This window comes from Aegilops tauschii, chromosome 5 (assembly GCF_002575655.3).
Source record: "Aegilops tauschii subsp. strangulata cultivar AL8/78 chromosome 5, Aet v6.0, whole genome shotgun sequence".
In the NCBI taxonomy this organism is placed as follows: Eukaryota; Viridiplantae; Streptophyta; class Magnoliopsida; order Poales; family Poaceae; genus Aegilops; species Aegilops tauschii.
In genome coordinates, this window is record NC_053039.3 from 17448470 (window position 1) to 17520558 (window position 72089).

Genomic DNA, 72089 nt, shown 5'->3' on the forward strand with positions numbered 1-72089 from the left:
TCAATACCATTTAGCATGCTTGCTTATCAGTTAGATTGACCTCTATTTCTTGTAAAGTGGTTGTGGCAGGAACCCGGGAATAATTACTGTGGATACTACGTTTGCGAGTCCATCCGCTACACGACCTGTGAGCGGGGCTACACTGAAGAAAAATATGAAGTGCGTAAGAAATAATATTCACAATTTTATTTTATTACCATCATTTGTGTTGAGTTTCATTTATTCATATATATATGTATTGACCCTCTTCTTCAAATTAGATGTTTCGGAAGCGGGATGAACTCCTATCAGAAGATCGTATGCGAGGAATTCAAGAGGAATTGGCGGCATTCTTCCTTGACCACGTGATCGCTGAAAACGGAGAATACTATGTGGACCCTGTGTTCCTACAATTTAATTAGGAGATTGTATTGTAAGAGATAATTATTGTATATATGTAGCCGGTAGTGTCGGATAGATATACGAGAACTTGTTGTTCGACCAATATCTCGGAGAAGGAGAGGTGGTCGATATCACTTCTCTCTGTATGCATATGTTCATGACGATCTTCTGTTTCCTTCATTTGATTACTAGCTAGCGTGTCTACTCCTCTCCATACGTATATAGTACGTAGCGTCGACCAAGCATGGAGATAAGAGAGGACACTTCTCTCTATTAATTAGCTAGCTAACACAATATATGAAACACCTAAATTAACCCCCCAAAACCCCTAAACCACCCCCTTTAAAAAAAACAAAAACCTCAGCTCCTGCCAGCTGCTGACGCGTGGATGCCTATTGGTCCCGGTTGGTGACACCAACCGGGACAAAAGGCACTGCCTATTGGTCCCGTTTGGTGGCACCAACCGGGACAAAAGGCCCTGCCTATTGGTCCCGGTTGGTGGCACCAACCGGGACCAAAGGCCCTCCTGCCTGGGCTCCCCGCACCGGCCACGTGGACGGCCTTTAGTCCCGGTTCGTGTAAGAACCGGGAATAAAGGGCTAGGGCATTAGTAACGACCCTTTAGTCCCGGTTCCAGAACCGGGACTAAAGGCCCTTATGAACCGGGGTAAAAGCCCCTTTTCCTACTAGTGAGAGCTTCCTCATTACACCTCACCCACCACACTATTTTGTGCTCCAAAGGGGAGACGCCCGACGCCTCAACATGCGCCAGAGGCATATCCTAAGAGAGCGGCGCCCGCACCAAGTGAATCTTCAAAGAGGAAGGCGAACGACAACACGGCAGAGCCTTCATCAAAGAGGTATGGTTTTTTATCATGCCCCCTGGCGGTCACATCAAACTATGACATTATCCGCTGTGTATTATCAGGAAAAGCGTTCGCCGGACTATGTCCGGGGATCTTACCGGCCACGCCTCCACAAGTCAGGTTCCCGACCCTGCCTTAAAGGCAAGGGCTGATACGGGAGTGACGCAGGATTGTCCTTCGGCGGAGGAGTCAGATGATGTATCCGTCACAAACTCTGAAGTGGAAAGCGCCATGAATCATCGGCGCTGGCGAGCTGTTCTTTGCGACTCCGGCTTTACAAAAGAGGCATTGAACGCCTTCAGCTCGGCTAATGCATATATCCGAGCTACTCGAGACGGGCTTATCAGAGCCACTGATCAGCATTTAAAAGATATGCGGGTAAGTAGACATTTGTACAAATATGATAATTATATACCAGTAGCCCCCGAGACTTGAAGCAGTTGATACAGCTGATTTAAGGATCATTGCATAACCAGGTGCTCACAGAGAAGAACAACATGTTGTCTCAAGAGCTGGAAAAGTGTCAGACCGAGCTAGCTGCTGCTACCGTCGAACTGGAGGAATCCAAGAAGGCATCGCCTGGTAATGTTCCCTCTGTCGAGAAAATATAATCATATACCAATAATATGAACACTTTTTGTACTCCCCATGGCAGGATCGTCAGATGAACTGAGGGAGGCCCTGCAACTCGCGCAAGTGGGGGAACAAGAGGCCAAAAGGCAACAGGCCACGGGCGAACATGTGCTGACACGGGTCAGGGATGAGAAAAATGAGATGCAGGATTCCAACACCCTGCTGGGCAAAGAACTAAAAGATGTGCGAGCCCAGCTAGCCGACTCCATGAAGGAGAATAAGAGGCTACGAGGCGGCATATTCAGTATGCTTTTCGAACTTGCCTCCATATAATTCGGCGAGGACAGGGACTGACAGATTTATGTCTGCAGGTATGCTGACTGGCCGTCCCGAAGAGGAAGTGTCCGGATTTCAAGGCGACCTGCTACAAGAGCTGTCCCAAATGCACGAGCGAGCTCGGCAAACAATGCGGAGTGTTGCCAAGGCTCTATGGCCATCCGCCTCCCCTCCAGGAAGTATGGCGGAGCTCGTGGAGGTATTCAAAGGAGCACGGTGGCGTATTCGATTATGGAAGATATGAGCCTGCCGAAAAGCTGCGTGGAGGCCTGGGCCATGGTGAAGACACGGTACACCAAGCTTGATCCAAATCATATGGCCCGGGTTGGACCTCTAGGTTCGGATGGAAAAGAAATTCCCGTTAGTTCGGTATATGACCAGGTAAAAGTAGCCGCAAAATATTCCCAACAGGATTGTAAGTTAGACAGCCTGTCAGACGGCATAGAGGAGGAAAATTTTGAGTCCCAGTGACTATGTACTTTCCTTGACATATTTGTCCCTAGCCGGATTGTAAAACAATCGTCATGGCAGACCTTTTCGCTTCGACCTCTGTACCCGAAGGTACGGAGTGTTTCCGAATACCTGAGCGGCAAGATAGACCGGGGTATGCGTGGACACCAGGTGTAGAGGTCATAGTTGCTTAAACAGACAAGTTGTATCCGGCTAGCTATGTTATATTACATTGTAATTGTAAGAAACATCTTCGAGAGAGAATAGTCCCGTTAAGGGTTCCTTTCCCTGGGTGAACATGCGTAAATGTGCATGCCCGAACTATGATTGAAAAAATCGCAGTATGCGCAACATATTGGGGTCATAGTGTGATGAGTGTAAAAACATCTTTAGTCCGCCGACCGAATATTCCCTTAAGAATGCTAGCTTTCGGCTTCACCCAGTCTGAGGTACACATCCGGATGACCCGGCAGTAACAATCATAGAAAACACCGAAAACACACTTTTGGTTGGGTTTGCTTCAATTCCTCTATTGGAAATGATGAAGCCCAGCAGTTTTCTAGCGGGAACGCCGAAAACACACTTTTCCAGATTGAGCTTGATGTCATATGTACGGAGGTTGTCGAATGTGAGACGTAGATCGTCTATCAATGACTCGACGTGCCTAGTTTTGATGACGACGTCATCCACATATGCTTCAACTGTCTTGCCGATCTATTTCTCCAGGCATGTTTGAATCATGCGTTGGTAGGTGGCCCCGGCATTTTTGTGCCCGAAGGGCATAGTGTTGAAGCAGAATGGCCCGTATGGGGTAATGAATGCCATTGCGGCTTGGTCGGACTCCTTCGTTTTTATTTGATGGTATCCGGAGTATGCGTCGAGGAAACACAGTGAGTCTTGTCCTGCGGTAGCATCAATAATCTGATCGATGCGAGGGAGGGGAAGGGATCCTTAGGGCGGGCCTTGTTGAGGTCTTTGAAATTGACGCATATGCGCCAGGATTTATCCTTCTTTGGCACCATCACCGGGTTAGCTAGCCAGTCCGGATGTTTTATTTCTCTGATAAATCCGGCCTCGATTAACTAGGCTAGCTCCTCCCTCATAGCTTGTCGTTTGGGTTCAGAAAAGCGCCGCAGTGTTTGCTTGACCGGTTTATATCCCTTCAGTATGTTGAGGCTGTGTTCGGCCAACCTGCGTGGGATTCCTGCATATCAGAAGGGTGCCAGGCGAATATATCTCAGTTCTCACGCAGGAACTCTCGTAGCGCGGCGTCAACCGTTGGGTCGAGCTGTGCCCCGATGGATGCTGTCTTCTTGGGGTCCGTCGGGTGGACTTGAAATTTGACTATTTCATCTGCTGGTTTAAAGAGGCAGATTTGGGTCGCTTGTCCAGGATTACGTCGTCCCTATCCACAGTGGAGCGTAGCGCGGTTAGCTCTTCAGCCGCGAGGGCTTCAGACAGTGCCTCAAGGGTCAGGGATGCGGTTTTCTTTTCGGCAGGGAGTGCTATGTCCGGATCACTGGCAAGAGTGATGATAGCATTGGGCCCAGGCAACATGAGCTTCATGTACCCGTAATGAGGTATAGCTTGGAAGCATCTAAATGCATCTTGCCCCAATAGGGCGTGATATCCGCTGTTGAAAGGGGTCATTTGGAAGGTTATCTCTTCGGACCGATAATTCTCCGGCGTGCCGAATACCACGTCAAGTGTGATTTTTCCCGCACATTGCGCCTCCCTACTGGGAATGATTCCTCAGAAGGTCGTGCTGCTTTGCTCGATGCGGCTCCTGTCTATTTCTATTTTGTTGAGTGTATTCTCGTAGATGAGGTTTAGTCTGCCGCCGCCGTCTAGGAGCACTTTGGTGAGCCGAAAACCGTCCACAATTGGATTGGGGACCAAGGCGGCTGGTGCACGGACTGTCCGGAATTTTGGTTCGTCACTGCCATTGAAAGTTATGGCCGTGTCGTTCCAAGGGTTTGTTGCTGTGACTTGGCAGACTTCGGCGAGGTCGCGGAGGGCCCTTTTGTGCCTATTGTTTGAAGCAAAAGTCTCGAAGACCATCAATACGCTGAGGTCGTCGTCTTCCAGGGGGTGTTGCTCTGGGGTATTTTTGGTGAGGATATCCTCGCCGCTCTTGGCCACTTGCCAGAGTATCCAACATGCTCTAAGGCTGTGGGTTGGTATCGTATCCGGTGTTGTGTGTATTTTGCATGGCCTCTCACCACTACCTTTACCAAATCATGTTCACACACTTAGCTCTCAACAGTAGGACATGTTCACACACCCCCGACTCATCCCCGATGAATCAGACCTGACTCAACTCTAAGCAGTAGGAGGCATGACAAACAAGCATGAATGAGTAGGCCCATCAGGGCTCAAACAACTCCTACTCATGCTAGTGGGTTTCATCTATTTACTGTGGCAATGACAGGTCATGCAGAGGAAAAGGGGTTCAACTACCGCAGCATGTAACAGATGAATCATTGTTATCCTAATGCAATAAAAGAGCAGGAGCGAGAGAGTGGGATTGTATCGGAACGAACAAGGGGGTTTTGCTTGCCTGGCACTTCTGAAGATAGTATAGTTCTTCATCGGTGTCATCGATCTCATCGTCGGAACTACGTCCACTAAGAGGGGACAAATACCGGCAAACAGAGAAAGAACACAATCAATACAATGCAACAATATGATGCATGATCATGACATGGCAATATGCTGTGATTTGGGATAATGCAACAGAAATTCATTTTGATTGAAGTGGAATTCAAAGCTAGATCAAATTCCAACTCCAAGTCTATTTTCAAATTTGTCCTAATCATGTTTTATCCTAAACAGTGAGGTTAACTTGCTCGAACATGCACGAAAATGTTACAGACGGAAAGATTGGATTTTTCTGATAATTTTTCATATATAAATTATTTCATTTGGAGTTACGGTTGAATTTCTATGAATTTTTGAAGTTTAAATCATTTTCTGGATTTTCCTGGTTATTTAGAAATAAAACAAATCCAGAAAATGACTTATTGCATCAGCATGATGTCACTGTGATATCAGCGGTCAACAGGAGCCGGTCCAGGTCAAACCTGACCAGTGGGGCCCACTGGTCGGTGAGCCAGTGCTGCCTAGAGTCACAGACAGGTGGGCCTGGTCAACGGACACGTCACCTTAGTCAACTGTGATGCGTGGGTCCCGCCGGGTTATAAACTAATCTAAACAGAAAATAAGCCCAGAGTTAATTTGGCGTGGGGCCCAGCTGTCGGCGTCACTGGAGTGGATAATTAGTGGGTCATTTGCCACTAATGATGCCCACGTCGGCGGCTAAACATCGGCGCTAAGCACATCATGGCGGCGCTCGCCGGTCGGCCGTTTCCGACCACGGTAGCAGGCGCGGCTAGGCCCTACGGATGCACTGCGAGGAGGCGCATCGGGTGGCGGCAGCGGCAAGTGCTGGGGTCGACGGAGTTGACGGCAACGAGCTTGGCTGCGGCGGCCGGAGCTCGGGTGTGCGCGGGGATGCGGCAGCGGTGTGCGAAAGGGCGAGGCAAGACGCTAGCGATGCTCTACGAGTCGCGGCGAGCACAACAGATGCACGCCCGTGACCAAATGGTCACCCGGCCACGTCGGCGACGAAGCCAGGCGGCGGCGCGATTGGGCCGACAAGGGGGCGACGGCTACAGGGCGTAATCGAGCTCGGGGAGAGGGGGTTCCGGCGCGGGAGCTCACGGTGGTTGCAGAGGCATCGATGTGGGCTCGGGGAAGGCTCGGAGTAGACGGCACGGCGGTGGCGATCTCGGCGTCCCAAGGTTGAAGAAGAGGTCGGGGACGATGCGTCGGGGGCATCCGGCGTCGCGTGAGTCGTCGAGGAGGCGTAGACGACGGAGGCGGAGCTCATGGTCAGCTCAAAAGGTCGAGGGGAAGGCAGTGGCTGCGGTGGTGGCGAGCGGCGGCGAGGGGCGCGTTCGGGTGGATGCGCGAGAGAGAGACAGAGGACGGAGGGTACTCGAGGGAGAGAGAGGGAGAGGTGCAGGGGGGTCGCGTGGCGCTCATAGGCGCGTCGGGGAGAGGGCGGCAAGCAAGCAGGAGGTGGAGGCTCGGGCACGGGCGCGTCGACACGCCTCTGCTAGTAGGCAGAGGTTGAAGACAGCGGTGCCCCTGGTGGGCTGGGCCGCCAAGTGGACTGGCCACGTGGGCTGCCCAGGTGAGTGCCAGGTAAGGTTGCTCTGTTTTATTTTTCTGTTATGTTTTCTGTTGTTTAATATTCTGCCACTGTTCAAAATTCAAAACAATATCAAAACAGTGACAAAACCCTTTGAATAATTTTATGTTGCAGAATGGACATTTCCAAATGCACATAAAATGTTTCAAAGATATTTGAAATTATATTCTAGTTATATGAATATAACTCAAATTCAAATAGCTATTGATTTAAATTCAGAGTCCCAAAAATAAATCCTTAAAAATGTTCCTAAATTCTGGTTTGATATATAGCTCTTGCCAAAATTCTCAAACATTGCAAAAGGACATCTTGGAAACAAAGAATGAGATTTCCAGGGTTCTTTGCCCTTCTTTTATTAAAGTTTTTGAGGCTTCCACTTTCCTCAATTCCAAGTTTCAGAAATTTAGACATGTTGCATGAGTGCTCTATGATGCAACTAGTACAAGCAATAATCTAGGGCTGTGACATTGCGATGCTTATGTGAAAAAGCTTTAGCCTGATAAGCTCGAACCCAAATCGGAGAAGTGCGTCTTCATAGGATACCCAAAAGAAACTATTGGATACACCTTCTATCACAGATCTGAATGGATCCTTTCTGGAGTAGGAGTTTCTCTCAAAAGAAGTGAGTGGGAGGAAAGTAGAACTTGATGCCTACACCAACTAGAGAGGAAGCTAATGATAATGATCATGCAACTTCGGACCAAGTTACTACCGAACCTCGTAGGTCAACCAAAGCATGTTCCGCACCGGAGTGGTACGGTAATCCTGTTCTGGAGGTCAAGTTAGTAGACCATGACGAACCTACGAACTATGAAGAAGCGATGATGAGGCCATATTCCGACAAATGGCTAGCTTGAGGCCATGCAATCTGAGATAGGTTCCATGTATGAGAACAAAGTGTGGACTTTGTTTGACTTGCCCGATGATCGGCGAGCCATAGCGAATAAATGGATCTTCAAGAAGAAGACTGACGCTGATGGTAATGTTACTGTCTACAAACTCGACTTGTCGCGAAAGGTTTTCGACAAGTTCAACGAGTTGACTGCAATGAGACTTTCTCACCCGTAGCGATGCTTAAGTCTGTCTGAATCATGTTAGCAATTGCCGCATTTTATGATTATGAAATCTAGCAAATGGACGTCAAAACTGCATTCCTTAATGGATTTCTTAAAGAAGAGTTGTATATGATGCAACCAGAAGGTTTTGTTGATCCTAAAGGTGCTAACAAAGTGTGCAAGCTCCAGCGGTCCATTTATGGACTGGTGCAAGCATCTCAGAGTTGGAATATAAGATTTAATGAGGTGATTAAAGCATATTGTTTTATACAGACCTTTGGTAGAAGCCTGTATTTACAAGAAAGTGAGTGGGAGCTCTCTAGAATTTCTAATATTATATGTGGATGACATATTGTTGATTGGAAATGATATAGAATTTCTGGATAGCATAAAAAGGATACTTGAATAAGAGTTTTTCAATGAAAGACCTCGGTGAAGCTGCTTATATATTGGGCATCAAGATCTATAGAGATAGATCAAGACGCTTGATAAGATTTTTCAATGAGTACATACCTTGACAAGATTTCGAAGTAGTTCAAAATGGAATAGTCCAAGAAAGAGTTCTTGCCTGTGTTGCAAGGTGTGCAGTTGAGTAAGACTCAAAACCCGACCACAGCAGAAAATAGAAAGAGAATGAAAGTCATTTCCTTTGTCTCAGCCATAGGTTCTATAAAGTATGCTATGTTGTGTACTAGACCTATTGCAGGAGCAGCAGACGTTATGAATGTTTAGCAAGCTCGATATGATGACTACTTAATAGTTTAGTGCACCATGCTTTACGGCTTAGAAATGGGACTTCAAACACGTTTTGAACGCCATGGAGCATATGAGATGTTCCAAGAGATGAAATTGGTATTGCAGACTCATGCCCGTGTCGAGAGGTATGAGACCTTTGACAAATACTTTGCCTACAAAATGGAGGAGAATACCTTAGCTAGTGAGCATGTGCTCAGAATGTCTGGGTACTACAATCGCTTGAATCAAGTGGGAGTTAATCTTCCAGATAAGATAGTGATTGACAGAGGTCTCCAGTCACTATCACCAAGTTACTAGAACTTCGTGATGAACTACAATATGCAAGGAATAACGAAAATGATTCCCAAGCTCTTCACGATGCTAAAATCAGCGAAGGTAAAATCAAGAAATAGCATCAAGTGTTGATTGTTAACAAGATCACTAGTTTCAGGGAAAAGGGGAAGGGAAAGAAAGGGAACTTCAATAAGAATGGCAAGCAAGTTGCCACTCCCGTAAAGAAGCCCAAAGCACGACCTAAGTATGAAACTGAGTGCTTCTACTTCAAAGGAAATGGTCACTGGAAGCGGAACTGCCCCAAAATTTGGCGGATAAGAAGGATGGCAAAGTGAACAAAGGTATATTTGATATACATGTTATTGATGTGTAGTTTACTAGTGTTCATAGTAACCGCAGGGTATTTGATACCAGTTTAGTTGCTAAGATTATTAACTCAAAGCAGAAGTTGCAAAATGAACAGAGACTAGTTAAGGGCAAGGTGACGATGTGTGTTGGAAGTGATTCCAAGGACGATAAGGTCACCATCGATATCGCACACTCTCTCTACCTTCGGGATTAGTGTTGGACCTAAATAAATATTATTTGGTGGTTGTGTTGAGCATGAATATGACTGGATCATGTTTATTGCGATACGTTTATTCATTTAAGTCAGAGAATAATTGTTGTTGTTTTTACATGAATAAAACCTTCTATTGTCATACACCCAATGTAAATGGTTTATTGAATCTCGATTGTAGTGATAGACATATTCATAATATTGATGCCAAAAGATGCAAAGTTGATAACGATAGTGCAACATATTTGTGGCATTGCCGTTTAGGTCATGTTGGTGTAAAGCGCATGAAGAAACTCCATGCAGATGGGTTTTTGGAATCACTTGATTATGAATCATTTGATACTTGTGAACCATGCCTCATGGGCAAGATGACTAAAACTCCGTTCTCCGGAACAATGGAGCATGCTAATGACTTATTGAAAATAATAGATACCGATGTATGCGGTTAAATGAGTGTTGAAGCTCGCGGTGGGTATCATTATTTTCTGATCTTCACAGATGATTTGAGCAGATATGGGTATATTTACATAATGAAACACAAGTATGAAACATTTGAAAAGTTTAAAGAATTTCACAGAGAAGTGGAGAATAATCGTAACGAGAAAATAAAGTTTCTACGATCTGATCACGGAGGCGAATATTTGAGTTACGAGTTTGGCCTTCATTTAAAACAATGTGGAATAGTTACACAACTCACGCCACCTAGAACACCACAGCATAATGGTGTATCCGAATGTAGTAACCGTACTTCATTAGATATGGTGCGATCTATGATGTCTCTTACCGATTTACCACTATCGTTTTGGGGTTATGCATTAGAGACAGCTGCATTCAAGTTAAATAGGGCACCGTCTAAATCCGTTGAGACGACACCGTATGAACTATGGTTTGGCAAGAAACCTAAGCTGTAGTTTCTTAAAGTTTGGGGTTGCGATGCTTATGTGAAAAAGCTTCAGCTTGATAAGCTCGAACCCAAATCGGAGAAGTGTGTCTTCATAGGATACCCAAAAGAAAATGTTGGGTACACCTTCTATCACAGATCCGAATGGATCCTTTCTAGAGAAGGAGTTTGTCTCGAAAGAAGTGAGTGGGAGGAAAGTAGAACTGGATGTGGTAATTATACCTTCTCTCGAATTGGAAAGTAGCTCATCACAGAAAACCGTTCCCTTGATGCCTACACCAACTAGAGAGGAAGCTAATGATAATAATCATGAAACTTCAGACCAAGCTACTACCAAACCTCGTAGGTCAACCAGAGCACGTTCCGCACCAGAGTGGTACAGTAATCCTGTTATGGAGGTCATGTTACTAGACCATGATGAACCTACGAACTATGAAGAAGAGGCGATGAGGCCAGATTCCGATAAATGTCTTGAGGCCATGAAAACTAAGATAGGTTCCATGTATGAGAACAAACGATGGACTTTGGTTGACTTGCCCGATGATCGGCGAGCCATAGAGAATAAATGGATCTTGAAGAAGAAGACTGGCGCTGATGGTAATGTTACTGTCTACAAACTCAACTTGTCGCGAAAGGTTTTCGACAAGTTCAAGGAGTTGACTAGAATGAGACTTTCTCACCCGTAGCGATGCTTAAGTCTGCCCGAATCATGTTAGCAATTGCCGCATTTTATGAGTATGAAATCTGGCAAATGGATGTGAAAACTGCATTCCTTAATAGATTTCTTAAAGAAGAGTTGTATATGATGCAACCAGAAGGTTTTGTCGATCCTAAAGGCGCAAACGAAGTGTGCAAGCTCCAGCGATCCATTTATGGACTGGTGCAAGCATCTCAGAGTTGGAATATACGCTTTGATGAGGTGATCAAATCATATTGTTTTATACAGACTTTTGGTAGAAGCCTGTATTTACAAGAAAGTGAGTGGGAGCTCCGTAGCATTTCTAATATTATATGTGGATGACATATTGTTGATTGGAAATGATATAGAATTTCTAGATAGCATAAAAGGATATTTGAATAAGAGTTTTTCAATGAAAGACCTCGGTGAAGCTGCTAATATATTGGGCATCAAGATCTATAGAGATATAGATCAAGACGCTTGATAAGATTTTTCAATGAGTACATACCTTGACAAGATTTCGAAGTAGTTCAAATGGAATAGTTAAAGAAGGAGTTCTTGCCTGTGTTGCAAGGTGTGAAGTTGAGTAAGACTCAAAACCCGACCACACCAGAAAATAGAAAGAGAATGGAAGTCATTTCCTATGCCTCAGTAATAGGTTCTATAAAGAACGCTATGTTGTGTACTAGACCTATTGTGTACCTTGCCATGAGTTTGGCAAGGGGGTTAGATAGTGATCCAGGAGTGGATCACTGGACAGCGGTCAAAGTTATCCTTAGTTACCTAAGAGGACTAAGGAAATATTTTCTCGGTTATGGAGGTGATAAAGAGTTCGCCATAAAGAGTTATGTTGATGCAAGCTTTTACACCAATCTAGATGACTCTGAGTCTCGATCTGGATACGTATTCAAAGTTGGAGCAATTAGCTAGACTAGCTCCATACAGAGCATTGTAGAGATAGAAATTGGCAAAATACATACGGATCTGAATGTGACAGGCCCGTTGACTAAACTTCTCTCACAAGCAAAACATGATCACACCTTAGTACTCTTTTGGTGTTAATCACATAGCGATGTGAACTAGATTATTGACTCTAGTAAACCCTTTGGGAGTTGGTCACATGGCGATGTGAACTATGGGTGTTAATCACATAAAGATGTGAACTATTGGTGTTAAATCACATGGCGATGTGAACTAGATTATTGACTCTAGTGCAAGTGGGAGGCTGAAGGAAATATGTCCTAGAGGCAATAATAAAGTTGTTATTTTATATTTCCTTATATCATGATAAATGTTTATTATTCATGCTAGAATTTTATTTATCGGAAACTTGACGCATGTGTGGATACATAGACAAAACACCGTGTCCCTAGTAAGCCTCTACTAGACTAGCTCGTTAATCAAAGATGGACAAGTTTCCTAACCATAGACATGTGTTGTCATTTGATGAATGGTATCACATCATTAGGAGAATGATGTGATGGACAAGACCCATCCGTTAGCTTAGCATATTGATCGTTCAGTTTTATTGCTATTGCTTTCTTCATGTAAAATACATATTCCTTCGGCTATGAGAATATGCAACTCCCGGATACCAGTGGAATACCTTGTGTGTTATCAAGCGTTACAACGTAACTGGGTGATTATAAAGATGCTCTATAGGTATCTTTGAAGGTGTTTGTTGGGTTGGCATAGATCGAGATTAGGATTTGTCACTCCGAGTATCTTAGAGGTATCTCTAGGCCCTCTCGGTAATACAAATCATGATAAGCCTTGCAAGCAATGTGACTAATAAGTTAGTTACGGATGATGTATTACGGAAAGAGTAACGAGACTTGCCGGTAAAGAGACTGAATTAGGTATGAAGATACCGACGATCGAATCTAGGTATGAAGATACCGACGATCGAATATCGGGCAAGTAACATACCGATGGCAAAGGGAATAACGTATGTTGTCATTACGGTACGACCGAAAAAGATCTTCGTAGAATATGTAGGAACCAATATGAGCATCCAGGTTCCGCTGTTGGTTATTAACCAGAGAGGTGTCTCGATCATGTCTACACATAGTTATCGAACCCGTAGTGTCCGCACGCTCAATGTTCGATGATGCTTTTGTATTATATGAGTTATGTGATTTGGTGACCGACTATTGTTCGGAGTCCCGGATGAGATCACGGAAATGAGGAGGAGTCTCAAAATGGTCGAGATGTAAAGATTCATATATAGGACGATGATATTCGGACACCGGAAGTGTTCTGGGGGTATCGGGTCACCGGTTGGGGTTTCGGGCATCCCCCCGTGTAACACCCCAGTGTCATGCTACAGTAATCCCCTGTTAATGGTGCAATGTCATCATGTTACTGTTGCTAATCTTCACTTGATCCAAATCACAATTCAAATCCAAATCCAATCTAAGGTCAAAATTTCATATTTGTCAGACATGAAATCTAAATTGTTCATCTTGTGGCAAATAATACATAACAAATTATGGTGGTGAACCAACATTTTTGTAAAGTGTTTAATGCCCTAAGCTAATTAAATAAGCGGTTAAAGCAAATATTTTAATGCCTTTTTAATTTATAAAAATGCTAAACTAAATCATTTAATTGCTAAACTAGTTGTGGCAGTAGCATAAATTATAATAATAATCTAGGTTCAAGTTTTGTTTATAAAGCTATTTTGTTTTAAGAGAATTAGAAACAGAAAAGGTTTTAAAAGAAAAAAACAAAAGCTAAAATTACAAGAACGAGAAAAGGCCCCTTGCCCCTGGGCTACCTGGCTCAAAGGGCCAAGGTAGCCTAGCTGGACCGACTGACCCCAATCCCTCCACGGGTCGTCTCCCTCCTCCCCTGTTCGACCAACCGGGGGATGGGGCTCCAGCTCGTCGCCGCCTGACCGCCTCGTCACCCCCGTCAGAGGGGATAAGACCACGCCCACCCCATGATGCCTCGGGCTCCCCCTCGCTTCCCTCCACTACCCCACTCGCCCTCTCGGCCTCCCTTCCTCCTCCAGATCCGCCTCCCCGAGCGCGGACGCCGCGCGCCACCGCGGCCACCGACCGCCCCGTTCTCCATCGTCATGCCTAGGAGTTGTGTCGAGCTCCGTTACATCGTCTTGGAGGAGCCGTCCGAGCTGGAGATCCCTGCGGTGCCCGACCGCATCCGTCGCCCTCGCAGCTCCGGCGCCTCCCCGACACCTCCCCGAGCTCGCCTTTGCACAACTACAGGGCCGGTGAGGCCACCTCGTCCGATTCCCTTTGAACCCCCTTTGATTCTTCCTCTGATTTAGGTCGTATTTCACTGCTAGACACCGCGTCCCCACTCGTTGCTACCTTCTGCTGTTGCCGTGGCAACCGTCCCCGTGCGCCATGCTGGCCCCCTACGCCGGCCACGCCTGCGCCGCCCGCCCCCCCGCTGTCGCCCGCCCTGGCCGGAGCCGTCCCCATACGCGTGTGCGCCCTGCTGCGCCTGACGCCGTCCGCGCCCGTTGTTGCATGGTGCGGCTGTCCCCGAGCTCGGCCATGTTGGCGTCGTGATGCGCTTGCTCGGCTGCTGATGTTGCGTCCTCGCTGCTCGCCCCTGCTGCCCTTTTCTGCTACTGCCCTGCTGCTTGCGCCGTCGCTGCTATGCTGTTGCTGTCGCTACCTGCTGCTGCCGCTGCCTACTAGCGCCCACTGCCGCTGTTGCACGCTAGCGCTCGCCGATGCTGTCCCGCGTTCGTGTTGGCTGTGGCCGTGGCCATGGCCGAGTGCCTATGTTGTAGGTGCGTGTTGTGTGTGTTCGTGTGTGTGGCCGCCTAGGCCACTACGACCTGGGCTGCCCCCCTATTGAGATTGGAAGAGGATCCTCTAACATTGTGAAGGAAAGTCACCCTGCTACAGTGTTTTCCTAGTGTAAAATGAAGAAGGAAAGTTAAGGACTGTTAGTAGATAATTAGTAGGTTGTTTACTGTTGGTATTTACTGTAAATATGAATAATTTAAAATTAATTTTATTTCACCATCAATTTGTTTGTACGTAATTATTATAAATGTACACAGTAGATCATCAATTTGCAAATTAATTGAAGTCATTTTAGCCATAATAAAATGGATAGAAAGAAGGAAAGTTAGGGTATTGTAGCTTCTCTAACTTTCCTTCTCAATGTTAGAGGATCCGGTTCCGTTGAGATTAGGAGCTAATCCCCATTAGTGCTAATCCCTCTAAATTAACTAATTTGACTGTTTTGGTCTAGATGCAGTCTATGTCATGTGGGCTTATCCTATTAAAAACAGGCTAATTAAAAGTTTGTTTCAATGACAAGCATGCCCCACTTGTACTGTTCATCGGTTGACCAGTCAATTGTTGACTGAGTGAACCCAGCCCCTGGCCCCACTGGTCATTCATAGTGGCTAGGTGTTGTTGTGCACAAAAGGTTTTCACTATTTTTATTCGAATTTGAAAGAATCTGGAAAATCATTTAAATTTCAGAAAGTTATAGAAATTAAACCGTATCTCGGATGAAAATATTTTCTACTTGAAAGTTGCTCAGAACGACGAGACGAATCTGAATGCGCGGTCCGTTTACCTGCCAGATGCCTCTAACTATCTGAACATGGAACATTCCCCCTCCGGTCATCTGTCTGACACAGGTCCGGAACCGGGAATACCTTCCCGGTTGAATTCCCCCTTCACCCATAACGTCTAGCACTGCGTTAGTTCATCTCTAATACCTCCTATTACCATGTTATGCTTTATGATGCTTTGTTTGCTGTATATTTATTGTTTCTTCCCCCTCTTCTCTCGGTAGACCCGGAGACCGATGTTTCCCCTATGATCGACTACGTCTCCGACGACCCTTCTTCTTTTACAGCAGAGCTTCCAGGAAAGCCCCCCTTTGATCATCCCGATGCCCATTCCATTCTCTCATGCATGCATTAGATTTTCCTACTGTTATTGTTTGCTCTTATTCTAATGCATAGCCTGCTTTTGTAACCCGCTTATTGTTACCTTACCTGCTTATCCTAAACTGCTTAGTATAGGTTGGTTAGGGGTCCATCAGTGACCCCACCTTGTCCTTGTTGCCCCTGCTTCATCATCGATGACTCGAGAAACGTGATCGATGACCAGAGCCCGACACCTCACATCACATCACGCCCCTTTTGTTGCTCGACTCTGCAGAGTTACCATCGAGTGCTGTCGTGGTTTTGTCACGGCAGATGTCCTAAGGAAAGGACTTAGTCGTGGAGCCATCGCGCGGGTTAACATAAAGGGGTTAAAGCGGACAAGGGACGCAGAGAGTTTATACTGGTTCGGCCCCTTGCGGTGAAGGTAAAAGCCTGATCCAGTGTTGTGGAATTGCTAGGGTTTCGATGACCAGGGAGCGAATACGCTTCGCCTGAGTCTCGAGTTGTTGTCTGTTGTCCCCAAACCGCCGCCGGGTCGTCCCCTTATATACATGGGTTGATGCCCGTTGGTTTACAGAATCCCGAGGCCGGCTCATAAACGTGTCCGGCCTGGTCTCTACTCTTTCTATCTTACAACACAAGTTTACATATCAACGCCGGTTTATGTCTACATGCCTTAAACCGGCTTTTGGGCCCTGGGCGTTCATAAAGCGTCACCGTCTTTGTCTTCTTGGGCTTCAGATATAGTGAGCCATTGTGGGGCTAACCCAGCCTCTCCCGGCCGGTTTACGCCCAGTAGTAATATCCCCAACATTAGGCCCCAGATTGATTTGAATTGTTCATGTCAATCCACAATACTTAAGAAGAATCTTCTTCAGCACCTTCACATAGTCTTGTAAACCGCCGTGACGTCACCTTCCAGGACCATGATAAACCGCCATGACGTCATCTGTTATTAAAAACAGCGTATAACCCACCTTCATTGATGGGCCTCCGACAATCGAGGCAATAGAGCTCTCACATATCCCATTTTTCGGGCTCCTCGATTCTCGCGCCTACCTTTTATCCATTCACTTTCCCCCTCGTGCTGTTGGAAATATGCCCTAGAGGCAATAATAAATAGGTTATTATTATATTTCCTTGTTCATGATAATCGTTTATTATCCATGCTAGAATTGTATTGATAGGAAACTCAGATACATGTGTGGATACATAGACAACACCATGTCCCTAGTAAGCCTCTAGTTGACTAGCTCGTTGATCAATAGATGGTTACGGTTTCCTAACCATGGACATTGGATGTCGTTGATAACGGGATCACATCATTAGGAGAATGATGTGATGGACAAGACCCAATCCTAAGCCTAGCACAAGATCGTGTAGTTCGTTTGCTCAGAGCTTTTCTAATGTCAAGTATCATTTCCTTAGACCATGAGATTGTGCAACTCCCGGATACCGTAGGAATGCTTTGGGTGTACCAAACGTCACAACGTAACTGGGTGGCTATAAAGGTGCACTACAGGTATCTCCGAAAGTGTCTGTTGGGTTGACACGAATCGAGACTGGGATTTGTCACTCCGTGTAAAAGGAGAGGTATATCTGGGCCCACTCGGTAGGACATCATCATAATGTGCACAATGTGACCAAGGAGTTGATCACGGGACGATGTGAGTGACGGAACGAGTAAAGAGACCTGCCGGTAACGAGATTGAACAAGGTATCGGGATACCGACGATCGAATCTCGAGCAAGTAACATACTAATAGACAAAGGGAATTGAATACGGGATTGATTGAATCCCCGACATCGTGGTTCATCCGATGAGATCATCGTGGAACATGTGGGAGCCAACATGGTTATCCAGATCCCGCTGTTGGTTATTGACCGGAGAACGTCTCGGTCATGTCTGCATGGTTCCCGAACCCGTAGGGTCTACACACTTAAGGTTCGATGACGCTAGGGTTATAGGGAAAGTATGTACGTGGTTACCGAATGTTGTTCGGAGTCCCGGATGAGATCCCGGACATCATGAGGAGTTCCGGAATGGTCCGGAGGTAAAGATTTATATATGGGAAGTCCTGTTTTGGTCACCGGAAAAGTTTCGGGTGATATCGGTAATGTACCGGGACCACCGGGAGGGTCCCGGGGGTACACCAAGTGGGGCCACCAGCCCCAGAAGGCTGCGTGGGCCAAGTGTGGGAGGGGACCAACCCCAGGTGGGCTGGTGCGCCCCCCCACCAAGGCCCAAGGCGCATGGGAGAGTGGGAGCCCTAGGTCCAGATGGGCCTTAAGGCCCACCCTAGTGGCGCCCCCCTCTCCTCCCCTTGGCCGCCCCCCCTAGATGGGATCTAGGGCTGGCCGCCAGCCCTTGGGGGTGGAAACCCTAGAGGGGGCGCAGCCCCTTCCCCCCTATATATAGTTGAGGTTTGGGGCTGCCCAAGACATGAGAACGTCTCTGTTTCGGCGCAGCCCTACCCCTCTCCCTCCTCCTCCTCTCCCGCGGTGCTTGGCGAAGCCCTACGGGATTGCCACGCTCCTCCATCACCACCACGCCGTCGTGCTGCTGCTGGATGGAGTCTTTCCCCAACCTCTCCCTCTCTCCTTGCTGGATCAAGGCGTGGGAGACGTCACCGGGCTGCACGTGTGTTGTACGCGGAGGCACCGTTCTTTGGTGCTCACATCGGAATCAACCGCGATCTGAATCGCTACGAGTACGACTCCCTCATCCGCGTTCTTGCAATGCTTCCGCATCGCGATCTACAAGGGTATGTAGATGCACTCCCCTTTCCCTCGTTGCTAGATTACTCCATAGATTGATCTTGGTGATGCGTAGAAAATTTTGAATTTCTGCTACGTTCCCCAACAGTGGCATCATGAGCTAGGTCTATGTGTAGTTTCTATGCACGAGTAGAACACAAAGTAGTTGTGGGCGTCGATTTGGTCAATTTACTTGCCGTTACTAGTCTTATCTTGATTCGGCGGCATCGTGGGATGAAGCGGCCCGGACCGACCTTACACGTACTCTTACGTGAGACAGGTTCCACCGACTGACATGGACTAGTTGCATAAGGTGGCTAGCGGGTGTCTGTCTCTCCCACTTTAGTCGGATCGGATTCGATGAAAAGGGTCCTTATGAAGGGTAAATAGAAATTGGCATATCACGTTGTGGTTTTACGTAGGTAAGAAACGTTCTTGCTAGAAACCTATACAAGCCACATAAAAACTTGCAACAACAATTAGAGGACGTCTAACTTGTTTTTGCCGCATGTGCTATGTGATGTGATATGGCCAGAAGATGTGATGAATGATATATGTGATGTATGAGATTGATCATATTCTTGTAATAGGAATCACGACTTTCATGTTGATGAGTATGACAACCGGCAGGAGCCATAGGAGTTGTCTTTATTTTTTTGTATGACCTGCGTGTCATTGAATAACGCCATGTAAATTACTTTACTTTATTGCTAAGCGCGTTAGCCATAGAAGTAGAAGTAATCGTTGGCGTGACAACTTCATGAAGACACAATGATGGAGATCATGATGATGGAGATCATGGTGTCATGCCGGTGACTAAGATGATCATGGTGCCCCGAAGATGGAGATCAAAGGAGCAAAATGATATTGGCCATATCATGTCACTATTTGATTACATGTGATGTTTATCATGTTATGCATCTTATTTGCTTAGAACGACGGTAGCATAAATAAGATGATCCCTCACTAAAATTTCAAGAGAAGTGTTCCCCCTAACTGTGCACCGTTGCGAAGGTTCGTTGTTTCGAAGCACCACGTGATGATCGGGTGTGATAGATTCTAACGTTCGAATACAACGGGTGTTGAGGAGCCTAGCATGTACAGACATGGCCTCGGAACACATGCGAAACACTTAGGTTGACTTGACGAGCCTAGCATGTACAGACATGGCCTCGGAACACAAGAGACCGAAAGGTCGAACATGAGTCGTATAGCAGATACGATCAACATGGAAATGTTCACCGATGATGACTAGTCCGTCTCACGTGATGATCGGACACGGCCTAGTTTAACTCGGATCATGTATCACTTAGATGACTGGAGGGATGTCTATCTGAGTGGGAGTTCATTAAATAATCAGATGAACTTCATTATCATGAACATAGTCAAAAGGTCTTTGCAAATTATGTCATACGCTTTAGTTCTACTATTTAAGATATGTTCCTAGAGAAAATTTAGTTGAAAGTTGGTAGTAGCAATTATGCGGACTGGGTCCGTAAACTGAGGATAGTCCTCATTGCTGCACAGAAGGCTTATGTCCTTAATGCACCGCTCGGTGTGCTGATCCTCAGCGTCGTCTGTAGATGTTGCGAAACATCTGACATACACGTTTTGATGACTACGTGATAGTTCAGTGCGTAATGCTAACGGTTTAGAATTGTGGCACCAAAGACGGTTTTGAAACGTCGCAGAACATATGAGATGTTCCGAAGACTGAAATTGGGATTTCAGACTAGTGCCCACGTCAAGAGGTATGAGACCTCTGACAAGTTTCTTAAGCCTGCAAACTAAGGGAGAAAAGCTCAATCGTTGAGCATGTGCTCAGATTGTCTGAGTACCACAATCGCTTGAATCGAGTGGGAGTTAATCTCCCAGATGAGATAGTGATAGTTCTCCATAGTCACTGCCACCAAGCTAGTAGAGCTTCGTGATGAACTATAACATATCAGGGATAGTTATGATGATCCTTGAGCTATTCGCGATGTTTGACACCGCGAGAGTAGAAATCAAGAAGGAGCATCAATTGTTGATGGTTAGTAAAACCACTAGTTTAAGAAGGGCAAGGGCAAAAGGGATACTTCATGAAACAACAAGTCATTTGCTGCTCTAGTGAAGAATCCCAAGGTTGAACCCAAACCCGAGACTAAGTGCTTCTGTAATGAGGGGAACAGTCACTGAAGCGGAACTACCCTAGATACTTGGTAGATGAGAAGGCAGGCAAGGTTGACAGAAGTATATTGGACATACATTATATGAACGTGTACTTTACTAGTACTCCTAGCAGCACTAGGTATTAGATACCGGTTCGGTTGCTAAGTGTTAGTAACTCAAAATAAAAGCTGCGGAATAAATGGAGACTGGATAAAGGTGAGATGACGATGTGTGTTGGAAGTGTTTCCAAGGTTGATGTGATCAAGCATCGCATGCTTCCTCTACCATCGAGATTTGGTGTTTGCGTTGAGCATGATTGGATTATGTTTATCGCAATACGGTTATTCATTTAAGGAGAATAATGGTTACTCTGTTTATTTGAATAATACCTTCAATGGTCTTGCACCTAAAATGAATCTCGATCGCAGTGATACACATGTTCGTGACAAAAGATATAAAATAGTAATGATAGTACCACATACTTGTGGCACTGCCATTTGAGTCATATTGGTATAGAACGCATGAAGAAGCTCCATGTAGATGGATTTTTGGACTCAGTCGTTTTTGAAAAGATTGAGACATGCGAACCATGTCTATTGGTATATATGCATGAAGAAACTCCATGCAGATGGATCGTTTGGATTCACTTGATTTTGAATCACTTGAGACATGCAAATCATACCACATGGGCAAGATGACTGAAAGGCCTCGTTTTCAGTAAGATGGAACAAGAGAGCAACTTATTGGAAGTAATACATTTTGATGTATGCAGTCCAATGAGTGCTGAGGCATGCAGTGGATATCGTTATGTTCTTACTTCACAGATGATTTGAGTTGATGCTGAGTGTATTTACTTGATGAAACACAAGTCTGAATTATTGAAAGGTTCAAGTAATTTCAGAGTGAAGTTGAAGATTGTCGTGACAAGAGGATAAAATGTCTGTGATATGATCATAGAGATGAGTATCTGAGTTACGAGTTTGGCACACAATTAAGACATTGTGGAAAGTGTTTCACAATTAATACCGCCTGGAACACCATAGTGTGATGGTGTGTCCGAACATCATAACTGCACCCTATTGGATATGGTGCATACCATGATGTTTCTTATCGAATTACCACTATCGTTTATGGGTTAGGCATTAGAGACAACCGCATTCACTTTAAAAGGGGCACCACGCAATTCCGTTGAGACGACACCGTTTAGAGAAACCTAAGTTGTCGTTTCTTAAAAGTTTGGGGCTGCGACACTTATGTGAAAAAGTTTCAGGCTGATAAGCTCGAACCCAAAGCGGATAAATGCATCTTCATAGAATACCCAAAACAGTTGGGTATACCTCCCATTTCAGATCTGGAAGCAAAAGTAATTGCTTCTAGAAATGAGTCCTTTCTCAAGGAAAAGTTTCTCTCGAAAGAATTGAGTGGGAGGATGGTGGAGACTTGATAAGGTTATTGAACCGTCGCTTCAACTAGTGTGTAGCAGGGCACAGGAAGTTGTTCCTGTGGCACCTACACCAATTGAAGTGGAAGCTTATGTTAGTGATCATGAAACTTCGGATCAAGTCACTACCAAACCTCGTAGGACGACGAGGATGCGTGCTACTTCAGAGTGGTACGTGATCCTGTCTGAGATATCATGTTGTTGGACAATACTGAACCTACGAGCTATGGAGAAGCGATGGTGGGCCCATATTCCGACAAATGGTTAGAAGCCATGAAATCCGAGATAAATGGATCTTTGAGAAGAAGACGGACGTGGACGGTAATGTTACCGTCTATGAAGCTCGACTTGTGGCAAAGAGTATTTCCACAAGTTCAAGGAGTTGACTACGATGAGATTTTCTCATCCGTAGCGATGCTTAAGTCCGTCGGAATCATGTTAGCATTAGCTGCATTTATGAAATCTGGCAGATGGATGTCAAAACAAGTTTCCTTACCAGTTTCGTAAGGAAAGGTTGTATCTGATACAATCAGAAAGGTTTTGTCGATCCTAAGGATGCTAAAAGGTATGCTAGCTCCAGCGATCCTTCCATGGACTAGAGCAAGCATCTCGGAGTTAGAATATACGCTTTGATGGAGTGATCAAAGTTTTTGGGTTTATACAAAGTTTGTTAGAAACATGTATTTACAATAAAGTGAGTGGGAGCGCTACAACATTTCTTATAAGTATATGTGAATGACATATTGTTGATCCGAAATGACGTAAAATTTCTGGAAAGCATAAAGGGTTGTTTGAAAGGAGTTTTTCAAAGGAAGACCTGGATAAAAGCTGCTTACATATTGGGCATCAAGATCTATAGAGATAGATCAAGACGCCCGATGATACTTTCAAAGAACGCACACCTTGACATGTTTTTGAAAGAGTTCAAAATAGATCAGCAAAGAAGGAGTTCTTGGCTGTGTTACAAGGTGTGAGTATTGAGTAAGACTCAAGACCTGACCACAGCAGAAGAGAGAGAAAGGACAAAGGTCGTCCCCTATGCTTCACACATAGGCTCTACAGTATGCTATGCTGTGTACCGCACATGAAGTGTGCCTTGCCATGAGTTGGTCAAGGGGTACAATAGTGATCCGGGAAAGGATCACATGACAGCGGTCGAACTTATCCTTAGTACCTAGTGGACTAAGGAATTTTCTCGATTATGGAGGTGAAAAGGAGTTCGTCATAAAGGGTTACGTCGATGCGAACTTCGACACTAATCCGATGACTCTGAGTGGTAAACCGGATTCGTATAGTAGAGCAATTATTTGAAATGGCTCCAAATAGCGTGTGGTAGCATCCACAAGTTGACATAGATATTCGTAAAGCACACACGGATCTGAAAGGTTCAGACCTGTCGACTAATAACCTCTCTCACAAGCATAACATGATCAAACCAGAACTCATTGAGTGTTAATCACATAATGATGCGAACTAGATTGTTGACTCTAGTAAACTCTTGGATGTTGGTCACATGGTGATGTGACCTGTCAGTGTTAATCACATGGTGATGTGAACTAGGTTATTGACTCTAGTGCAAGTGGGAGACTGTTGGAAATATGCCCTAGAGGCAATAATAAATAGGTTATTATTATATTTCCTTGTTCATGATAATCGTTTATTATCCATGCTAGAATTGGATTGATAGGAAACTCAGATACATGTGTGGATACATAGACAACACCATGTCCCTAGTAAGCCTCTAGTTGACTAGCTCGTTGATCAATAGATGGTTACGGTTTCCTAACAATGGACATTGGATGTCGTTGATAACGGGATCACATCATTAGGAGAATGATGTGATGGACAAGACCCAATCCTAAGCCTAGCACAAGATCGTGTAGTTCGTTTGCTCAGAGCTTTTCTAATGTCAAGCATCATTTCCTTAGACCATGAGATTGTGCAACTCCCGGATACCGTAGGAATGCTTTGGGTGTACCAAACGTCACAACGTAACTGGGTGGCTATAAAGGTGCACTACAGGTATCTCCGAAAGTGTCTGTTGGGTTGGCACGAATCGAGACTGGGATTTGTCACTCCGTGTAAACGGAGAGGTATCTCTGGGCCCACTCGGTAGGACATCATCATAATGTGCACAATGTGACCAAGGAGTTGATCACGGGATGATGTGAGTTACGGAACGAGTAAAGAGACTTGCCGGTAACGAGATTAAACAAGGTATCGGGATACCGACGATCGAATCTCGGGCAAGTAACATACCGATAGACAAAGGGAATTGAATACGGGATTGATTAAATCCCCGACATCGTGGTTCATCCGATGAGATCATCGTGGAACATGTGGGAGCCAACATGGGTATCCAGATCCCGCTGTTGGTTATTGACCGGAGAACGTCTCGGTCATGTCTGCATGGTTCCCGAACCCGTAGGGTCTACACACTTAAGGTTCGATGACGCTAGGGTTATAGGGAAAGTATGTACATGGTTACCGAATGTTGTTCGGAGTCCCGGATGAGATCCCGGATGTCACGAGGATTTCCGAAATGGTCCGGAAGTAAAGATTTATATATGGGAAGTCCTGTTTTGGTCACCGGAAAAGTTTCGGGTGATATCGGTAATGTACCGGGACCACCGGGAGGGTCCCGGGGGTCCACCAAGTGGGGCCACCCGCCCCAGAAGGCTGCGTGGGCCAAGTGTGGGAGGGGGCCAGCCCCAGGTGGGCTGGTGCGCCCCCCCACCAAGGCCCAAGGTGCATGGGAGAGTGGGAGGGGGCAAACCCTAGGTCCAGATGGGCCTTAAGGCCCACCCTAGTGGCGCCCCCCCTCTCCTCCCCTTGGCCGCCCCCCCTAGATGGGATCTAGGGCTGGCCGCCAGCCCTTGGGGGTGGAAACCCTAGAGGGGGCGCAGCCCCTTCCCCCCCTATATATAGTTGAGGTTTGGGGCTGCCCAAGACATGAGAACGTCTCTCTTTCGGCGTAGCCCTACCCCTCTCCCTCCTCCTCCTCTCCCGCGGTGCTTGGCAAAGCCCTGCGGGATTGCCACGCTCCTCCATCACCACCACGCCGTCGTGCTGCTGCTGCTGGATGGAGTCTTCCCCAACCTCTCCCTCTCTCCTTGCTGGATCAAGGCGTGGGAGACGTCACCGGGCTGCACGTGTGTTGAACGCGGAGGCACCGTTCTTCGGTGCTCAGATCGGAATCAACCGTGATCTGAATCGCTACGAGTACGACTCCCTCATCCGCGTTCTTGCAACGCTTCCGCATCGCGATCTACAAGGGTATGTAGATGCACTCCCCTTTCCCTCGTTGCTAGATTACTCCATAGATTGATCTTGGTGATGCGTAGAAAATTTTGAATTTCTGCTACGTTCCCCAACACGTGCCTCTTTGCGTCATCTTCTTCCTCGCGCCGACTGACCCTCAAGCTCTGCCGCCACCGTCGTCCTTCGCCTCTGCCTCAACGACGGCCGCTGGATCAACCTGACCGTACCAGAGAAATGCGGCGATCCTCCGCTGCTTCCTCAGCACCAGTAAGTTCCTTCTTTCCTCACTCCAGATCCACCATTAGGGTTCGGTGTTCTTCATAGCTCTTCAAAGTTCTTGAAACTGTTCTTCCTTGTTCCTCTTCAGTAATACCAATGGCTAGTTAGATCTGATTTCTCCAGCGCCCTTACGGTTTAAACTCCTTTTTTCTTTGTTAGGGCTTAAAACTCATCTGAACTTGCTGAACTCTTCAAACGCTTGAAATAGGTCAGAATATATTTTGATTTTCCAACGCACGGTAGATCTGAAATTACCATGTCTCGTCGTGAAACTTGTTTTTCCTTCAATTATGCACCTTTAGACATATATGTTCAATACCCGATTAGGCGGTTTAACCTCATAGAAAGATGATGACCCAGTAGATACCATTAGTCCCCTGTTGAACCGCCAATGCATTCGTCATTGTACTGTCTCTATTGTCAAACTCTTGTTTACCGATAACAAACGCCGGTTTAACAATATGCTTACGTCCTTGTACTGCTTTTATAGCTGTTCACTGTGTATCTTAAACCGGCAATAATCCTGTTTCAGCTTCTCACTGCAATGGCCAAGCAAGTCTATGAATGCAACTGGGTTCCTTCCCAGGTCACGGAAGATCAGTTAAACAGATGCATCATAACGGGCGCTTTGGCCAAGAAAGATGTCATCCACTTGAGGGCCCCTGGCCCGAAAAATCCTCCTACACCCAAAGACGGGGAGGTAGTCGTTTTTGTTGACCATCTAGGCCGAGGCTTTAGCCCTCCCGGTTCAAAATCCTTCTGAGATGTACTGGCTAATTTTCAACTCCGCCTTCAAGATATCGGTCCAAATTCTGTGACCAACATCTGCCACTTTCAAGTCGTCTGTGAAGCTTATCTGCAAGAGGAACCTACAGTTGAACTATTTAGGGATTTCTTTCACTTAAACCGTCGCACAGAGTTCACAGATGGACCCAATACTGAATTGGGCAGAATGGCGGTTCAGAAAAGGAAGGAAGTCACTTTCCCTCATCCCAAGCTCCACAGTCACCCCAAAGAATGGAACCAGACCTGGTTTTATTGCAAGGATACATCTCCAACTGATGAAAACCCCCTGTCGGGTTACCGCCCTGAACGCCTTAGCAATACACATCCTTTTCCTCAGAGGTTAACAGCAAAAGAAAGGGCCAACTATGCCCCACAGCTATCGAAGCTTAGAGCCTTTATGGCTAACGGTTTAACAGGTGTTGATTTTGCTCGTTGCTGGATCGGCTGGAGCATCCTACCCTTAAGCCGGCGCCCCGGCTTGATGTGTGAATATACAGGGAGTTTGACCGACCCTCAACGACACATTAATATTCAACTGACCGAAGCTGAAATTACTGAGGCTGTCAAGAAAATGTTGAATGAACCGGGGGCCGTCTGCAGCCAAACCGGACTAAGTCCTTTCTGTACTTTTAACAAACCGCCATCTGTAAGAATTATCTAACTTCCTTACTGTAAGTTACCACTTTTCAGCATATTTCCTGAGAGTTTGTCTGATTTTGACAGGGTGATGATCCGTTCTAGAATAAAAAGCCACAAGACAAACCAGCAAAACCGGAAGACAAACTGGCCAAGACAGTTCGCCCAAAGACCAAGGTTGTTAAAAAACCTGCCAAGAAAAGGACCACTGCATACTCCGAGCCAAATGCTGATGACGATGTGGGTAACCCGGCATCAGAGGTAGAACTTGACTCTCTTGGTTCATTTTTGTACACCTCATTGACAATGATTATTATCAGGATGACGCTGAAGGCAGTCACGCTGATGATGTAGAGGTAATCATTCTTTCCTCCGATTTAGATCCTCTGCCAACATCAAAAATCCATCGAGCAAACCGGAAAGTCAAATTTTCTCACCCCCTTGCTTACTTGGAACCAAACTTTCTTTTGAAGACGCAGCAGCACGAGGCTCGCCGCACAACCCGGCACAGCGGCCAGGTAGTTACCTCCGCCGGTTTACCGAATACTCCAATTCGAAAACGCCGATCAGAGGTCTCTTATACCCTTGACACTTCATGCCCCAAAGCGGGTTGTTTTCGCTAGCCTCTTAACCCATCTGATTCAAATTATCAGGGTACTTCCCACTCATCTTCTGGCGAGTCATCAGCCAGAAAACTTCCACCCCTCAAAACAGTTCTTGGGTGATCTATACACTTGTTTTTATCCCCGATGTGTTAATTTTATAGACTCTACTGATCCTCATATTTATGTTTCTCAGCGCCAAGCCCAGACCCAACAAGAAGGCTCGGTTGAATAAACCGGCTGATGAAACGTGGCAGTTGAACCGGAAAAGACTCCAGATCCTGAAGAGACCGATGCTGACGCCATGCTGAATGACCCACCGCCTCAAGACCATGACTTCTTTGCTGAACAGGTGGAAATTGACACCACAAGCCGTGCTGACCAGCCAACCAGCCCTGTCCGAACTGATGACAAACCGGCCAGCCCAGTTAAAGATACTGACAAACCGCCAACTCCAGTAAAGGCTGCTGATGACAAAGATGATGATATTATGATTACTGGCACTGGCCACACCACTCCTGGCAATCCTGTCGCTTTGTCAAAGCATACTGCCAAAGATGAGCTCTCTGCTATCGGCAAAGGCAACTGGAATGCCGATTTATCAAGCTACGCCCATCTCAATGCTCAAGACATTCACTCTGGCTTCTTGAACCGTCTGTATACTAGCCGTGACTATGAAGCTGGTTTGGTAAACTTGATGAAGGAACGATATGAGGTAACTACCTAACTATTTCCCTCTTATGTCCAATTGCAATTTATCAACTCCAGTAGCCCCGAAGTGACGGTTTATGATACCAATCTGAACCGGGACTTAGTAATAACTTTATGTTTGCAACACTGCATCTTAGTTTCACTGATGTAGCCCCCAAGGGTCGGTTTAACTTTATAAAGATGAACCAGGACTGTAGAAGAATTCCCATATCAGCAGTTATGAGAAAACACACATTAGCCCCCAAGTGCCAAGATTAATACTTGTACTGTGCTTGGGACTTGTAGAAATTTCTGATAAAGAGAAAATATGCATTAGCCCCAAGTATCAAGGGCAGAACTTGTTATGTGCTTGGTACTTCAAACATGTACTGTCAACTCATTATATATCTGTCTCTTTATAGGCTAAGCTGAGCAAGAAGGAAGCTCAAAACGCTGATCTGCAAGAGAACATCAAGTCTCAGCAAGCCGAAACCTCCAAAGCCAAGGAACAGTTGACTAGCGTTTTAGACGCTATGGAGAAACTGAAAGAGAGCTTCAACAAGGAGCGGGCGGATTGGGAGACAAATAAATCCGCTTTGCGAAAAAGGGCCGAAGACGCAGAAGCAGCTCTTAAACCGGTGGTAGATGAACTGACTGGTGTAAAGCGGCAGATTCATGCCATGACTGCTGCTGTGTTCGGTAAACATCTTTTCCTTATGCCTTCAACATATCTTCCCATGTGTTGCCGGTTTACTGATGTTTACAATGATGCAGGAACTCCCATTAGCCATCTGGGCTCTGACGTTCAAAAGAAGCTGAAGGCTGCCTATACTCTAATAGAGCAGTTGTATACCGGTGCGCAGCGGATCATCTACACCGCTTCACACAATAAGCCTCCCCCCACTTTAATCAAGAAACCTTAGAAAGGTTATCTATGCTTCCTGCCCGGGTAGAAGAACTTAAAAAGTCTGCTGCAAGAGCAGGCCCTCTGACCGCCCTAACCCGGGATCCAGTGGAAGCGGCCAAAGGCTATCCCAGCTTGAAAGAAGATGGATCAGAATTTGGCAATGATGATCTCCAAGCCATAAACCGGGAAGTACGTCCAATGGCTTGTCAATTGGCTGAAGAGGAGGATCTCTCGTACTATCAGGCGAGTTATGATGACAAGAACAGACGGGTTGCTGCACCAATTCCGGAAGCGCAAAATCTTATCCCACCAATCCGTAAACACACTTATGCCCCTGACATTGAACCGTCCATGCTTATAAGCGATAAAGCTGTATTCCAAGCCCTAACTGGGATCGACTGCGCAACTGTTGACTTCCAGCCACTGGGTAGAGAGGAGGGAGTTGAACCGGTGCAAGATGATCCGTAGCCGTCAGGTCAAGCTGGTGACGAATCATGATCTGGAGGCCAGTTTAGTCTTCTACATGCTGCAATACTTATTGTACAACAATTATCCTTTTGGGCACTGAAACGCCTTGTAATAGGCTAGTTAAAACACTTGATCTGATATGCCTTCATGCATATTTATGTGTGCCTGACATTTGTTGATCCGCCATGCTTGAAGACATATTATGCTCATAACTCATAGCGATCTACTCAAGCTATTCCTGCACATAAGAAATAGATAGTGTCCTGGCGGTGTACCGCCGGACGGGTCATGATGCCCAAGTATATAGCTAAGGTGTATAACTGAACCTGAAAAAAGATGATCAAATATGAAAAATAATTCATACATGTGACCTTAGGTTATAATGTTGGCTGACCAACTATTGTAATGAGGGTAACAACCCTAATCCGGAGCATCAGTAACTCCTATTATATGATGTTGGTTTATAATAAAACCGTTCCGGGCTGTGATAAACACCGGTTTATTCAATACTGGTGACTTTTAGTCCAAACCAGACCGGGCTGATAGTCTCCGGATTATAATTTGATCATGTACTGACAACTTGGAGTTGACAGCCTAACCGGGTTGATGAACACCGGTTTAAAAACATCACAAATCTTGTCAAAAGAGAGAAAAACTTTAGCAAAAAGCGAATAAAAACCCTTGTAGTCGAGGCTTTTCACGAGCTACCAGGCCCCAAATTCGAGGCTTTTCATGGGCTGCCAGGCCACTGAGTTAAACCATTTCACAAAGCCTTTTAAGATGGTCCTCAATCCTTAACCAATCATCGTTTTAACTTGACAAGTTCATGGTCTTTATTTTAGAGTAACTTGTCAAAGTTTAAAGGGTCATACCAGGTTTACCTGGGCGGAGTGACTTAAACAGGCAGGTTAACCCGGGGCTTTAGGTGTATACACCAGGCTTCCAAGCCATGGCTTGATAGCCTATTACAAGTGTAGATTCTTTGTTCATTTCGACAGCAAAGAATCCCCAAGTAACATTTTGAGCTGTGCTTAGTGGGTGCCTATGTTTGAGTTGTTGTTTTATAACACTCTCTTTGGCCCCGGATTGATTTGGCTTTGAGCCGATCAAGAGGTGTGACTATGGTTCGGATACGACCAAGCCCCCAAGTGATGTAATATAAAGCTTTGAGAAACTGAATCAAGGGATAAACCGGACGCCGCTTTATAAACAGAAGCTCCATGTAACCACACATGATGTAAGAAAAACAACAGATACGCCGCTTTAGCTGAGGTTCCGGTTTATTATATTGATCATAATATATACATTGTCATAATATGTACATAAGCATAGCCTATGGATCAAGTATAGTAGGGCCGAAGATGAGCAATATTCCACGACCGGTTGGTCTCCTCCTCCGATTTACGTGAGTCTTTGCGCTCTCGAACATCGATTAGGTAGTATGACCCGTTGTGCAGATTCTTGCTGACCACAAAGGGTCCTTCCCAAGGGGGGGATAGCTTGTGCATATCCGTCTGATCCTGGATGAGTCGAAGCACCAAATCGCCTTCTTGAAAGGTTCTGGTTCTAACCCGGTGGCTGTGATAACGACGCAGATCTTGCTGATAAATCGCCGAACGGGCTGCTGCCATGTCACGCTCCTCATCTAACAAGTGAAGAGCTTCCTGCCGTGCCTTCTCGTTGTCAGCTTCAACATATGCCGCTACCCGAGGTGAGTCATGACGGATGTCACTAGGAAGAACCGCTTCCGCTCCATAAACCATGAAGAACGGTGTGTACCCTGTCAATCTATTGGGTGTGGTATTGATGCTCCATAACACAGAAGGTAACTGCTCAACCTAACAACCCGACATTCGTTGTAAAGGAACCATAAGCCGGGGTTTGATGCCTCTCAAGATCTCTTGATTGGCCCTCTCCGCTTGACCATTGGACTGGGGGTGAGCCACTGATGATGCGTCAAGCCGGATGTGCTCACGTTGACAGAACTCCTTCATGGCACCCTTTGACAGATTGGTACCATTGTCTGTTATAATGTTGTGTGGAAAGCCAAACCGGAAGATCACCTTTTTAATGAATTGAACCGCCGTAGCTGCATCACACTTACTGACTGGCTCTGCCTCCACCAACTTCGTGAACTTATCAACCGCCACCAAAAGGTGGGTCTTCTCGTCCTTGGATCTCTTGAAGGGCCCAACCATATCTAGCCCCCAAGTTGCAAACGGCCAAGTGATTGGAATCATCGTCAATTCTTGAGCCGGCACATGAGCACGTCGTGAGAATTTTTGACATCCATCACACCTTTTGACCAAGTCCTCGTCATCAGCATGAGCTGTTAACCAATAAAAACCATGACGAAACGCCTTGGCTACCAGAGACTTTGAACCGGCGTGGTGACCACAATCTCCTTCGTGGATCTCACGCAAAATTTCATGGCCTTCTTCAGGAGACACACAGCGTTGGAACGCCCCTGTCACACTGCAACGATGTAACTCTCCATTGATAATAGTCATGGACTTAGACCACCGAATTATCTGCCTGGCCAAAGTTTCATCCTTTGGTAACTCGCCCCGGTTAATATATGCCAAATATGGAACCGTCCAATCCGGGATAACATGAAGAGCCACCACCAACTGAGCTTCCGGATCAGGAATAGCCAAATCCTCTTCACCAGGGAGCTTGACGGACGGATTATGCAACACATCCAGGACGACATTAGGTGGAACCGGTTTACGTTGGAACCCAAGCGGCTTAAAGCGTCCGCCGCTTCATTCTTCCGCCGGTCCACATGATCCACCTGATAACCTTTGAAGTGACCTGCAACAATATCCACCTCACGACGATGTGCCGGCATGAGTGGGTCCTTGGAATCCCAAGTGCCGGACACCTGTTGAGCCACCAAGTCCGAGTCACCGAAGCACTTAACTCGGCTTAGGTTCATCTCCTTAGCCATCCGAAGACCATGGAGTAAGGCCTCATATTTAGCTGCATTGTTAGTGCAAGGGAACATTAAACGGAGAACATAACAAAACTTATCACCTCGTGGGGAAGTTAATACGACTCCAGCCCCCGAGTGTAGCGACCCGACCTCAGACGGTCAAGTCTCTGTGTATCTGTGCCATCCCTGCATCAGTATGCTGGCACACACAGTACATCAATGTATATATCAAAGTGCAATCACATGTATAAATAACGTAAAACTGATATATACCTCATAAGTCTCAGCGGAAACAAACAATCGGGTGTGGAGTCCCATCAACGCCATCGGCAGGTTGAGTGTAGACCGTAACCCAATCGTCGTAGAAATAATCCTGCAACATGATACATTGCAGCCGTGTAGGTCAGTACATTGAATGTACCGGCAAGATCACTGTAATAAAAACAGATGATAAACTATACTATATGCAAATGGCTTTGTGGCTCTGTATCTGAGTTTTGTTTGCGTAAGAGCTGGTTTTATTTTCCTATAACAAAGGAACATCAGGAGTCTGTACTATGGAGTTTTCTATCATGACATGGTTCCGCCAACCGATGTCTCATAGCCCAAAATCATCATAACTTGCCCACAATTATGTTATCAGTCCGGTGTTGAGAGTTCCGAGATAGATCCAAGACCAGAGGCTCAAATTGTCCATAACCGGGGACACGGCTAATCGATTAGGTTTTAACTCTCTGCAGAGGTTTGTACACTTTACCCGCAAGATTCGATCCCTCTTTTTACGTTCTCGCACTTCAGGGTGTTTGAGAACAAGATGACCGAGGGTCTTCCAAAGAGTTCCCCTGACCACTGTCCGGTGCTCATCCAATCCTACCATCGTTCTACATCTCCTAGCCAGCAGTGCCCAGCCCGAGGCCCATCTCTCTCTCTCCCTCCGCCGCGGCCCACAGCGGTCCAGCCCGCGCCCGCGCCGTTCTTCCTCCTCCCGCAAACCACGCAGGGCATCGCCGCCGCCGGAATCCCGAACTTCTTGGGATCGCGATCTTCCGATCCGCCCCCTGCTCCAAGTCTCTTTCCCCTATATATACTCCTCCCCTCGACCCGTTCCCATCCTTTCCCCTCGCCGAAACCCCTTGCCTCGCCCGTAATCTCTCGCCGGAGCCGAGCACCGCCGCCGCACCATTGATGCCCTAGAGCCCACCTCCGACCTCCCCGAGACCCGCCGCCACCACCATCGTGATCCCCTCCCTCGACTACACCTTCCCAACAACTCGCCTGAGCCTCAAAACCACCGGATCGCCATCGTCGTTGATCACCGATGCCATCCGCCGCCTCGAGCTCGCCGTCGACCACCACCGACCATCTCCTCCGACTCCACGATCACCGTTGGACTCGTCGTCGTCCGCTACATCGCCCCGACCCCTCCATCTTCATCGCCGACGACCGGAGTGTTGGGGAACGTAGCAGAAATTCAACATTTTCTACGCATCACCAAGATCAATCTATGGAGTAATCCAGCAACGAGGGGAAGGGGAGTGCATCTACATACCCTTGTATATCGCGAGCGGAAGCGTTCAAGAGAACGGGGTAGATGGAGTCGTACTCGTCGTGATCCAAATCACCGATGATCCCAGCGCCGAACGGACGGCACCTCCGCGTTCAACACACGTACGGAGCAGCGACGTCTCCTCCTTCTTGATCCAGCAAGGGGGGGGAAGAGGTTGATGGAGATCCAGCAGCACGATGGCGTGGTGGTGGAAGTAGCGGGATTCCAACAGGGCTTCGCCAAGCGCTGCGGGAGGAGGGAGATGTGTCACGGGAGGGAGAGGGAGGCGCCAGGGCTTAGGTCTTGCTGCCCTCCCTTCCCCCACTATATATAGGGCCAAGGGAGAGGGGGGGTGCGCAGCCTTGGCCCTTCCTCCAAGGAAGGGTGCGGCCAGGGAGGAGTCCTTCCCCCCCAAGGCACCTCGGAGGTGCCTTCCCCCTTTAGGACTCTCCCTTTTCCTTATCTCTTGGCGCATGGGCCTCTTGGGGCTGGTGCCCTTGGCCCATATAGGCCAAGGCGCACCCCTACAGCCCATGTGGCCCCCCGGGGCTGGTGGACCCCCTTGGTGCACCCCCGGACCCCTTTCGGCACTCCCGATACAATACTGATAAAGTGCGAAACTTTTCCGGGGACCAAAATAAGACTTCCCATATATAAATCTTTACCTCCGGTCCATTCCGGAACTCCTCATGACGTCGAGGATCTCATCCGGGACTCCGAACAACTTTCTGGTTACCGCATACTAATATCTCTACAACCCTAGCGTCACCGAACCTTAAGTGTGTAGACCCTACGGGTTCGGGAGACACGCAGACATGACCGAGACGACTCTCCGGTCAATAACCAACAACGGGATCTGGATACCCATGTTGGCTCCCACATGCTCCTCGATGATCTCATCGGATGAACCACGATGTCGAGGATTCAATCAATCCCCTATACAATTCCCTTTGTCCATCGGTATGTTACTTGCCCGAGATTCGATCGTCGGTATCCCGATACCTTGTTCAATCTCGTTACCGGAAAGTCTCTTTACTCGTTCTGTAACACATCATCCCGTGATCAACTCCTTGGTCACATTGTGCACATTATGATGATGTCCTACCGAGTGGGCCCAGAGATACCTCTCCGTTTACACGGAGTGACAAATCCCAGTCTCGATTCGTGCCAACCCAACAGACACTTTCGGAGATACCTGTAGTGCACGTTTATAGCCACCCAGTTACGTTGTGACGTTTGGTACACCCAAAGCATTCCTACGGTATCCGGGAGTTGCACAATCTCATGGTCTAAGGAAATGATACTTGACATTAGAAAAGCTCTTAGCAAACGAACTACACGATCTTGTGCTAGGCTTAGGATTGGGTCTTGTCCATCACATCATTCTCCTAATGATGTGATCCCGTTATCAACGACATCCAATGTCCATGGTCAGGAAACCGTAACCATCTATTGATCAACGAGCTAGTCAACTAGAGGCTTACTAGGGACATGGTGTTGTCTATGTATCCACACATGTATCTGAGTTTCCTATCAATACAATTCTAGCATGGATAATAAACGATTATCATGAACAAGGAAATATAATAATAACCAATTTATTATTGCCTATAGGGCATATTTCCAACAGTCTCCCACTTGCACTAGAGTCAATAATCTAGTCCACATCACCATGTGATTAACACTCATAGGTCACATCACCATGTAACCAACATCCAAAGAGTTTACTAGAGTCACCAATCTAGTTCACATCACTATGTGATTAACACTCAATGAGTTCTAGTTTGATCATGTTATGCTTGTGAGAGAGGTTATTAGTCAACGGGTCTGAACCTTTCAGATCCGTGTGTGCTTTACGAATATCTATGTCATCTTGTGGATGCTACCACACGCTACTTGGAGCCATTTCAAGTATCTTCTCTACTATACGAATCCGGTTTACTACTCAGAGTCATCCGGATTAGTGTCAAAGTTCGCATCGACGTAACCCTTTACGACGAACTCCTTTTCACCTCCATAATCGAGAAAATTCCTTAGTCCACTAGGTACTAAGGATAAGTTCGACCGCTGTCATGTGATCCTTTCCCGGATCACTATTGTACCCTCTTGACCAACTCATGGCAAGGCACACTACATGTGCGGTACGCAGCATAGCATACTGTAGAGCCTACGTCTGAAGCATAGGGGACGACCTTCGTCCTTTCTCTCTCTTCTGCTGTGGTCAGGTCTTGAGTCTTACTCAATGCTCACACCTTGTAACACAGCCAAGAGCTCCTTCTTTGCTGATCTATTTTGAACTCTTTCAAAATCATGTCAAGGTGTGCGTTCTTTGAAAGTATCATCGGGCGTCTTGATCTATCTCTATAGATCTTGATGCCCAATATGTAAGCAGCTTTATCCAGGTCTTCCTTTGAAAAACTCCTTTCAAACAACCCTTTATGCTTTCCAGAAATTTTACATCATTTCGGATCAACAATATGTCATTCACATATACTTACCAGAAATGTTGTAGCGCTCCCACTCACTTTATTGTAAATACAAGTTTCTAACAAACTTTGTATAAACCCAAAAACTTTGATCACTCCATCAAAGCGTACATTCTGACTCCGAGATGCTTGCTCTAATCCATGGAAGGATCGCTGGAGCTAGCATACCTTTTAGCATCCTTAGGATCGACAAAACCTTTCTGATTGTATCACATACAACCTTTCCTTACGAAAACTGGTAAGGAAACTTGTTTTGACATACATCTGCCAGATTTCATAAATGCAGCTAATGCTAACATGATTCCGACGGACTTAAGCATCGCTACGGATGAGAAAATCTCATCGTAGTCAACTCCTTGAACTTGTGGAAATACTCCTTGCCACAAGTCGAGCTTCATAGACGGTAACATTACCGTCCACGTCCGTCTTCTTCTCAAAGATCCATTTTCTCGGATTTCATGGCTTCTAACCATTTGTCGGAATATGGGCCCACCATCGCTTCTCCATAGCTCGTAGGTTCAGTATTGTCCAACAACATGATATCTCAGACAGGATCACGTACCACTCTGAAGCAGCACGCATCCTCGTCGTCCTACGAGGTTTGGTGGTGACTTGATCTGAAGTTTCATGATCACTATCATAAGCTTCCACTTCAATTGGTATAGGTGCCACAGGAACAACTTCCTGTGCCCTGCTACACACTAGTTGAAATGACGGTTCAACAACCTTATCAAGTCTCCACCATCCTCCCACTCAATTCTTCCGAGAGAAACTTTTCCTCGAGAAAGGACTCGTTTCTAGAAACAATTACTTTTGCTTCCAGATCTGAAATAGGAGGTATACCCAACTGTTTTTAGGTATTCTATGAAGATGTATTTATCCGCTTTGGGTTCGAGCTTATCAGCCTGAAACTTTTTCACATAAGCATCGCAGCCCCAAACTTTTAAGAAACGACAACTTAGGTTTCTCTAAACGGTGTTGTATCAACAGAATTGCGTGGTGCCCCTTTTAAAGTGAATGCGGTTGTCTCTAATGCCTAACCCATAAACGATAGTGGTAATTCGATAAGAGACATCATGGTATGCACCATATCCAATAGGGTGCAGTTATGATGTTCGGACACACCATCACACTATGGTGTTCCAGGCGGTATTAATTGTGAAACACTTTCCACAATGTCTTAATTGTGTGCTAAACTCGTAACTCAGATATCTCTATGATCATATCATAGACATTTTATCCTCTTGTCACGACGATCTTCAACTTCACTCTGAAATTACTTGAACCTTTCAATAATTCAGACTTGTGTTTCATCAAGTAAATATTCTCAGCATCTACTCAAATCATCTGTGAAGTAAGAACATAACGATATCCATTGCATGCCTCAGCATTCATTGGACTGCATACATCAAAATGTATTACTTCCAATAAATTGCTCTCTTGTTCCATCTTACTGAAAACGAGGCCTTTCAGTCATCTTGCCCATGTGGTATGATTTGCATGTCTGAAGTGATTCAAAATCAAGTGAGTCCAAACGATCCATCTGCATAGAGTTTCTTCATGCATATATACCAATAGACATGGTTCACATGTCTCAATCTTTTCAAAAACGAGTGAGTCCAAAGATCCATCTACATGGAGCTTCTTCATGCGTTCTATACCAATATGACTCAAACGGCAGTGCCACAAGTATGTGGTACTATCATTACTATTTTATATCTTTTGGCACGAACATGTGTATCACTGCGATCGAGATTCATTTTAGGTGCAAGACCATTGAAGGTATTATTCAAATAAACAGAGTAACCATTATTCTCCTTAAATGAATAACCGTATTGCGATAAACATAATCCAATCATGTTTACGCTCAACGCAAACACCAATCTCGATGGTAGGGGGAGCATGCAATGCTTGATCACATCAACCTTGGAAACACTTCCAACACACATCGTCATCTCACCTTTAGCTAGTCTCCATTTATTCCGCAGCTTTTATTTCGAGTTACTAACACTTAGCAACCGAACCGGTATCTAATACCCTGGTGCTGCTAGGAGTACTAGTAAAGTACACATTCATATAACGTATATCCAATATACTTCTGTCGACCTTGCCTGCCTTCTCATCTACCAAATATCTAGGGTAGTACTGCTTCAGTGACCGTTCCTCTCATTACAGAAGCACTTAGTCTCGGGTTTGGGTTCAACCTTGGGATTCTTCACTAGAGCAGCAAATGATTTGCTGTTTCATGAAGTATCCCTTTTTCCCTTGCCCTTCTTGAAACTAGTGGTTTTACTAACCATCAACAATTGATGCTCCTTCTTGATTTCTACTTTCGCGGTGTCAAACATCGCGAGTTGCTCAAGGATCATCATGTCTATCCCTGATATGTTATATTTCATCACGAAGCTCTACTAGCTTGGTGGTAGTGACTATGGAGAACCATCACTATCTCATCTGGGAGATTAGCTCCCACTCGATTCAAGCGATTGTGGTACTCAGACAATCTGAGCACATGCTCAACGATTGAGCTTTTCTCCCTTAGTCTGTAGGCTTAAGAAACTTGTCAGAGGTCTCATACCTCTTGACGTGGGCACTAGTCTGAAATCCCAATTTTAGACTTCGGAACATCTCATATGTTCTGTGACATTTCACAAACGTCTTTGGTGCCACAATTCTAAACCGTTAGCATTACGCACTGAACTATCACGTAGTTATCAAAACGTGTATGTCAGATGTTCCGCAACATCTACAGACGACGCTGAGGTTCAGCACACCGAGCAGTGCATTAAGGACATAAGCCTTCCGTGCAGCAATGAGGACAATCCTCAGTTTACGGACCCAGTCCGCATAATTGCTACTACCAACTTTCAACTAAATTTTCTCTAGGAACATATCTTAAACAGTAGAACTAAAGCGTATGACATAATTTGTAAAGACCTTTTGACTATGTTCATGATAATTAAGTTCATCTGATTATTGAGTGAACTCCCACTCAGATAAACATCCCTCTAGTCATCCAAGTGATACATGATCCGATTCAAACTAGGCCGTGTCCGATCATCATGTGAGACGGACTAATCATCATCGGTGAACATCTCCATGTTGATCGTATCTACTATACGACTCATGTTCGACCTTTCGGTCTCTTGTGTTCCGAGGCCATGTCTGTACATGCTAGGCTCGTCAAGTCAACCTAAGTGTTTCGCATGTGTTCCGAGGCCATGTCTGCACATGCTAGGCTCGTCAACACCCGTTGTATTCGAACGTTAGAATCTATCACACCCGATCATCACGTGGTGCTTCGAAACAACGAACCTTCGCAACGGTGCACAGTTAGGGGGAACACGTCTCTTGAAATTTTAGTGAGGGATCATCTTACTTACTACCGTCGTTCTAAGCAAATAAGATGCATAACATGATAAACATCACATGCAATCAAATAGTGACATGATATGGCCAATATCATTTTGCTCCTTTGATCTCCATCTTCGGGGCACCATGATCATCTTTGTCACCTGCATGACACCATGATCTCCATCATCATGATCTCCATCATTGTGTCTTCATGAAGTTGTCACGCCAACGATTACTTCTACTTCTATGGCTAACGCGCTTAGCAATAAAGTAAAGTAATTTACATGGCGTTATTCAATGACACGCAGGTCATACAAAAAATAAAGACAACTCCTATGGCTCCTGCCGGTTGTCATATTCATCGACATGCAAGTCGTGATTCCTATTACAAGAATATGATCAATCTCATACATCACATATATCATTCATCACATCTTCTGGCCATATCACATCACATAGCACATGCTGCAAAAACAAGTTAGACGTCCTCTAATTGTTGTTGCAAGTTTTTACGTGGCTTGTATAGGTTTCTAGCAAGAACGTTTCTTACCTACGTAAGACCACAACGTGATATGCCAATTTCTATTTACCCTTCATAAGGACCCTTTTCATCGAATCTGTTCCGACTAAAGTGGGAGAGACAGACACCCGCTAGCCACCTTATGCAACTAGTGCATGTCAGTCGGTGGAACCTGTCTCATGTAAGCGTACGTGTAAGGTCGGTCCGGGCCGCTTCATCCCACAATGCCGCCGAAACAAGATAAGACTAGTAGCGGCAAGAAGAATTGGCAACATCTACGCCCACAACTACTTTGTGTTCTACTCGTACATAGAAACTACGCATAGACCTAGCTCATGATGCCACTGTTGGGGAACGTAGCAGAAATTCAAAATTTTCTACGCATCACCAAGATCAATCTATGGAGTAATCTAGAAACGAGGGGAAAGGGGAGTGCATCTACATACCCTTGTAGATCGCGAGCGGAAGCGTTCAAGAGAACGGGGTTGATGGAGTCGTACTCGTCGTGATCCAAATCACCGATGATCCTAGCGCCGAACGGACGGCACCTCCGCGTTCAACACACGTACGGGGCAGCGACGTCTCCTCCTTCTTGATCCAGCAAGGGGGGAGGAGAGGTTGATGGAGATCCAGCAGCACGACGGCGTGGTGGTGGAAGTAGCGGGATTCCAACAGGGCTTCGCCAAGCGCTGCGGGAGGAGGGAGATATGTCACGGGAGGGAGAGGGAGGCGCCAGGGCTTAGGTCTTGCTGCCCTCCCTTCCCCCCACTATATATAGGGCCAAGGGAGAGGGGGGGGGGGCGCAGCCTTGGCCCTTCCTCCAAGGAAGGGTGCGGCCAGGGAGGAGTCCTTCCCCCCCAAGGCACCTCGGAGGTGCCTTCCCCCTTTAGGACTCTCCCTTTTCCTTATCTCTTCGCGCATGGGCCTCTTGGGGCTGGTGCCCTTGGCCCATATAGGCCAAGGCGCACCCCCTACAGCCCATGTGGCCCCCCGGGGCTGGTGGACCCCCTTGGTGGACCCCCAGACCCCTTTCGGCACTCCCAGTACAATACCGATAAAGTGCGAAACTTTTCCGGCGACCAAAATAAGACTTCCCATATATAAATCTTTACCTCCGGACCATTCCGGAACTCCTCGTGACGTCCAGGATCTCATCCGGGACTCCGAACAACTTTAGGGTTACCGCATACTAATATCTCTATAACCCTAGCGTCACCGAACCTTAAGTGTGTAGACCCTACGGGTTCGGGAGACACGCAGACATGACCGAGACGACTCTTCGGTCAATAACCAACATCGGGATCTGGATACCCATGTTGGCTCCCACATGCTCCTCGATGATCTCATCGGATGAACCACGATGTCGAGGATTCAATCAATCCCGTATACAATTCCCTTTGTCCATCGGTATGTTACTTGCCCGAGATTCGATCGTCGGTATCCCGATACCTTGTTCAATCTCGTTATCGGCAAGTCTCTTTACTCGTTCCATAACACATCATCCCGTGATCAACTCCTTGGTCACATTGTGCACATTATGATGATGTCCTACCGAGTGGGCCCAGAGATACCTCTCCGTTTACACGGAGTGACAAATCCCAGTCTCGATTCGTGCCAACCCAACAGACACTTTCGGAGATACCTGTAGTGCACCTTTATAGCCACCCAATTACGTTGTGACGTTTGGTACACCCAAAGCATTCCTACGGTATCCGGGAGTTGCACAATCTCATGGTCTAAGGAAATGATACTTGACATTAGAAAAGCTCTTAGCAAACGAACTACACGATCTTGTGCTAGGCTTAGGATTGGGTCTTCCATCACATCATTCTCCTAATGATGTGATCCCGTTATCAACGACATCCAATGTCCATGGTCAGGAAACCGTAACCATCTATTGATCAACGAGCTAGTCAACTAGAGGCTTACTAGGGACATGGTGTTGTCTATGTATCCACACATGTATCTGAGTTTCCTATCAATACAATTCTAGCTTGGATAATAAACGATTATCATGAAGAAGGAAATATAATAATAACAAATTTATTATTGCCTCTAGGGCATATTTCCAACACGGAGCGCCACCGCCACCGACGTCCGAGCCGCCACCGCCGATGACGACCTCGCCGGAGACGCCACCACCGCTGTAAGCAACCTCCACCGTCCGATCTGTTATTGACGGCATAGATTAGATATAACGAAAGGTTACGTTTTTTTAATTAGATCGGTTTAGTTCCGGTTTGTTACGGTTTTTATTCGGTTTAGATCGGTTCAGGTCTAGTCGGTTTAGCCGATAGATCTTTCTGTTTTAGGCCGTACACGTTTCTGTTATTTTACGACCGAGCGCTAGATAGTTCAGATCGCCCACCTCCTAGGCCTGATAGCAGTAGGCCACGTAGCTAGCGCCCGTTTTGTTTATTTTATTTTATTTTCGTTTCTGTTTTAAAAACAGAATAGTTCTCATTTTAGATTGCTTATATACTTTATGTTTTAGATCCAAATTGAGTGATTCCTTTTGCATTGTGTCACAAATTTGTTAAAGTTTCTGTTTGCGTACTTAGTTTTCCGATTTGAGTAGTTTAAACTCGAGTTTGATGAAATTTGTTCAAATTAGTAATTTGGCCATAACTTGAGCTTTATAAAATATTTTTGATTGACTCTTTTTGCTCCTGGTCACTAGGACCTTTAACTATCTAGTAGTGTTGAGTATTTTATTTTTAGTTTATTTTAAAATTAGGTTTTTATCAAAACAGTACGGTTTTAGTTATAGTTTTGTTTTAGTCTTTTCTTTATAGTTTTAATTATTAATTTTTTTCTTTTTGTCACTTTTGACAAACTCTTAGTTTTGTTCTGTTGGTCAACAAAATAAAAATTTATATTATTTTAAAATTTTATTTTATTTAAGTTTTCGTATGAAAACTTGTTTAGGTCATAGTTAGTGTTTCTTAAAAGCTTTTTATTTGTTTCTTTTTGCAAATAAAAGTTTATGAAAAATGCTTTCTGTTAACTTAGTTGATTTATATTTTATTTTTTGTTAAAATTATTAATTTAGTATTTTCTTTGTTAAGTTTTACTTAGGACAAAACTATGTTTGTAGTTAAGGCAAAAGGTTTTCCTAGTAGGTTCTTTATAGTTTTCCCCTATTAGTTCTTTCGATGTGTTATTTGTTTTGTATTGGGTTTTCTTATTGAAATTTTTTTATTGTTAGATTTTCTTGCTAGAATTCTTTCTTATGTGAATGTCATGTTTGTTAATATAGATTTCATCGGAGAGTTGCGTAGTCCTATCAAGTTATTTCTGAGAGTGTTGTTATCTTCATCAAGTAATACCAGGCAAGTTCACTTTGACCATGTTTTTCATACCTATGTTTTATTGCATTTAGTGTCATCTTTGCAACAATCCCTCCAGTAGTGACATTGAATTCTTGTAGTTGAGTAGTATGCGTGAGGTAGGAACCCATCACCCTGTTACCAAGCCCGGGACTTTATTTATTTTAATGCTACGCTATAGTAGACGGGTTTGGTATGAGTGCACGAGAGTGGAGTGAAGAAGGAGGACTCTACGTCAATGACGACAACTCCATGATGGCATATGCGAGGACTGCATCTTCAAGGCCTCAAGACTTCAAGACTCGAGAAAAGAATTCAATACACACTACTGGGTGCAGGACGGTTGACGGGCACCCTGGAGAAACCAGTGGATGGCCGGGATGCATGGAGAAGCGCCATGACATCTTGCGGAAAGCTTCACCCAGACTCAAAGAGACGGAAGAATACTTCATGCCCGAAAGCTTACCTGTGCAACCGCAAGTCACTATGGGATCTGGCTTGGTTGACCTTAGTTGTGACTCTGGCTGGGACGGTGCTAGCAGATGTAGAACGACGGTAGGATTGGATGAACACCGGACAGTGGTCAGGGGAACTCTTTGGAAGACCATGTTTCGGTCGTCTTGTTCTCAAACACCCTGAAGTGCGAGAACGTAAAAAGAGGGATCGAATCTTGCGGGTAAAGTGTACAAACCTATGCAGAGAGTTAAAACCTAATCGATTAGCTGTGTCCCCGGTTATGGACAATTTGAGCCTCTGGACTTGGATCTATCTCGGAACTCTCAACACCGGACTGATAACATAATTGTGGGCAAGTTATGATGATTTTGGGCTATGAGACATCGGTTGGCGGAACCATGTCATGATAGAAAACTCCGTAGTACAGACTCCTGATGTTCCTTTGTTATAGGAAAATAAAACCAGCTTTTACGCAAACAAAACTCAGATACAGAGCCACAAGGCCATTTTCATATAGTATAGTTTATCATCTGTTTTTATTACAGTGATCTTGCCGGTACATTCAATGTACTGACCTACACGGCTGCAACGTATCATGTTGCAGAATTATTTCTATGACGAGTGAGTTTCATTGGTTGGGTTACGGTCTACACTCAACCTGCCGATGGCGTTGATGGGAATCCACACCCGATTGTTTGTTTCCGCTGAGACTTATGAGGTATATATCAGTTTTACCTTATTTATACATGTGATTGCACTTTGATATATACATTGATGTACTGTGTGTGCTAGCATACTGATCCAGGGATGGCACAGATACACAGAGAATTGACCGTCTGAGATCGGGTCTCTACACCGAGCCCTCCAATTGCCTGGACCCATCAAAATGAATAGTCCAATAAGTATGATCCAGCTTCTCTTCTGGCGCTTGTAGTTCTGTCCAATCATTGATGAAATCCACAAAGGCCTGAGATTTGATCGCCGTTCGGGGTATGTATTTCAACCCATGAGGCCCGAGCTTGATGGCCCGCTTAGCAATCCGGCCAGTTGCTTCCCTGTTCTGGATTATATCCCCCAAGGAGCAGATCTGACCACCGTGATGGGAGGACCTTGGAAATATTGCTTAAGCTTCCGGTTTGCCATGAAAACTCCATACATCAACTTCTGCCAATGCGGGTACCTCTCCTTGGACTCAATAAGTACCTCACTGATATAGTAAACCGGCCGTTGAACCGGATATTCCTTTTCAGTCTCCTTGCGTTACACCACAATAGCCGCGCTAACAGCCCGGGCATTAGCTGCCACATACAGCAACAATGGCTCTTGTCAACCGGAGCAGCGAGAATCGGCGGATTAGCCAGCTGCCGCTTTAAATACTCAAATGCTTCATTAGCGGCGTCACTCCAGACGAAGTTATCCATTTTCTTCAGCATCTGATACAAAGCGGTGGCCTTCTCGCCAAGGCGGCTGATAAACCGGCTCAACGCGGCAATCCGGCCTGCCAGGCGTTGAACATCATTGATACATTTCAGTTTGGCCAAAGAAGTAATGGCTTTGATCTTCTCCAGATTAGCTTCAATGCCCCTGTTAGACACCAAAAAGCCCAAGAGCTTGCCTGCCGGTACACCAAAAATGCACTTGGTCAGATTAAGCATCATTTTATAAACCTGCAGGTTATCAAAGGTCTCCTTCAAGTCATCAATCAATGTCTCCTTCTTCCTTGATTTCACCACAATATCATCTACATATGCATGAACATTGCGGCCGATCTGATCATGAAGACAATTCTGCACACACCGCTGATAGGTTGCCTGGGCACTCTTGAGCCCAAAGGGCATAGACACATAACAGAAGGCTCCAAAAGGAGTTATGAAGGCTGTCTTCTCCTGGTCCTTAACTGCCATTTTGATCTGATGGTAGCCAGAATATGCATCCAGAAAGCTCAAACGCTCGCAACCCGCCGTAGCATCAATGAGTTGATCAATACGAGGGAGGACAAAAGGATCTGCTGGGTAGGCTTTGTTGAGATCTGTGTAGTCCACACACATACGCCAAGTGCCGTTCTTCTTGAGCACCAGTACTGGATTAGCCAGCCACTCAGGATGAAATACTTCAATGATAAATCCAGCCGCCAAGAGCCTGGCTACTTCTTCACCAATAGCCTTGCGTCTTTCTTCATTGAACCGACAAAGAAATTTCTTGACCGGTTTATACTTGGGATCAACATTGAGAGTGTGCTTAGCAAGTTCTCTCGGTACACCTGGCATGTCAGAAGGCTTCCACGCAAAGATGTCTCAATTCTCATGGATGAACTCGATGAGCGCGCTTTCCTATTTCAGATCCAAGTTAGCGCTGATGCTAAACTGCTTGGACGAATCGCTGGGCACGAAGTCAACAAGCTTAGTCTCATCAGCCGATTTAAACTTCAGGGACGGATCATGCTCTGTAGTTGGTTTCTTTAATGTAGTCATATATGCCGGATCAACATTGTCCTTATAGAACTTCAATTCCTCAGTTGCACAAACCGACTCAGCGTATGCCGCATCGCCCTCTTCACATTCCAAAGCGATCTTGTGACTCCCGTGCACTGTGATAGTCCCCTTATGACCCGGCATCTTGAGCTGCAGATAGACATAACAGGGCCTTGCCATAAACTTAGCATAAGCCGGTCGTCCAAACAGGGCATGATATGGGCTCTTGATTTTCACCACCTCAAAGGTCAACTTCTCTGATCTTGCATTATGCTCGTCGCCAAAAGCAACCTCCAGAGCTATCTTACCAACGGGACATGTCGATTTACCAGGTACCACACCATGAAAGACCATGTTGGACGGTTTAAGATTTTTATCTGTTAACCCATGCGGCGGAAGGTTTCATAATAAAGGATATTGATACTACTCCCCCATCCATGGGTACTTTGGTGAACTTATAACCTCCCACCTGAGGTGCCAACACCAACGCCGGATGACTCGGATTATCAACCCGGGGCGGATGATCCTCTTGACTCCACACAATAGGCTGTTCAGACCAGCGTAAGTATCGGGGAACTGCCGGTTCAACAGAATTCACTGACCTTTTATGAAGCTTCTGATCGCGCTTGTCCAGGCTAGTGGTGAAGACATGATACTGCCCGCTATTCAACTGCTTCGGGTTGCTCTGGTAACCCGACTGCTGCTGCTGCTGTTGCTGATTCCCCTGATTATTATGACCACCTTGGTTGCCCTGATTGCCTTGATTACCCTGTCTACTCTGGTTGCCATGAAATCCTGAACCGGAACTACCTCCACCGTAACCCGACGCATGAGATCTGGGGCCTGAACCGCCTCCCGGTCCATGATCATACCGAAAAACATCAGAGTTTTTGAACTCTTGCATGATGTAACAATCTTTCCAGAGGTGCGTGGACGGGTTCTCCTTCGTCCCGTGCTTTGGGCAAGGCCGGTTCAACAAATAAGACAGGCGGTCCGGATTATGACTTGGTCCTCCACCGCGCTGGGGCGGTTTACCTTTACACCGTTGGCCTTTGTCCTGCGCGTTGGTATTAGCCACAAAATCCAAGCTATTATCCGCTATACGCTTACCGTTGTTTCCATGGCCTGCCGGGTTGTGCTGCTGCCCCTTGGTATGTCCGCTCTTCTTTCCCTTCCCTGTGTTGTCATCGTCAGACTCGGGGTCCTTGGTACCATCAGAGTCGGCATATTTCACCAGAGCAGCCATGAGAGTCCCCATATCATTGCAATGGCGTTTGAGCCGTCCCAACTTCAGCTTCAGAGGTGCAAACCGGCAATTGCCTTCCAACATTAAAACTGTTGTGTCAGCGTTAATGCGGTCCGATGAATGCAAAATCTCCGAAACCCGGCGCACCCAATGGGTTGTTGATTCTCCTTCCTCCTGGACACAGGCAGCTAGGTCCACAATTGACATGGGCCGCTTGCACGTATCCTTGAAGTTCTGGATAAAGCAGGCCCTCAGCTCGGCCCATGACCCAATGGAGTTAGCTGGTAACTTTTTCAACCAAGTTTGAGTCGTTCCTTCCAACATCATGGTAAAGTATTTAGCGCACGCCGCATCATCCACATCCAGCATCTCCATTGCCATCTCATAGCTTTCCACCCAAGACTCGGGGGATAAATCAGCGGTGTAATTCGGCACTTTTCATGGGCCTTTGAAATCCTTCGGCAGGCGCACGTTGCGCAGCGCTGGGACGAGACACAGTACTCCCAAAGAGCTAGAGGTAACCCCTGGTTCCACCGATGTGGTTGGACGAACCGGAGTAAGTTGGCGAGCCTCGTGCTGTGCTGCTAACTCGGCTTCTCGACGAGCTCTAGCGCGATCCACGAAATCCTGAGCATCACCACCACCACCCGCCGGGTTATGGCCACGGGGCGGATCACGGTTCCGCACATTGCTTGATACGGCCGGTTCATCCATACGCCTGCTGTAGCTCCGGCTTGGGCGGGGAGTAGAATGGATCCTCTCGCGACTATATGAATAAGCCTGATGCTGAACCATAGCTGTATGAAGAAGCTCCCTATCCCGTCGCGTCTCGACTGCCACCAGAGAATCGCCTTCGATTGGAAGGGCCGCCAGCCGTGAAGCAGCAGCGACAATGTTGTCCATCGGGTTAGAGTAATGATCCGGTGGTGTTGGGACATGCTGCGACGACTCGTGATTCTGGCGAGGCGGATCCACCAAACGTGGCTGAACCGGAGCCCCCGCTCTAGGTGCTTCCACCCAGTTTACCATCAGCGGATTACTGGTCCCCGCTCCTGGGGTGTTAAAGAGGTTCCTGGCTTCATAAACCAGCGGCAGGCGAGATTGGTACCTCCTCTTTAGGACATCATTTGACGCACTCTGATCCAGCATAAGCCGGTAAGCCTGTGCATCCAATGCGGCCCGTTCCGCAGCCATCCTGGTATCCTCAGCTGCCAAGTCGGCTTTGGCCTGGGTGATCTGATCATTCACCTTCGCGATTTCCGCATTATGTGCATCTTGATCCGCCGGGTTAACCTCCTCCATCAGCGTTGCCAAAGCGTCAAATAAATCAGATAACCTGAGCCGGGGGTCGCACAGTGCCTCCTGCCCCGTCCGCTGTCGCAGCTGCTGATCCGGAAATCATCGCTGCTGCAGTCAAAGAGTGGAGCACTGGTTGCGTACCGACCATGAGGATCGCAGCCCGGTTTGGCAGATCAAAGGGGTCCGGAATACTGTCGCCATCGGAACAGCCCCCAATCCGGCGATCCTGCAACTAATATAACGACTCGGTCTCTCCGGTTGATGACTCGTCGCCGGAATAAACGACGGTTTCACAACCAAATTCCGATCTATCCCCAGATTCCCCTCCGTGGATGAGTCCCACGAAGGCACGCTTCATGACAGGCTTAACCCGGGCAGGTCTTGCACGCTGAGCCGTTTCGACGAGGTCGGTGTAGATGTCCGGCTCAGGGCCCGCTTCGCCGATCTTGCTAATTAAGACGTGTATGCCACCAAAGGGGACCCGGTACCCGTACTCGATTGAGCTGGCCTCGGGGCCCCAGCCTGCATCGTCGACTCTTGGTCATCCGGCCCATAGCGTAGCCCTTGAGCCCTTCGAAGCTGCCCTCTAAGAACTTGAAACCATCGTGCAATAGCCCCATGGTGGGCGCCAACTGTCGTGGTTTTGTCACGGCAGATGTCCTAAGGAAAGGACTTAGTCGTGCAGCCATCACGCGGGTTAACTTAAAGGGGTTTAAGCGGACAAGGGACGCAGAGAGTTTATACTGGTTCCGCCCCTTGCGGTGAAGGTAAAAGCCTAATCCAGTTGTTGTGGAATTGCTAGGGTTTCGATGACCAGGGAGCGAATACGCTTTGCCTGAGTCTCGAGTTATTGTCTGTTGTCCCCAAACCGCCGCCGGGTCGTCCCCTTATATACATGGGTTGACGCCCGTCGGTTTACAGAATCCCGAGGCTGGCTCATAAACGTGTCCGACCCGGTCTCTACTCTTTCTATCTTACAACACAAGTTTACATATCAACGCCGGTTTATGTCTACAGGCCTTAAACCGGCTTTTGGGCCCTGGGCCTTCATAAAGCGTCACTGTCTTTGTCTTCATGGGCTTCAGATACTGTGAACCATTATGGGGCTAACCCGGCCTCTCCCGGCCGGTTTACGCCCAGTAGTAATATCCCCAACAAGTGCCGAGGGTGGTACCTCATACATCACTCCTCATGAGATCTCTGTAGTGTAGCTATTCGGTCGTGGTCATCGAGGGTGATTCCTCCTTGACCACTCCCGATACGACTCTGTCGTGCAACCCCTCAAGTGTGAACCTCGACGGTGGTTCCTCTTACGTTCACCTTGATGAGTACATCTAGTGGAATTCACCGAGGGTGATTCCTCGGGTTTTCCCCTTGATGTTTGGACACACGGATACTTGGACTTTACAACTGTTACTTGGAAAGGCGGGTCGACCCTGAGGGCTACCCGTGAGTGATGTGGAGACGGTTTGACCTGGAGGGACCCGAGAGTTGAATACGAGGCGTGGCCGGGCACTATTAGCCCTTGCCGCAAGTCCTCGAGACGGGGCGACGGGGTGACATCATTCGTGAGTCTCTGCTCGTGACCGCACTACCAACACACGAACGGTTTGGATATTTGATCCGAGGAGCCTCTGGCTTGATAGCACTAACCATCACGTGGGCATAGTATGGGCGTTTTGCGTTGTATGTATCAGCCGAAGCTTAATAGATGTCATGCGACTGAGCGACGCGCGCCGGGTTGGACTGGTAAGCACCTGCCTTTTTAAATAGGTAGCTAGGTCTACTCACCGGCCGCCCACGCAACATGCAGGAGTTCCCGGGGTGATGGCCCAAGACCCCTGGGGTCATAGGTTTAGTCTGGCGTGCTGACCTCTCTATTAAGCCTAGGTCGGGTTGCGGCGTATCGTTTGGCTGTGGCCGGGCATGACCCAATAAAGTGTATCCGGCTGGCTTTAAGCGAGCGTGGTGGGTAAGTTGGTGCACCCCTGCAGGGAAGAAAACATCTATCGATAGCCTGTCCTGCGGTAACTGACACTCGGAGTTGTATCACGATCGATACAACTAGAACTGGATACTGAATGCTGAGGCATGTTATGGATATGTGGCTCCGGGATTTTTTTCTCGCAGGGAGTCGAGGAAGTGATCTCTGGGCAATGATACAACATACTTGTTACTTATAATAAGCCACTCTTATCTCTTCTGATGCTACGAGATGCTTGGAGCTGCTTGAAGATGCTAGTCTTCGATAGGCTAGGATTTGCCCTTCTCTTCTGGCTTTCTGTAGTTCAGTCCACATATACTACCCATTTCTTTGACACCGATGCATATGTAGGGTAGATCCTTGCTTGTGAGTACTTTGGATGAGTACTCACGGTTGGTTTGCTCCCTCTTTTTCCCCGTTTTCCATTCTTTCTGGATGTCGCAACAAGATGGTGGAGCCCAGGAGCTAGACGCCACCGTCGATGACGACTACTACTACCACGAGGGTGCTTACTACTATGTGGAGGCCGCCGACGACTAGGAGTAGTTAGGAGGCTCCTAGGCAGGAGGCCTTGCCTTTTCGATCGTAGATGCTTTAGTGCTAGCCTTCTTAAGGCAAAATTGCTTAACTTATGTGTTACTCAGATATGGTAGCTTCCGCTGACTCTTGTGTTTTTGAGCTGATGTATTCGAGCCCTGGAGGCCCCTGGCTTGTAATATAAGTCTTGCATTAATTTTTTAATTTGTGTCTAGAGTTGTGTTGTGATATCTTCCCTTGAGTCCTTGATCTTGATCGTACACATTTGCGTGTATGATTAGTGTACGATTCAATCGAGGGCGTCACAAGTTGGTATCAGAGCCAACTGCCTGTAGGTAGCCCCCTTTCCAACTCCTTTGCCGAAGTTGAGTCTAGTCTTTGAAAACTATTTTACTAACATTGTTGTGTGGCTTATGGGCCCACATCACAATTGGGTGGTATTAGGATCTTTTATTCCTCGTCTATGCTCTCGGACTCTGATCTCTCTTCTATTCGGGTTAAACGATTTTACTAACTCTAACGCTAGGTTTTCGCAACTACTTCCTCTCGGAGAGCCCCATTCCAGATGATCGCCTACTTCACCAGAAGACTTCGAAGATACTCTGCGATATTCGCTCGAGAACATGTGCTCATCGCTTTTTCGATTCCCTTCCACCGTCAACCCCTATGGATAACGACCTACAATTTTTGTTCATACCTTCATCCCCAGTTGCTCTTGTTATTACAGGATGCCTTGAGATACTCGCCGATGTTTCGAGAATCCTTTATGCTTACTGCCCTGTAGTTCCTTACCACATGAAAGCCCTTGCGAATAATTCCTCACACTTACCAGGGATTCGTTCATCCCCAGTTGTTCATGTGTTTCACAAATTCTTTGGAATACTATTCGATCTTCCAATAATCCTTAGTAGTCTATTGCTCCTGCTCTTCCTTATCGTCTTGCATTATGGTTAATTCCATATGTCTTACAATATTCATTAAACTCATTTGTGATTGTCATTCCTTTCCTATTGATTCGACATGTGCGTGAATGCACACATTCATTAGTTATTCCCTGGTAATTATTTATCCTTCTGGCTCAGACTCCACTCTGGACATGAGCTGTTTCTCGCCAAACCAAACCTTGATTGATTGTCGATCTAAGCCTATTCAACTTTATCCATCCTTAATTAGAGTGCCTGCTTCTGATCCCTTGATTTGGAAATCATAATTCCTTTGCATTTGAGCTGCGAATTAGTCAGTTGTTTCTTTAATCCGATGCCCTTTCATTCCTTCTTCCTCTTATAGAGTACCGATACTCGCATCAACTCTGTTGTAGACCATAAGACCCCTTGTTGGATTATTATCCGGCAGTGTCCTTCATATTCAATAACCTTGTGAGCCTTTCCATGGGTATATAATGCCTTTGGTAAATGGTATCCTCTTCTTTATTAACCATGCTCTACTTTCGAGCTTGTATTATTTACTCCGAAGTTTGTGGTATATGTTCCTAAGATGCCCCGATGGGTTGAACCAACGTCTTCCCTAATCCGTGTGAACCCGAAAGATTTCACGGGTCATACTTATCTGGTATTGCACCAGGTAAAACTTTCAACAACTAATGTCAATGTCGAAATACGAAAGGTGAATGGAAGGTTATGCATTGAAGAAGTAGGAGTCGACCTTGAACCTTTGTGTTCATGCCCATGGACACGATGTAGATCCTATCATGGAAGCTTCTTGTAATAATAACTATTTCCTTGATATTATATCCTTTGGTATCGGTGAATTGATCCTTTGCTATCGCCGTTCCGACCATATGTTCTTCTCTGATCCCATTTCTTGGACAGGTTAAATCACTTGTCTTCTACAGGTCAATATGCCTGCCCAACCTCTATTATGATCTACCTTCAAGTATTACCCCTGGTATCTCGAGGATATCATGCCATTGCACTACATCTTATGAACTTTTGATGGAGTACTACCTTACCCTGTCTTTGTTACTTCATGGTTTCTGGGTTGTTTGTCTATCGAGAACACCGATAAGTGAATCGATTCCGCACTCCGATTCAAGAACTCTAAGTAATTTTCGTTGCTTACGAGTTTAATAATTCTTCAAGTAATTCCTAGCCTGATCGGCTATATCATTATCGTGCCAAATTTTAACTGTGCTACCTGGTTCTTCTTCTAGGAGCACAATTTTCGACGATGAGCTAATCTTATGTCGATCTTCCTCGTCATATCATTTCGCCCTCAACAACAAGCTTGATTTCAAGTTTGTATCGTACACGTGATTCCAATAACCTTTCGCTTCATCATTCCTTTGACTTGATGCCATCACCGATCGATTACATCTTCATGAAATCTCTCGAAAAATGTGTCATGATCATCTTCAACATTCTGATGCTCTTCCAGGATATCAATCGAATTCATGATGAGAAATACCATCCTTGCACCTCAATGATTTGGGTTATCATCAACAACATTCTTGCCTCCCCCCAACACAAACTTGTTCATATCATTTTGGCATTACATCCTTTTGGCATGTCGATTGATTGCTGCTGAACCCATCGGCCACATCCTCATCCTTTCTGTGATGAAATTGCACGAACTATTCTAGCAGTTCCTGCGGGATCCTTTGTGAATCCAAAAGTTTGACATTTACCTGATGACCATGTCAATGCTATCCAGAAGCATGTCTGTGGTACGCTGATCGTCCACAAGAACATTGGTAGCGCAATGCTAAATGTTTCTTGATCGATTATCCAAACCCTGTTGTGTGGGTAACGTCATGAATTTCCCCACCCCTTTTACTGAAGTGGTTATCTACTTGCAGTCCTGTCATGATTATCCTGCTCTGCTTGTTCTTGTGAAGGATATACTCCTAATACTTCTGTTTCAACACACTTTCCTTTCCATTGTTTTGCTTAACCTTCCTTGTAAACTAACATACCTAAGCGGTGATAATTCCCTGCTTATGTAAACACCTCGGTGTACAAATTCTGTCAGTAATACCTTGTTAATATTGTTGATGACATTCAGGTAGCCACCGATGGACGAGAACTTTGCCTATTGGTCAACCTTGTCTTAACGAGCGGGAAAATGATTCTCTTCATCCCTTGCCCTTGGTACCAACGTTGTTGCCAACATAATTGACTGGCTATCCTCTGATCTGCCCTGCCACAATGGCCGTGCACAATTTTAGTGCATTTCTACATTTTCCCACATGGTGGGCCCATAACCCACAGTTCCACAGGATCGAAACCTAATGTGACGCCCCCGATTCAATTGTACACTAATCATACATGCAAACATGTACGATCAAGATCAGGGACTCACGAGAAGATATCACAACACAAATCTAAAATAAAAATAAGTCATACAAGCATCATAATACAAGCCAGGGGCCTCGAGGGCTCGAATAGAAGTGCTCGATCATAGACGAGTCAGCGGAAGCAACAATATCTGAGTACAGACATAAGTTAAACAAGTTGACATAAGATGGCTAGCACAAACTAGGATACAGATCAAAAGAGGTGCAGGCCTCCTACCTCGGATCCTCCTAAACTACTATTGGTCGTTGCCGGCGGCCTGCATGTAGTAGTAGGCACCCACGGTGTAGTAGGAGTCATCGTCGACGGTGGCATCTGGCTCCTGGACTCCAGCATCTGGTTCCGACAACCGAGAAGAATGGAAATGGGGAAAAGAGGGAGAAAAGCAACCGTGAGTACTCATCCAAAGTACTCGCAACCAAGGATCTACAATACATATGCATGGGTATCAGTGTAAAGGGGCAATATCGATGGACTGAACTGCAGAATGCTAGAATAAGAGGGGGATAGCTAGTCCTGTCAAAGACTACGCTTCTGGGAGCCTCCATCTTGCAGCATGTAGAAGAGAGTAGATGGTAAGTTCACCAAGTACCATCGCAAAGCATAATCCTACCCGGCGATCCTCCCCTCATCGCCCTGTGTGAGAGTGATCACCGGGTTATATCTGGAACTTGGAAGGGTGTGTTTTATTAAGTATCCGGTTCTAGTTGTCATAAGGTCAAGGTACAACTCCGGGTCGTACTGTTACCGAGGATCACGGCTATTCGAATAGATAAACTTGCCTGCAGGGGTGCACCACGTTACCCAACACGCTCGATCCCCTTTGGCCGGAAACACTTTCCTGGGTCATGCCCGGCCTCGGGACATCAACACGTCACAACCCTACCTAGGCACAACAGAGAGTTTAGCACGCCCATCGCCCATTGCACACCTGCACATTGCGTACGCGGCGGGTAAGCAGACCTAGCCTCCCTAATACAAGAGCAGGCGTTCCAGTCCAATTCGGCGCGCGCCGCTCAGTCGCTGACGTCAAGAAGGCTTCGGGTGATACCACGATGTCGAGTTCCCATAACCGTTCCCGCGTAGTTTGTTAGTGCGTATAGGCTAGTGGCCAGACTCAGATCAAATACCAAGATCTCGTTACGCGTGTTATTTTGAAGTAACCGCGGACGCCGACCAGGGCCAGGCCCACCTCTCTCCTAGGTGGTCTCAACCTGTCCTGTCGCTCCGCCACAAAGTAACAATCGGGGGCCGTCAGGAACCCAGGCCCACCACTATGGGCATGGAACCACCTGTCCTTTCAGCCCCCACATAAGAATCACTTGCGGGTACTCTACGAGCCGACCCGACTTTAGTCACCACATGTATCATATAATATGTATGTAATTATATACCCATGATCGCCTCCCGAGTGATCACGGCCCAGTAGTATAGCATGGCAGACGGACAAGAATGTAGGGCCACTGATGGAATACTAGCAGCTTATACTAAGCATATAGGATTGCAGGTAAGGGTAACAACTGTAGCAACAATGACAGGCTATGCAGCAGAATAGGATTAACCGAAAGCAGTAACATGCTACACTACTCTACTGCAAGCAGTAGAGAGAAGGAACAGGCGATATCGGGTGATCAAGGGGGGGGGGGGGGGCTTGCCTAGTTGCTCTGGCAAGAAGGAGGGGTCGTCAACACCGTAGTCGTACTGGGTAGCAGCGGCGTCGGTCTCGGTGTCTAACGAGAGAAGAGGGGGAAGAAACAATGAATACAATGCAAACAGATGCATATCGATGCATGACAAGACAAGTAACGGTGCCAGGTGTGCCCTAACGCAGTAGGAGGTGATACCGGCGATGGGGGGAAACACCCGGGAAAGTATCCCCGGTATTTCACGTTTTCGGACAGATGAACACGAGGGGGAAAGTTGCGTGTTCGCAATGCTAGGGATGTGTTGCGGACGAACGGGCCTCGTATCCGGATTTGTCTAGTCGTTCTGAGCGACTTTCATGTACAAAGTTTTTTCATCCGAGTTACGGATTATTTTACATTAATTTTTAAAGATTTAATTCATTTTTAGAATTAACAGAACTAATTTAATTAGAAAATGTAAATACAAAATCAGCGTGATGTCAGCATGATGTCAGCACTCAACAGTCTGTTGACTGGGTCAACAGGCGCGTGGGTCCCGTTTGTCGTTGCCTCATTAACCTGTCTAACAGATTAGTTAGGTTAATTAGCTATTTAGGTTAATTAATCTTAATTAGTTTAATTAAGCAGGGTTAGTTAACTATTAAATTAATTAATTAAATAATTATTATTTATTTATTTTAATTCTTTTCTTTTTTGTTGTAAACAGTACATGGGCGTGGGCTCCGTCAGTCAGTGGCTCAAGCGGGCCTAGCTGTGTGTGGCCCCTCGGGCCTAACGTGCACACGGGTAAGGGCAAGGCCCGAACGGGCGCAGAGGGCGAGGCTGGCGGGACGCTGCTCGAGCGGGCGCATGCCTAGGCGCGCGCGGTGGTGGCGAACCGGGCAGGGCGCCGGAGCAGGGGGAGGCCGGTGGCCTAGGGCCGGCGGTGAGGGGCTGGGTGCGGCAAGGGGCGGCCCAGGCGGGCGCTGCCTGGCGGCGGCTCGCAGGTGCAGCATGCAGCCGCGGGAGCAGCGCGCGGGGCAGCGGGCGGCAGCAACGGCAGAGGAGCGGGACGGGCGGGGCGCGCGGCCCAGACACGGCGTAGGGAAGCACGCCACGGCCCCAGGGCGGCAGCGGGGCGGGGCGCGCGAGCGCACGCGCTTCGGCACGGGCAGTGGCAGCCGGAGCAGGGGGCACGGTGAGCGAGCAGCGGGAGGCGGCGAGCGGTCGGGCGCGTGTGCGTGTGCATGAGTATGGGGACAGGGGAAGAAAGAGGTCGGGGGGCTCACCGTGGGGCTGTAGGGAACAGGGCAGTGGGGCTCGGGGTGGAACGGTAGGCGACGGGGTCGGCCGGTGAGGAGGTGGCCGGGGACGGGGCGGCCAAGGGAGTCCTGGACTAAGGGGTCCTCGGGCGTCCGACATGTTAGCCATGGGCCGGACTGATGGGCTGTGAAGATACAAAGACCGAAGACTCTACCCGTGTCCAGATGGGACTCTCCTTGGCGTGGAAGGCAAGCTTGGCAATCAAATATGAAGATTCCTTTCTCTATAACCGACCTTATCTAGCCCTAGATCCTCCGGGTGTCTATATAAACCGGAGGGCTTAGTCCGGAGGACAGACTCATTACCTTAGTCAAACAGGCTAGACTTCTAGGGTTTAGCCATTACGATCTCATGGTAGATCAACTCTTGTAATACTCATATTCATCAAGATCTATCAACCAGGAAGTAGGGTATTACCTCCATAGAGAGGGCCCGAACCTGGGTAAACATCGTGTCCCCTGTCTCCTGTTACCATCGACCTTAGACGCACAGTTCGGGACCCCCTACCCGAGATCCGCCGGTTTTTACACCGACATTGGTGCTTTCATTGAGAGTTCCACTGTGGCGTCGAAGACAAGATCGATGGCTCGCCTTGTCCTAAAAGATAATATCACCTCCGGAGGAGCACTGGCCCCAGGCCAAACCCTCCGACTTGGCGGCTTTACCATGACCGCCCGTTCGGCCATTAAGCTGATGTTGACCTCTCGGGCCATCGAAAATCCCCTTCGTATCGACCCCAAACACTCCAAGAAGATGTATCCGGCGGAGTTTTCATCTTTAAACGAGCTCCTAGATTGCATCGCCGCCCTGGGGATCGCTACAGATTACGATCGGATTGGGCTTAAACCCGATCAGAGAGAAATCAAATCTCCACCGGTCACACCACCAGATAGCGGTAGTCGAGGAGCAAGACAACTCTTCCTCTATACCGAGGACGAACTCTGTTCGGATTTCCGACCTCGAAAAGCCGGACAACCACCTGGGAAAAGACACATCCTGCCCTCCGAGCATAGAATCGAACGGCGGGCCTAAGAAATCAATGGATATTCCGGGGCCCGGACTGTTAAGTTCGGAAGGTCTTCAAACTCCGGATCAACAATTGGGTCCGGGTCCGGATTCAATTCCACCCACCCACCCAGACATAAGCGCTCTTATGAGCACACAACGACAATTTCAGGAAATGGTCCACCACTACTGGGCCAGATTCCTACTTGTCAAGGACAAGATTAAAGATTGTCATGACGAAGAAGCAATATTAGCATTCTGCAACAATTACACGGACGAAGGAATCCTCAATGCCATCAATCACCGCCGCATACTGCACTTCGCTAAATTGGCAACTATCGTGCAGAAGTACAACGCAATGGAAAGCGCGTGGAAAGCTCAGGCAGCCCGCTGGGAGCCATCGGTACCCACTCAACCTCCCGTTCAGGCGAAAAGGACGCACCCCCTCGTGGCACGCCTGGCCCAATATCAAATAAATATAAGCCCATTACGCGGCACGGAACCGTTCTGGAGGGATGGCTCGATGGGCCATGCAAAATACACACAACACCAGATACCATATCAAGCCATAGCCTTAGAGCATGTTGGATACTCCGGCAAGCAGCCAAGAGCGGCGAGGATATCCTCACCAAAAACACCGCAGAGCAACACCCTCCAGAAGACGATGACCTCAGAGTACTAACGGTCTTCAAGACATTCGCTTCAAACAACAAGCGCAAAAGGGCACTCCGTGACCTCACCGGAGTCTGCCAAATCGCCGCAATAAACCCTTGGAACGACACGGCTATAACCTTTAATGCCGGTGAAGAACCAAAATACATGACAGTCCGAGCGCCAGCCGCCTTAGTCCTCAGTCCAATCATGGATGGCTTTCTGCTCACCAAGGTTCTCATGGACGGCGGCAGCGGACTAAATCTCATCTACGAGGATACACTCCACAATATGGAAAGATACAGGAGCCGCATCGAGCAAAGCAGCACGACCTTCTAGGGAATCATTCCCAATCGGGAGGCGCGGTGTGCGGGGAAAATCACACTTGACGTGGTATTCGACACACCGGAGAATTATCGGTCAAAAGAGATAACCTTCCAAGTGGCCCCTTTCAACAGTGGATATCACGCCCTATTGGGGCGGGATGCTTTTACACACTTCCAAGCTATACGTCATTACGGGTACATGAAGCTCAAGATGCCCGGGCCCAACGGTATAATCACTCTTGTCAGTGATCCGGACATAGCACTCCGTGCCGAAAATAGAACCGCATGCCTGGCCCTTGAGGCATTATCTGAAGCCCTCGCGACCGAAGAATTAACCGCACTGCGCTCCACGGTGGATAGAGACGATGTGATCCTAGACAAACGGCCCAAATCCACTTCCTTCAAACCGACAGAATATATAGTCAAATTCCAGGTCCATCCAATGGACGCCAAGAAGGCAGCATCTATCGGAGCACAATTAGACCCAACGGTCTATGCCGTGCTATGGGATTTCCTGCATGAAAACTGGGATATATTCGCCTGGCACCCTTCTCATATGTCACGAATCCCACGCAAGTTGGCTGAACACAGCCTCAATATATTAAAGGGATACAAACCAGTCAAGCAAACTTTGCGGTGCTTTTCTCAACCCAAACGTCAACTATGGGGTAGGAGCTAGCCAAGCTAATTGAGGCCGGATTCATTAGAGAAATAAAACACCGGGACTGGCTGGCAAACCTGGTGAGGGTGCCAAAAAAGGATAAATCCTGGCGCATGTGCGTCGATTTTAAAGACCTCAATAAGGCTTGCCCTAAGGATCCCTTCCCCCTCCCCCGCATTCACCAGATCATTGATGCTATCATAGGACACGACTCACTGTGTTTCCTCGGCGCATATTCCGGATACCATCAAATTAAAATGAAGGAGTCCGATCAAGCCGCAACAGCATTCATTACCCCATATGGGCCATTCTGCTTCAACACCATTGGCTCCGTGCTCAAAAATGCCGGCGCCACCTACCAACGCATGATTCAAACATGCCCGGAGAAACAGATCGGCAAGACAGTTGAAGCTTATGTGGACGACGTCGTCATCAAAACTAGGCACGTCGAAACACTAATAGATGATTTACGTCTTACATTCAACAACCTCCACGCATATGACATCAAGCTCAACCCAGAGAAGTGTGTTTTCGGCGTCCCTATGGCAAAATTGCTGGGCTTCATCGTTTCCAATAGAGGAATCGAAGCAAACCCAGCAAAAATCAGAGCTTTGGCACAATTGGCTATGCTGACGGACCTCAAACAAGTCCAAAAACTCGCCGTATGCGTGGTAGCTCTAAGCCTCTTTATATCCAGATTGGGTGAAAAGGCATTGCCACTTTATCGCCTTCTCCGACGTACCGATCACTTCGAGTGGACGGATGCGGCAACGGCCGGATTGGAAGAAATAAAAATCCTCCTAGAAAGTAACCAGATCCTGGATGCGTCGAACATTGGCGAACCCATGTTATTATACATATCGGCAACACACCAGGTGGTGAGCACCGTGCTCATCGTTGAGCGAGAGAAAGAGGGACACAAATTCCCGCTCCAAAAACCGGTATATTACGTATCCACAGTCCTTACACCATGCAAATCCCGGTACCCCCATTACGAAAAGATAGCATACGCGGTCTTCATGGCATCCCGGAAGCTACGACACTATTTCTAGGAGTCTTCAATCATGGTGGCTTCCGAAGTACCACTCAATGACATAATAAACAACCGTGAATCTACGGGCCGGATTGCCAAATGGGCCATCGAGCTCCTTCCATTCGACATAACATACAAACCGCGTCGCGCCATCAAGTCACAAGTATTGGATGATTTCGTCACCGAATGGACAGAAGCCGAACTCCCTAAAGACTACGACACGTATTCCAATTGCGATATGTATTTTGATGGTTCCAAAATGTTGGCAGGATTAGGAGCGGGCGTCGATTTAACGTCCTCCATCGGAGACGTAGTCCAGTACGTGCTCCAAATACTATACACACACTCCAATAACGCAGCCCAATACGAGGCCATATTGCATGGCCTTCGGATGGTTGTCTCCATGGGCATACAACGCCTGGAAGTACGCGGGGATTCTAACCTCGCAATATCTCAAATAAATGGAGACTTCGATGCCAAAGATGGCTGCTTATCGTAATGTCGTCCTAATGTCGGCTCAGTTCGAGGTGCTCGAGTTTCACCACGTGTCCCGAGAAAGTAATCAAGCAGCGGACGTCCTTGCTCGCATCGGCGCTAAGCGCGACCCCGTCCTACCTAACATTTTTTGGAAAGGCTTTTTAAGCCATCCGTGGTGTGGCAAGGGGAGGGCAGCAACATCAGTCCGGATCCAAACACAACCCCAGATTCCAAACACACCGACATCATCGGGGGCTCAGCCACCGAAATAGCACCTTCGGCGCATCTCATTATGGCAGTCATCGCCCTATGGACCAAACCTTTTTTGGCCTACCTTAATAGGAAAGAACTCCCCGAGGATCAGAATGAGGCCCGCCGCATTGTCTGGTGTTCAAAGGCCTAAAAGGTTCATGGCGGAGAGCTTTACAAGAAAAGTGCTACCAGAGTCCTTCAAAGATGTATCTCTGAGGAAGAGGGGCGGCAGCTCCTGGCTGAAATTCATGCCGGTCTCGGTGGGCACCACGCCGCAGCTCGGGCCCCTGTTAGCAAGGCCTTCCGTACAGGGTTTTATTGGCCAGCGGCCCGAGCAGATGCACATGACCTTGTCCAACGTTGCGTCGGATGCCAACTCTTCGCCAACCAAAGCCATATGCCCCCACTGCCCTACAAACAATCCCATCGCTTGGCCTTTCGCGGTCTTGGGATTGGATATGGTCAGACCCCTTAAAGGGGGAAGCCATAAGAAAAATATCTGCTGGTCATGGTGGATAAATTCACTAAGTGGATAGAGGACAAACCGGTTAAAACGGCTGAGTCCGGGCCGGTGATTGAGTTCATATCCAGTGTGGTGCACCATTACGGTGTTCCACACAGCATCATCACCAACAACAGCTCCAATTTCATAGCCGATGAAGTGAAAACCTGGTGTGCAATCTTGGCATTAAGCTTGATTACGCCTCTGTCTACCACCCGCAAACAAATGGTCAAGTCAAACGAGCCAATGGTCTTATTATGAGCGGCATCAAGCCTAGACTAGTGCGGTCTTTGAAAGAATCAGACAAGCACTAGGTTGAGGAGCTGGACTCCGTAGTCTAGGGGCTGCGGACCACGCCCAACTGTACTACCGGATACACACCTTTCTTCATGGTGTACACCGCAGAGGCAGTGTTACCCTGCGACATTATTCATGACTCGCCTCGAGTGCGCATGTACGAAGAAAGAGAGGCCGAGCTTGATCGGCAGGACAGCTTAGATGCCCTGGAGGAGGAGCGCGATGTTGCAACAGCATGTTCCACATTTTACCAACAGCAGGCTCGAAGATATCAAAGCAGAGAAGTACGGGCCAAGACATACAACATTGGCGAACTCGTTCTACGCTTGCCGTAGAAGAAAAGGACAAACTCAAGCCCAAATGGGAGGGTCCCTTCATCATTGACGAAGTCCTCATCGGAGGAGCGTACCGCCGGCGTGATGCATCAGACGATCGCCTAGAGCCGAACCCCTGGAACGCGGCCAGACTCCGAAGATTCACTAGTAGAAAAAGGGGCTTTTGGCCCGGTTGGTAAGGCCCTTTAGTCCCGGTTTTTGAACCGGGACTAAAGGGTCGTTACTAATGCCTCTCCCCTTTAGTCTCGGTTCTTACACGAACCGGGACTAAAGGCCGTGGCCACGTGGAGCAGCACCTTTAGTCCCGGTTGGTAACACCAACCGGGACTAAAGGAAATTTTATGAATTTTTTTTTGAAATTTTTTTTATTTTCAAATTTCTAAATTATTTTAACCTCTAATCTCTAATCATCACCCCTCATCACTGCTCAATTTATCCTCTAATCTCTAATCACACCTCATCATTCTAAATCATCTAACTTCCCGAACGGTCACCCATCCTCCCACTCCCCCAGCCTTAGCACGCTTAACTTCCGGGTTCTATTCTCCCTCATTTCCAAGTCTGCACTTGTTCTTTTCCTGACAATAGTAAGATGTCAATCCTATTAACCCTCAGGAATTTTGCTTGAGCATGAAGTGACACATTTCACTGTTTGAGTTTGAAACTATTGTTTTCAAAAACAATAATTATTTAGTAACACTAGTATTTCTTGAATAATTAGTTTGACCATTGTTTGACCACAGTTTGACCACAGATTTGACCAAAATTCAGAATAACTGAAATAATTATTTAGTAACACTAATATTCTAGAATAATTAGTTTGACCATTGTTTGACCAAAGTTTGACCAGATTTGACCAAAATTCAAAATAACTAAAATAATTATTTAGTAACACTAATATTCTAGAATAATTAGTTTGGCCATTGTTTGACCATTGTTTGACCATAGTTTGACCACAGTTTGACCAGATTTGACCACATTTTTTCCAAAAAAAAATTAAACCTATATTTTTTCTGTTACTAGTGGCACACCTAGCAAATGGTGTGCCACTAGTAAGTTTGAAATTTTTTCGATTTTTTCCACTCTAGATATTAAAAGCCCCGTAACTTTTTTCGTTAGGTTTTTGAGGATTTTCAAAATGTTTAACGGGGTTCCCCCAGTTAAATTCGGATGTAACTTTTCGAGTAGATGATTTTTCATAAAAAAACTTTTTCATCCGAGTTCGTATGCAAAAGTTATGCCCATTTTACAAATTCCAGAGAGATTTTGCAAATAAAGTCGAAATTCATATTTGTAAATTTTCCCAACAACTAGACCACATATCACATGGGAAACTTATTTTATTTTATTCTTTTGACATTTCCATCATTTTCTTTTGTTTGTTCTAAAACTGAAAAGGCGGTCCACGGGGGGGGGGGGGGGGGTAGAGTTTGAAAATGGGACCTTTAGTACCGGTTCGTGCCATGAACCGGTACTAATGCCTCAAAGCCCATTAGTACCGGTTGGTGGCACCAACCGGGACTAAAGGTCTAACCTTTAGTCCCGGTTGGTGCCACCAACCGGTACTAATGGGCATCGCACCCTTTCGTCCCTGTTCGTGGCACCAACCGGGACTAAAGGGCCCAGGTGAACCGGGACTAATGCCTTAGCCGCACGAACCGGGACGAATGCTCACATTAGTCCCAGTTCGTGACTGAACCAGGACTAATGTGAATACTGCCCTGTGACCAAAGCCCTGTTTTCTACTAGTGATTCTATGCCTAGCGCCGAATTCTTTGTTCGTCTCCTTCCCCCTGCGGTTTCCATTATTTCTTCTCTCTTTTTCGTTTTTTTTCTTTCTCGCCTTAAAGCTCTCGTGCGGCCTGACTACGCACCTCTGACGTATACATCTTCAAATATGTACGTCCATCATACCTGGGGCCTTCTTGAACAGAAGCTTGCTACTATTATTTCTCGGGCATCAAGCTCTTCACATATGAGTTTTTTTTCATATGTACCTTTTCTTCGCCATTATACGAATCGATATGACTTAAGTTTTGGCCAAGCTGGGTTGCCTGGCTCCTGTGCTTATGCCCTACGTTCCCGTTAGTTCGGCTAGGGCATAAAATGAGCACCTCTGCGATTGTTACTGCCGGGTCATCCGGATGTGTACCTTAGGCTGGGTGAAGCCGAAAGCTAGCGTTCTTAAGGGAATATTAGGTCAGTGAACTAAAGATGTCTCTCGTATTCACTCCATTGTGAACCCCCAGAAGTTACATATACTGCGATTTTTTCGAGCACAGTTCGGACTTGCACATTAACGCATGAACACCCAGGGAAAGGAACCTTTAACGGAACCATTCTCTCTGGAAGATGTTTCTTACAATCTCAATGTAATATAACATAACTAGCCGGATACAACTTGTTTGTTCAAGCAACTATGACCCCTACGCCTGGTCTCCACGCATACCCCGGTCTATTCGGCCGCTCTGGTATTCGGAAACACTCCGCACCTTCGGGTCCGGAGGTTGAAGCGAAAAGGTCCGCCATGACAATCATTTTACAATTCAGCTTGAATTACATATGTCAAGGAAAGTACATAGTCACTTAGGACTCAAAAACTTCCTCTTCTATAGCGTCCAGCTGGCTGTCTAATTTACACTCCTGCTGGGAATACTTGGCGGCTACTTCTACCTGGTTATACACCAAACTAACGGGAACTTCCTTCCCATCTGACCCTAGAGTTCCGACCCGGGCCATGTGATTTGGATCAAGCTTCGTATACCGTGTTTTCACCATGGCCCAAGCCTCTCGTGCACCTTCCTGGCAAGCCGATATTTTCCATAAACGGAAACGTCGCCGTGCTCCCTTGAATAACTCTACAAGCTCCTCCATACTTCCTGGAGGGGAGGCGGAGGGCCACAAGGCCTTGGCAACACTCCGCATTGCCTGTCGAGCTTGCTCGTGCAATCGAGATAGCCTTTGCAGTAGATCGCTCGATGATCCGGACGTCTCCTTTTCAGGACGACCCGTCAGCATACCTACAAACATAACTTTATAAGTTCCTTCTATCTCCGAACTATTATAAGGTAAGTTCGGCCACATACTGAATATGCCTCCTTGCATCCTTTTATTTTCCTGCACGGAATCATCTAGTTGGGTCCGCACATCTTTCAATTCTTCGCCCAGCTGGGTGTTTGAATCCTGGAGTTCATTTTTCTCCCCTCTGACTCGGGTCAGAACATGCTCACCTGCTGCGTGTAGTCTTTTCGCCTCTTTCTCGCCCGCTTGAGTGGCTTTCAGCTTCTCCTCTAGTTGATCTGACGATCCTGTTATGAGATAACCAACAGTGTTAAGCACAGCTGGTATATAATTATTGTTTTTGATGGAGGGAAATATTACCCGGGGACGCCTTCTTGGCTTTTTCCAGTTCGGCGGTAATAGCACTTACTTGTGTCTGACACTTCTCTAGCTCTTGGGCTAGCAGGTCGTTCTTCTCTGTAAGAACCTGGTTATACAACGATCATTAAAATAGTTGTACCAACTATTTCAAGCCTCGGGGGCTACTAGCATATAGTTACCATATTCGGACACAGTAAACTTACCTGCACATCTTTCAAATGTTGCTCTGTGGCTCTGCTAAGCCCATCTTGAGCAGCTCGGATATATGCATCAGCCGAGCTGAAGGCGTTGAGCGCCTCTTTCGAGAAGCAGAGGTCTTGTAAAATGGCCCTCCGGCGCCGATGATCCATGGCGCTCTCCACTTTCGAGTTGGCGATGGACATATCTTCCGAGTCCTCCGCCGAAGGACAGTCCGGCGTCACTCCCAAATCGACCCCCGTCTTCTCGGCTAGGACCGAATCCTAGCAATTGGGAGTACGACTGGCCGAATTCCCGGTCATAGTCCGGCGAACCATTTTCCTGATACAGGACGAACATAAAATTCACAGTTAGATGCGACTGTTGAAGAACATATTTAGAAATCAGTACCTCTTCGATGAGGGCCCGGCCGTGTCTTCGCTTGCCTTCCTCTTCAAAGGCTTGCCCGACGTGGGAGCCACTCTCTTCGGAGTTGCCCCTGGGGTAGCATGGCGCGTAGAACGTCTCCCCTTTGGAGCACAAAACAGTGCGATGGGTGAGGCTGGGCGAGGGAACTCTTTTGGGGGAGATGTCTCCTGATTACTTACGTGAGAAGCAGGAAGAAGACCGGGATAGTCAGTGATGATGGCCACTTCCGTGCCGTCGTAGCGCACCTGGTAAAACACCTCGTCCGCGAGCACCACGAATATATCTGGGTCCTCCTCAAACCCAGGTCAAGGCCCTGGTTGTGGTCCTCGGGCTATGGGGCAGGACTGTGAAGCCCCACGGAGACATTTCGCCAGCGCTGTTATAAATATGCGGATTAAAAATCAATTAAAGATGACTTGGGGAGTAGAATGAGTAGAGCAGAGGGGTTGGGACTTACCCAGCTAGGCGGATTATACATAGAATATCCATCTCTGCGCTTGATACAAAGAAATTCCTCTTCCTCCCCCTTTAACAGTTCGGCCAGTATTTTGGCCAGAGCGGCAGGGGTGTCCGGACCATTTCCGCCACAATAAGAGGCATCATCCTCTCCATTGTAGTTCCACATGGGAAGCCCTCTGTATTGGAGCGGCTGAACTCCCCGTACTACGGAAGTCGCCATTACTTTGACTATTGATAATCCGGACTGAGCAAGCGTCTTAATCTTGCTCGTGAGTTGACGAACTTACGCACTATCCTCCTCTACGAGGATCCAACGGCGCCAGCTGTGGCATTTCTTCAAAGGAACGCTTGTGAACTCGGGAAGACCCCTTCGAACTGGGTCTGGAAGTGCGACGTCCTCGATATAGAACCATTCCGAAGGCCACTCTTCGGATGCCTTCTTTGGTGTACCGGATAAGTATCCGGTCTCGGCGATGCGCCATATTTCGGCTCCGCCCACTTCAAATATTGATCCCTCATGGTTACGCGGGACGAGGCAGAATAGCTTCCTCCACAATTCAAAGTGGGCCTCGCAACCCAGGAACAGCTCACAAAGGGTGACGTAACCCACGATATGAAGTATAGAGGCAGGAGTAAAGTTGTGCAGTTGGAGGCCGTAGTACCCCAGAAGACATCGGAGGAACGGGTGAATTGGAAATCCGACACCTCTTAACAGATAGGGGACGAAACATACTCGTTCCCCCTCAGATGGATTCGGGAAATTCTTCGCCTGGGCCTCACCGTTGGGGGCGGTCAACCCAGCTCGAACAGGGACCTGATCTGTAGGAGGAAGAAACCCCTGTATTTGCAGCTTCTCCAACTCACCATGGGATACAGACCACTTCTCCCACTCGCCTTTTTCTGGACCATGGGGATGGGAGGAGGAGCTGTGAGCGTTAGCCATGTTGGAATGGTCTTTCCTAGAATTCTCTGAGGATTTTTCCGCGTGGTTCCGAATGGATCTGAGATCCAATCTCTTTGTAGACGCTCTTCCCCACATGGTCGGGGTGTTATGTGCAAAAATACCCTGACCTCTCGCATTCGCTTGACACGTGGATCCGAAGTTGTTGATACACAGAAGATGAGGGATACGATATTAAATGGAAAGCCGGATACATCACTTTGAAGTCATCGGAGGAGGAACCCGCCTTGCAATGTCAAAGACAATCTGCGCTCGGACACCTCGTCATTGAAGACTGGTTCGGGGGCTACTAAGGGAGTCCTGGACTAAGGGGTCTTCGAGCGTCCGACCTATTAACCTTGGGCCGGACTGATGGGCTGTGAAGACCGAAGACTCTACCCGTGTCCGGATGGGACTCTCCTTGGCGTGGAAGGCAAGCTTGGTGACCAAATATGAAGATTCCTTTCTCTGTAACCGACCTTATATAACCCTATATCCTCCCGGTGTCTATATAAACCAGAGGGCTTAGTCCGGAGGACAGACTCATTACCTTAGTCAAACAGGCTAGACATCTAGGGTTTAGCCATTATGATCTCGTGGTAGATCAACTCTAGTAATACTCATATTCATCAAGATCAATCAAGCAGGAAGTAGGGTATTATCTCCATAGAGAGGGCCCGAACCTGGGTAAACATCGTGTCCCCTGTCTCCTGTTACCATCGACCTTAGACGCACAGTTCGGGACCCCCTACCCGAGATCCGCCGGTTTTGACATCGACAGCGGCGTCGGCGTGGTCCACGACGGCAGGGGCGGACCAAGGCGGCGAGGTGGTGCAGAGCACGGCGAGGAGGAGTCGAGGATGAATCGGTCCGGCGGGGAGGCAGTCCGGCGTGGACGGGTCCGAGCGGCGCCCCGGGGTGACGGCGACGGCGTGGAGCGCCCCTGATCCCGATCTGGATCAGGAAGGGGCGGAGGGGGAGTGGGACGAGTGGGGTGGGCGAAGTGGGGTGACTGGGGGATTATGTAGGGGGGGCTGGGCCGGCCTAGTCGGCCTGGTGGCCAGCTGGGTCGTGGCCCGCCGGGTCCTTTTATTCCTTTTGTTTTCCATTTTATCTTTTCCTTTTCATTTGTTTTCTTTTAGTTTCCTTTTTTTTGTTTTAGCAAAATACCAAAATGGCACCTAACTTGATGTTACCAAATACGCCACTGCCACATTAACTTGCTACCCAAGCTAAAATAGTTTCGTAATTATTTAATATATAAAGGTACTTAAATAATAGTTTTTGCTACTGTTTTATTCATTTTTTTAGTATTTAAATATTTTATAAAGGTGTGGTATCTCCACCATGTATACCTACTAATAAAGCAAGGTGCATTTCTCCAATATTTTCATCCGTTCACTGCTGAAAATAAGTTTTTGCTATGCGAGGTGGTACTAAATTTTTGTGTGTCTCTCCACTAGAAAAGACAAAAAGTTTGTCTAGAATACCGCACCTGGGCCTGGCACACTCCAGCCCAACAAAGCCAACCCAGTAATTAGCCTGCCCATGTGTTGAGAGGACCTTATTTGTCGCACGAGGTGACAAATAGCTTAATGTACGCACAGGTCGCCCAAGACTAGGCCGACCCTTTTTTGTTTTTTCAGTGTTCTATTTCTGTTTCTGTTTCTGTTCCATTTTCATTTCCTCCTTTTTGTTTTTATTTTTTGGTGAAAAAAACTATACAAAATAAATTAAGAATTTCAATTTTTATTCAAATATTCCTAAAAATCAACATTACAAAATTTTATGCCTGTTTTGAAAAATATTAGAAAGTTCAAAAAATAGGTTTCAGAATTTCCTCAACATTTAAAAAATGTTACAATTTAAAAAAATCTATTTCAAAATTGTTCAAGATTTTTTATAAAATTAATATTTTATAAAATATTCCATATAAAAAATATACCTATTTTAGTGAGAACTTCACAAAAACAAACTAATATTTGCGTCTAAGAAACATTTTTTAAAATGTTCTGAATGTTCCCCTTCTCAAGAAAATTAGTAATGTTGTGCTTTATAAATGGTTCATGTTTTCAAAATATTGTTTTTCAACTTTAATTACTATTCCTGTTACTAATTTTGTTTGTGTTTCCAAAATAATATGGAATTTAAAAAAATGTTCACATATTTTAGAACTGTCCGAGCTTTAAAAAAACATTTCCAAGAATATTCGGCAGTTCATATTTCTTTGAATGTTCAAGAAAAATCAAATCTCAAGCTATCGTATCTCCTTAAATATTCGTGCTAGCCATTGGTTAGTGCGCGCGTTAGTTCTATCCTGGTTGGATATAAATTAAAAAACTTGTGGGCATGTACCAATAAATGAGAATATGTTGATTGGCTCTAATCAGAAAAAAAAATTGTGGATACGTGAGCGACAAAATAATCAAAGAGAACCAACCGTCATAATGAAGGGACATTCATGCCTGATTATGCTTATGAAATAGGATTTATATGCTGCAATTAGTAATCCATCTGGAGGCCGTCGTAGGAGAGTGGTCGAAGCAACCGTGTTCCAAAGGTCGTCACACACCCACCAAATGAGGAGGCATGCACAACCCCGAGATGGAGGCTGACGCGAAAGAAAAAGGTGTTGAGGAACGTAGTAATTTAAAAAAAAATCCTATGCACACGCAAGATCATGGTGATGCATAGCAACGAGAGGGGAGAGTGTTGTCCACCTACCCTCATAAACCGACAGCGGAAGCGTTATCACAACGCGGTTGATGTAGTCGTACGTCTTCACGATCCGACCGATCAAGTACCGAACGTACGGCACCTCCGAGTTCTACA

General features: G+C 46.7%; 1 long non-coding RNA gene across 1 annotated transcript; it reads left to right on the forward strand.

Moving 5' to 3' along the window:
* The first annotated feature begins 13919 nt into the window (after window positions 1–13919).
* LOC141022270 (uncharacterized) lies at window positions 13920–16102 on the forward strand. The gene is made up of 2 exons (XR_012183564.1): window positions 13920–14280; window positions 15837–16102. It is a non-coding gene; the product is annotated as an uncharacterized lncRNA (long non-coding RNA).
* The last annotated feature ends 55987 nt before the right edge of the window (window positions 16103–72089 follow it).